Source organism: Acomys russatus, chromosome 10, assembly GCF_903995435.1.
Source record: "Acomys russatus chromosome 10, mAcoRus1.1, whole genome shotgun sequence".
NCBI classification, from domain to species: domain Eukaryota; kingdom Metazoa; phylum Chordata; class Mammalia; order Rodentia; family Muridae; genus Acomys; species Acomys russatus.
Window position 1 is genome coordinate 59,043,145 of NC_067146.1, and position 67,868 is coordinate 59,111,012.

A 67,868-nucleotide genomic window follows, 5' to 3' on the forward strand; every position below is an offset into this window, starting at 1 on the left:
TCTGAGGCATGACTGCAACCTTGTGTTTCTGACTCTTAAGTACAACAACAGTAAACCAGAATTATCCAGGAGGAATTTACAAAGGGCAAGTTTCTTATGGAGCTCAAACAATTAGATTGTTTTCCTTCCTTAGGGAGAGAACGGGGAGTTCTGTGATCTTAGCACTGGGGAGAAGAAATACTTGAAAGTATTACTTACTATTCAAGAGGAAATAGGGCATTAGCCCAATAGAGCTCTCAGTCTGCCTGTGATGGGGAATCATATATGGAGACCATAGAGTATACCAGCTAAGACTTTCCCAAGGAAATCAGCAGCAGGTTTCCAATCATCTGCTTGCACTTGACTTGGTACCACACTGCCTGCCTAGAAGGTTTGTAACTGAAACATAGAAATGTTTGTAACAATTAGGTGTATCTGGCCTGGATGGATCTGTTCATGGGATAGAGTGTTATGTGCCGAATACCCAGGGGGAAGAAGAACCTAAGGGGAAAATATTTGACCCAGGGTTTCAGAGGGTTGGCCTGTGTTCTGCTGGCTCCGGTGCTGGGGTGCCTGTGGTCTGCTGGCTCCGGTGCTGGGGTGCCTAAGATGTGGCAGGAACACTGTTGTTGGAGCCCGTGGTGGAGCTACCCTGGGAGGCTGGGAAACACAGAGGACAGGGCCAGGAACAGGAAATATGTTTAAAGGGTTTTCTTATTAGGCACAGGTGAAAATATTAAATTCTAGCCACTAAAAGCAGGTTTCTTACATTCTGACAACTATCTTCAGAAGCCTGTTAAATGTGAGGCATCCTAAAATCTTGGCTTAAATTTCACTTACATAAACTATCCATCAAATATTATTTGCTAGTGTTCCCTCCCAAATAGAGAGGACCTGCTATCACTCTATGAATCAGTTTTGCTTTTCCAAGGAGCTTCAACAATTCTCCAGCCAAAGTCTTCGTACAAGCAGAGCTCCCACAGAGGAGAGCAGCTCTCTCTCTCTCTCTCCAAGCAAGGATCTGAAGGAAGTCCTTGCTTGCGGTCTGAAACAAGGGGCATGTCTCAGCTGAGTTTTGATGAGTCTGTCCTTAAGCTTGCTCTTACTTCCAGGTGCAGTAACTGTCACGTCAATGGCTCCCTTTGAGCATCCAGGCTCTGGAATTCAAGAAGAGAGCAACAAAACATCTCAGGCTTGGCTTCTTTCAGCTCCTCTTCCAGCTCTGGTCACCTCTCTGCTTGCACTATACAGGAGACCCAGATCACACTCTACAAGTGCTGGGCTTCTTGAGAAGGTATTGACAGTACCTTGCAGTATGGTATTGGAGAAGTCCCTTAGCATCTCAGTAGGCATGTTTAGTGAAAGAAATTGGACTTTGATCAGGCATGGGATATGTTCAGCACCACTAAAGAACTGATTTATAGGCCAACCTTTCATGTTACCACTTTTTATTCACAAATACTATTTGTGTGGATGCCCATATGTATGGAGACCAGAGATCAATATTGTGGGTCTTTGTCAGTCACTTCACCTGATTTTTTAAAAAATTTTTTTATTAATTTATTCTTGTTACATCTCAATGGTTATCCCATCCCTTGTATCCTCCCATTCTTCCCTCCCTCCCATTTTCCCCTTATTCCCCTCCCCTATGACTGTTCCTGAGGGAGATTACCTCCCCCGTCTGATTTTTTTTAATTCAAATTTGTTTATTTTTCATTTACTCAATTTACATCCTGATTGTAGCCCCTTGCCTTATCTCCTCCTGGCCCCTCCCTCTTAGCCCCTCCTCCCCTACCTCCTCCCTTAGTCCTCAGGAAGGGGGAGCCCTCCTCCCCTACCTCCTCCCTTAGTCCTCAGGAAGGGGGAACCCTCCTCCCCTACCATCTGACTCCAGCCTATCAAGTCTCACATGGACTGCCTGCACTTCACCTGATTTTTCAAGACAGAGTTTGACCAGTGTGCTCCAGCAGTTCTCCTGTCTCTGTTTTCCCAGTAGTGAGATGACAGGTATACGATGGTGCACCTAGCTTTCTGTATGGGCGCTGGTGATCCAAACTCAAATTCTCATGCGTGAGCAGCAAGCATTTTGCCAACTGAGCCATTTTCCCAGTCCTGCCAACTGGTATTTCTAAAATAAAACTCCATGTATGCATTTATAATGACGAAGGCTACTGCAAGCTGCAACAATGGAAAGGAATGTAAGAACTCACTTCTATTGTTTTTAACAATTAAGTTTGGATTTACATGGAGTCTCGGTGACTAATGATACCTTTGAAAAACGAACTATGACCATTTGCTCACATCTTAATGACCAATTTTGTTGTCATGTCAGTAGAAGGAAGAGCCAAACAAAGGAAACACACCAGAATGAGGCTTTCTGGGAAGGAGGTGCGTAAGAACAATCTTGATAACAGCTTCAGTCCTTGGAATGAAGGTGTTAGAAGGGACCAGATGCAAGGGCCATTCTATGATTACTTATTTAGAAACTTGAGTACCTATGGTTTCATGACTTTCAAGCAATTACCAGGTGTGGAGGAGTGAGAGTGTTTCCATTCTCCTTCTGAACTAGGGCATCGTCTTGCTCATTTCATCATTTGAACCCATCTGTTTCATAACAAAACACATTTGTAACATTTTCAAAAACACTGGTGTTATCTGTACTGCAAGTGTGGATGGTTACGGAATATTTTTAATGTATTAAGACTGAAACAATGGAGCATTACATAAGCATCGCAGAACAGCACGTGTCAAAGACTAACCACAGAAGTGCGAGTTATTTTAAGCAGAACCAAAAGGGGTGGTATTTACACTTTATTGAAAAGAGGCATTCTCAGTGGTAGATGTAATGCTTGGATAACAATTTAAAGGGAAGGATTTGCTGGCTCCTGGTGCACAGGCAGTTTAGTTAGCACACACTTTCTCTTCTTTTATCAAAGTGATAACATCCTCCGTGATTATTTTGTGATGTGTCAAGGGATATCATTGAACTTTTACAATTTTAAGAGGCTTGTGCTTTCCCAGACCCACAGCTACAGCTGTACTTCCAAGACTCCAAAGTGGTTTATAAGTAAGCAAAACCACTGCAAGAGGAAGCATAAGGAATAGCATCAACACACAGGAACAACCTTGCAGGCTGCAAATGTCTTTTATCTGAAATCAGGTCTCATTTTCATGGAATGTCTTCTTTTGATCTTGCTGTCCGCAATGCTGTTTATTTATGGCCTACACCTAGGATGTAGATTGTGTTGAAGCCTGGTACATAGCATCCCTAGACACATTCCTGCCAAGGGGCAGCACCAGAGCAGTGTGGTATAGCACCCATCAGGTCTCCAGATCAGAGGAGCTGTTGGATGCGGATGTGCAAGTTTGTCTTTCCTGGCCATGCACATAGAAACCTAAGCTGGTATCTGAAGAGCTCTGTAAGGAGATGGCTGATCAAAAAGTGAAGGCATAGGATTGCAGGGTCCTTCTAGGCAGCAATTGTGGTTGTAGGGTTAGTCCTACTGTCAAGGCTGACACTTGGAAATAATGGGTGGAACTCATCAATATTACAAGGGTCTCTGCCTTCTTTGAGCTTCTCACATCTTAGAATCTAAACCCAGTGATTAAACTCAGTGGACTCCTCTAAAGTTTGATTTAAAACTCATGGAAATATCTTAAATGATAGTTCTCCTCAACTCCCAAACATGAAGACCACATATCGTATCTGAGCAGTTAAAACTGTGTTAGTAATCACAACTTTCTTTGATCCATGGAAAATGACAAAGAGGGTATTTACTTGGATTTCCAAATTCCTTTTGCTCTGTTGAAACAACACCGCAGCCAAAGGACTCTAATGGAAGTTTTGGTGTGACAAGTCTGAACAATGAACCAATGGGAATAAAAAACAATCTAACTAATGAGAAAATGATGGAAAGGCCAGATTTCTGCCTTCCCAGAAAGCTTTTAATTACAGAGAAATCAACAGATGTGCCAGGGGTAACACAAGAGTGCTGGCTATGCAAAATAACACCTTGGAGTGGAATAAATTTGGAGTAAATTGACTGGAAATATTGGCTTTCCAAGCAATCAACATGTAAGAGAAAACACAGGGTCCTTAATTTGAGTAAGTGTGCTAATCCTAAACTTCTTTATACCATTTGAACCCAGTGGGCACATGCTGTGTGTGTGTGTGAGGGGGAGATGCATGTGTGTGTGTGTGTGTGTGTGTGTGTGTGTGTGTGTGTGTGTGTGAGAGAGAGAGAGAGAGAGAGAGAGAGAGAGAGAGAGAGAGAGAGAGAGAGAGAGAGAGAGAGATGTGTGAAAGAGAGAGGAGGTCTTTGTGCTTAGACACTTCTGGTTTTCAATTATTAATCAGCTCAATAGTAGATTTGAACATATACTTAGTTATCTGAAATATTGTTTTATTGGTCTATAAAGTCATTCAAGAGCCAGTTTCTAATGGGCTCAGGACAGTAAAATAATGAAAAATCCAAAGCAAGAGAAAGTGTGGTAGCTAGAAAATAATATTAGGATTTGAATCAAGTTTTTCTTTTTCTTTTTATTTAAGGGGTGTGAGGCACTTGTGACATGAGAGTGGCTCTCATTGTAAAATGACCAAATCCCTTGTACTGAGGTAAAGAGAAAACATTTTATTTTACCTAGATGCAATCCTTTCCCAAGTCTCTTCATCCTGGTGACAAGGAAGAAACCCTGATCATGTGGAGTGACATAGCTCAGACCCTTGGTACTCTGCCTGGGAAGGAAGTTAGGGAAACTGATAGAGCCTGAGATTGAAGTCCTGGGTTCAAAGTTCAGCTTTGGTGAGTGAGTTCTGCAGTTTGTCTTAACCTTTCTGGGCCTTAATTTTTTTAAATAAAGCAACTTACCTGAGGTGACATTGCTAGGAGGCAGGTGTCCATTGTGAAGCTTTGGGCTATTCAACTTTAAGCCTGCACTAATTTAAATTTTGCTTTATTGGTGAAAATGCATGTATTACATATAAAGAACTTGGCTGGGATAGACACAGTTTCACCAGAAAGCTCTGCTTCCTTCTGAAATGCTTCCCAGAAGGGTGTCTGTTTCTCACATCTTACTAAAACGATAATACTTGTAGTCCATCCATGACTCTGACCTCTGGCTGTGGCTGTGTCCTGACTGTACTTCTGATCTACTCATGTTACTCAGACCATCCTGTATGCCTGCTGGTGCAAGAATGCAAGGAGGGTAAGGGTCTCCTGAAGCTAAGACATAAGTGCCTTGGAGATGGTGGACCTATGCAAAACAAAACTGGCTCTGAGTATTTCTGTTCTCTTCTAACTTAATTTTAAATTTTTATCAATGATTGAAACTGTTCATGAAGATGTAGGTGCTGCCTCCTTTCCTCACTGTGAGAGCATTCTCTGCTATGGATTGCTCTTGCTAGGTCACTCATCAGGCATTTGCCTCTGCTTGAGTTTCGTCAGAAGTACTTTTGTATTCACTCAAGTCAACCATTAGTAAAGGGAGTGGCTATGCCCATTCCCTGTTTGGTACCCAATAGCTGGCCTGAGGCTCAGTTCTTGGAGGGCACTCACCTAACATTTGCTGAGTAAATAAGTCTTCTAGTTTGCTTCTGGTTGCTGTTACAAACACCATGATCAAAAGCACTTTGAGAGCAAAGGGTTTAGTTCTTATTACTGGTTACAGTCCATCAATGAGGAAAAAACAAGACAGGTGCTCAAGGTAGGAAAGCCCCGGGAGCAAGAACTAAGGCAGGGACCACAGAGGAAGTCTGCTGCTGGTTTTCTTCTCTGGCTTGGTCAGCTACCCTCCTTATATAGCCCAGGCCCACCTGCCTTAGGATGGTACCACTCAGAGTGGGCTAGGCCTTCCTACATCAACTAGCAAGTAAGAAGATGCCTTACTGACTTTCCCATAGGAAAATCTGAGGGAGGCCATTGAGGTCCAGTTGAAGGTCCTTCTTCGCAGGTATGCCAAAGTGGCAACTAAATCTAGCTAGGTAATAGGTTATTCTAAAACTAAAGGCATCTACATCTGAAAAATCTTCACTATTCTTTTTAAACTCAGAAACTTCATGTAATACCTCAACATTTCCAGGTGGCAATTATATTTGTATGTAAAACAGTCTGGTGAAATCACTAGGTAATGTTTATTTTTAATCTTAGACATGTGAAGTGATGTTTTTGAGATTTTTCTAAGGACACAGGGTAACATGTATTTTCTAAAGTTTACTTTTCCTTTTATTTTTTAGAACACCTTAAAGATTAAAAAAAAAAAACAAACCACCTACCAGGCCATAAAGGGTATTAGATTGGGACTCATGAAAGTAATGTGAAGATGAAAAGAAGAGCAGACTGACCTTTACAGAAGCAGATTTTCCTTCAGTGACAGCAGTGAAAGGAACAGTCTCTGTGGGCCTGGAGACTGTGCGACCATGCACAGAGGGATTGGGAGTGTTACAGGGCAGAAAAGCAAATTTGGGGGTTGAAGATTCCACCTGCAGCGCTATATCCTTATCGTCTGAAAAATGTACATAACAGCAGGAGGTTGATGTGTTGGTCTTCTTCTCAAGACCTTCCTGGATCCAAATTTCCCACAGAAGATATTGTCAGGGTGTCCACACTCCTAAATAGATATAGTTTCTCAGCTCACCTGAAGTTTGAGGGTAGCATAGAGGGTTTCCACACACTTAGTTACCTATATGAGCAAGTATACTAGTGGCATGCATTTGTGGCAGTATACTAGTGGCATGCATTTGTGGCAGTATACTAGTGGCATGCATTTGTGGCAGTATACTAGTGGCATGCATTTGTGGCAGTATTGAGTCTTTATTCATACCTTATCATTGGCCGAAGCCCCCACCTTATCACAGTTTGCTTACGTATTGCCCAGGGTCTATTCTGTTGCATGATTCCTTTGGGAAAGCCCACGTGACAGTCAGTTGTTCTGTCCCTTCTGCTCCTATTGTCTATTATACTCTCTCTCTCTCTGCCTATCTTTATTTTTTAATATTGTAATGCTTATTTAGATTAGTGCCTTAGGAGACTGACCTCCTGTCTGTGAGAACATTTACAGACAGGTTCAACTGCTGTGGGAATACCTAACCTGAATGGCTGAGCCATCATTTATGGGCCTGGTCAAGGACTGAGCAAAGGGAGGAGTAAAGTAAGCTGAGTAGCATGCCCCCCCCCCCCTCTGCTTCTTGGCTTGGATGCAGTGTGGCTCCTGCTATCAAGACTTTGACACCATGATGTACCCTTCAACTATATAGCAAACTAAATCCTCTGTCCCTCCTGTCTTCCCTTTTTCTTTCCCTTTCTTCAGTTGCTTTTTCAGTTACTTTGTCCTGTACTGTATGACCTTGAAAACTATGGTCAGAGACTCCACAGTCCTTCAGTTGCAGTTTGACTTTTTTCATGATTAGATTGGCTGACGGGTGGCTCAGCAGGTAAAGGTGCTTGCTGCCAAGCTTGAGGACCTGAGCTGGATCCACTCAAACCCATCTTCTGAGAAGAGAGAAATAATTCCCATGGGTTACCCTCTGGCTTGTATGCATGTGCACATGCATAGCAACAAGCAAAACAAATAAATGGCAACAAGATTTTTAACTGATTGGTCCTAGGAAGAGCACAAAAGCAGATGCAGTTTCCTGGCTTTTCAATGAGTCAGGGAACTTTCCAAAGCTATTGTGAGCCTTGGATGTTGATGTCCCTCACTGCAGTGTGGTAGGCTTGTCAGTCTTTCTACTGTGAGATGACAGTTTCCCTCCTTTCCCATCCAACATTTTTAAAAAGGAAGTTACCATGCACAATGAACACTTGAGGAGTAGGAGAGTGTCTCCACCTTTTAAAGCAAAAACATCCACATAAGTTGTTTGAGATTCTGCCTGGAAGAATTGTCCTTCATGTCCAGCCTGGTAATTCATTCAGCCCTTTGCTCATATCAATATAGATCTGTGCTATTTGTGGGTACTCTGGTGTATAATCTAAAGTGTCTTATTAATTTTTCTGCTCATATCACTCTAGGTCTGTCATTGGAATCTATTGTCCGATTGCTATGATTCTTTGGTGTACCTTCATCATGGTGAGGGTTTTAATTTCCTCGCTATTTTTAAGACATGCTTACTTTATGGTGGCATAAGATGATTCCTCTTTGTTTTTTTTTCTCTCTCCTGTATCTGTCATTAGAATTATTGTCTCCAAGAAATATGAATCCTTTTTATTTTTTTTTCAGAATGATAGAAATCACTCTCTTGGTTTATTTCCTCCCTATTTACAATAGTCACAGTAGGAAACCGGTCAATCAACACACAAATGGATAAAGAAAATGTAGTACATACACACCATGGGATCTTGTAAAAATGTAAACAAAGTAAAATATTTTAAAAAGAAATGATGATATTCCCAGGAAAAATAGATGGAACTAGTAATCACTTATTAGATAAAATAAGATAGACCCAAAAAGGTAAACATAATGCTTTAGCTCATGTAGAGATAAGCATGGGGGAATCTTGAAGAGTGTGTGTGTGTGTGTGTGTGTGTGTGTGTGTGTGTGTGTGTGCGCGCGCATGTGTGTGTGTAACAAAAGGAAGGTCACATTGTATTCAAGTAAAGAAACAGAGAGAGAGACAAGAGAGGGAGAGAGAAGGAAATGAAGCTGCTCAGTTCACTTCCTCCTTTTACTCAGTCCTTGACTCAGCCAATGAATGATGCCTCCCACCTTCAGGATAGGTATTCCTACAGCAGCTAAACTTCTCTCATACATACGCCTAGAGGTGACTGGTCTCCTAAGAAACTCTACATCATCTGTCCTATCTTTTTTTCTTTAAATCTAACAAGGAACAAGGAGTACAGAAGGCTAATAGAATACCTATATGTGGCATGAAAGCAGAGGGAGAATTGTTTATGGGAGGAAGGGGACCAAAAAGAGAAGAAGCAAGAGGAGGTAACTATGGAGGCACTGATAAAAGCAAATATAATGATACATACATGGACATTTTCACGGCAAAATCTATTTTTGTATGCTAATGAATAAATTAAAAGATGGATTAAATTTAAACAATATAATCAATAGCAAAGAACCAAAATCTAAGTAGTAGGTGTACCATTGTACTACGACCCTCCAGATGCCAATGTATGCTAGTTTACATTCTCTCAATCAACAGCATAGAAATAGACGTACATATACTAATGTATATATACTAGTCACTATGTATATAACAATGATAAGCATTTTTATGAGTAACTGTCTACATTAATATTAAGTTTGGCACAGTACATATTGGTATCTGTGACTCCAACACATCACCATGTGGATGCTTCATTCCCCTTGCCTCGTCTTCTCTGTTAAGTCCCTCCCAGACCTGCCTTCTGCTGTCTACAATCTACCTGAATGCCAGTCTGAGCATTGTTAACCCTTGCCCTATTGTGTCATCTAGTCCTTAGTCCTATAAATGCTATTTGTTTACAGCATTACTTACTTCAGTAATTTCCCCCCTTCATACCCTTTAAGGAGGCCATTTCAGACATTTATATTACAGTTAGATTCTGTGGTCCAAGGCAGTAACCAATTCAGAGAGCCTCTGGCCTGACTTATTTTTAAAGAAAAGTTTGCAAACATTAAGATATATGCACTGTTTGTACTGTCAACTTTATCGCCTCTAGAGAGCTATGTAATTTGGTTTTCTAATCATGCACTAAGTGTGCATGAAGCAAACAAATTCTTACTTAAAATCCAGACTCTGTGGCTCGATCCTGTGCATACGTGAATTGCCCTCCATCTCACACAGTCTTACTTACATTCTCCAGTTTCAAGAAAAGATGTCTTCATCATTGTGCTTCTTCTATGTGTGACAGGAAGTGGCATCAAGTATGTCAAATCACCACCAGAAGAGTCAATATCAGGAGAGTATGCTCACTATTTTCAATAACAATACCAATTTAGCAACAAACTTCATGGTCAGAGGAAATGAAGATCATGTGTTGTGGAACATGTACTCCCTCATTAAAATGTTCTAGGCTTTATTTCTACAAGAGTAGGTTGTCACATATACAGTGGTACCATGTTATCTTGGCTCGTGGCAGATTACTTACATTGAGCCTGTACTTAAAGGCCACGCCTCTGGTGCGTTCTGGGTGTTGGGAGAAGCAGATGGGTTAAACTCCTTACTGCATTCATGTTCAGAAGAGTACAAAGATATTTTCCATAATTGGTTTCTCCACTCTACCCTTCCCCAGAAAAAGTGGAATTTTATATGATAAACTTGAGCATTTTTATGGAGGTCTTTCTAGAAATTCAAGAAGGAGGGAGAAATCACCCTTCTAAGAGAATATCCTTGTAGGAAAATTGTCCCCCTACACTACAGTATGGCTCAATTTGTACAATTAGAAAGGGAAGCACTGAATACATCTGATACCAGGTCACATGAATAAACTCCAGCAAATAAATCAGTAACAAAGTTACGGCCAGCCGCTCTCACATTCCATTCTGCTCAGAACTCAGGGCTAGGAAAAACTTTATTTTTTAAAGGAATTTATATGGAAGGTCCAAGGGAGGATGCTTGAATCCCACTCAGAAGGGAAAATAGAATAGACATTGGAAGCGGATGAAGAGAGAGAACTGGGCAGGAGAGGGTGTGGGGAAGGGAACAATCAGGGTGGGGATCACATGTAGGGAGACAAGGGGTGGGGTGGAATGGGGAAGTGAGAGAGCTGGAAGAGAAAAGATAAATCAAGGGGGCATCTCTGGGATAAGCTAGAGACCTGTGACAAGGTAGGTTCCTAGGAGGATATGTGGGAGCCTCCAGCTAAGACTCCTAGCATGGAGACTGAAGTGGAAACCTCATAGCCAGTCAGGCTTTCCAGTGGAGGGAAGTCCACAAAATTACTGACTTAAAACTTACCCTGCCTACAAGATGTGCAGGGATAAAGACGGAGCAGAGATTGAGGGAATGGCCAACCAATGACTGGCGCAATCTGAGACCCATTCCATGAAATAGAGCCAACCCCTGACACTATTAATGTAGACGAGAGCCTCGTATATAACTGTCCTCTGAGAGCTCCACCCAGCAGCAGATCAAAACTCAGCAGATGCTCAGACCACAGCCAAACATTAGGTGGGGCTTCTGGAGTCTGTAGAAGAGTGGAAAAGTGGTGGGAAGGCTAAAAGGACCAAGAGAGGACAAGAACTCCACAAGAAAACTAACAGAATCAACTAACCTAGGCCCATGTGGGCTTCAGAGACTGAAACACTAACCAAACAGCAAGCATGCACTGGACTTAGGCCTCTACACATATGCAACATTTGGGCAGCTTGGTCTTCACATAGTTCCCTTAGCAAGTGGAGCAGGGGATGTTTATGACATGGACACTATTGCTTGCTTTTGGGTCACCTTCCTCTAGCTGAGCTGCCTTTGGTACTAGGGGTTAGAACTACCCTTTTCTGAGGAGAAGGGGAGGGGGCAAAGGAAGAAGAAGGTGGGACCAGGAGGAGAGGAAGGAGGGGGCTGTTACAGGGAAGTAAAGTGAATAAATAATTTTTTAAAGAAGAAAATAAAGAGTGAAAAGTAATTTACTTGAGAAAAATTTTACATGTTTCAAAAAGGTGTTTTTCATTGCAACACAATTAATGTAACATCTGGGGTCCTTTTTAAAAACACTAACCATAAAAAAAGGTTTAGAATTTGAAATTTATTTTAGGTAAGTCCCTAGCCCTAACAATACTCATGTTATGGCCTTAATATTTTGTACTATATTATTATCATATAACTTACATATGTTTTATAGAGATAGAAAAGGATATACCAAACAAATAAAAACATAAGGAAAGTTGGAATAGAAATAATATTAGACCTCCAAGTAATTCATAAAATAACATCTACTGTAAAAAGCATTCTACAATGTCATAAATAAATTTTACCAGAAAGTTATAAAAATTGTAAGCATATAAAAACACAACTTGACTGGTATGATGGTACACATCTTTAATCTCAGCACTTGGGAGACGGAGGCAGCAAGATTTCTGTGAGTTTAAGACTACATAGCAAATTGTAGGCCACCCAAAGCTATAAAGTGAGACCTTGCCTCAAAATAAAATAAAACAACTTTAGGTTTGGCATCTGGTATGCATCTTTAATCCCATCACTTAGAAGATAGAAGCAGCTGGAGCTTTGTGAGTTCAAGGTCAGCCTCATCTATATAGTAAGTTCCAGGCCAGCAAAAGCCAACAAACATAAAGAATAACTTCTGAATAATGAATTTGAAATGACAAAATTTAAAGAAATATAAATTAAAATGTTAAATTAAATGGGAAAACTATATTAAAAGCAATCAAAATAGTGGAATAAAGTAGTCATAACATCTCAAATACTAAAATAATATTAATAATAAACAGCGATAACGTCTTAAAAGATGAAAGTGAGAGATTTCACAGCTGTGTTTTAGAAAAACTAAGACACTCTCTCTTTTTTTTATTAATTTGGATTTTTTTCAAATTTTAAATATTTTTTATTTTTTATTAATTTATTCATATTATATCTAAATTGTTATCCTCTTGCTTGTCTCCTCCTGTTCCTCCCTCCATCCTTCTTTCACCCTATTCACCTCCCCTAGGTCTTCCTTGGTGGGGAGGCCTGGTAGCACTCAGAGAAAGGATAGGAAGGCTACTAAGATGAGACTTGATAGGCTGTGACCATATGGTGAGGGAGGAGATCCCCTTCTGTCAAAACTAAGACTTTCTTAGGAGACTGTTTCCCACTACTTTTCTGAGTCAAGAGTCTTTTTTAAACAATCAGCAAAGGCAACCTCAGAAAGAAAACTCAAAGGGCATTGTTGTCCTGGACCACAAAACACAATTCCAAGTCAAAGGTGCTGTGACTATCATATTCTATATGAGATTTTATGATTAACTTTTTATCCTCTGCTTACACTTTTTTGTAAATATGAAAATGTGTTAACAAACTAGACGTTAAGTATGAACTCTACATTTTATCTTTTTGAAATGCATGTAATGTTTACAATTAAATGCTCCTTATACAGCTGTTCAGATTTTATTTTAATTCTCCAAGTTTTCCTCAAGAACACGTTTGTTGACTATGTCCCTTTACATAACCAAACTTTGGAAGGACCAGAAGAACTCGTAGAGATCTTGCTGCCTCCGTCTCCCAAGTGCTGAGATTAAAGATGTGTGCCATCACACCAGACAAGTTGTGTTTTTATATGCGTACAATTTTTATAACTTTCTGATAAAATGTATTTATGACATTGTAGAATGCTTTTCAAAGTAGATGTTATTTTATGAATTACTTGGAGGTCTAGTATTATTTCTATTCCAACTTTCCTTATGTTTTTATTTGTTTGGTATAGCCTTTTCTATCTCTATAAAATATATGTAAGTTATATGATAACAACATAGTATAAGAGGTTTAAGGGCATTTATGCTGATCAGTTCTTTGTCAACTTGACACAAAAGTACCTCCATCAGACAAGCTTGTGGGCAACTCTGCCCTGCATTTTCTTGCCTAATGAGTGATGTGGGAGAGCCCAGCACACAGAGGGCAGTAGTCCTGGCTAGCATAAGAAAAACAAATTGAACAAACGAGAGGAGTGAGACAGTAAACAGTGGTTCTCTGTGGGATCTGCTTTAGTGGCTGCCTTGAATTTTCTGCCCCAATTTCCTTTCATGGTGGACTGAAAACTCTAAGTTTTTGCCCATGGTGAACAGCACAGCAATGGAAAACAAAGTGGTCCAGAATTTTACATAAGCTCTTGATGGAGCTAAAAGTCATGACATTTTGCCCCCACAAAAGTATGAGTGAAGCTACATCTCCTCACACATCAGCCTCCCTACCTGAATATTCCAGAAAGTAGCAAGTAGAGGGTAGAGCTTCAAGAAGATAAAGACATTCCCTCCGATGATAGAATTGTTCGTTAACAAAGAGTGCAAAGCTAAATCTCTTTCCTTTCCTACAATCGGCAGGCTGAGTAGAAGATGCCAAACTATTCAGGTTGTCTGAATGTGGTTCACATGCTTGCAGAGTTGCCTTTGAAGCATCACAGTAGAACATTACAAGTGCAGGGATCCCAGTAGAACACAAACACTAAGATCACAGGAAAGGGAAGCAAAGCTTCTCTACAGCCCAAGATGCTATCAGAAGTCAGAGGCGACCTCTGGGCTTCCCCAGTAAAGACCCTGCACTGATGAGGATGCAGCTCCTAAACCATGCCCAGAACTCCACCAACCTACAAAAACTCACAGCAGGATGAGACTAATAATGGCCTAAGGGCTTGAATAGACTTTTCTCCCTAGAAGGCATGTACATAACCAAAGAATCTGAAGCATGCTTGCATCACTAATCTTCAGAGAGGGGCAAGTCAGCCCCAGCTCACATGGCTGCTGTGAAAAATTAAAAGTGAGAGTAAGTTTTTTTGTGAGGAGTTGAAGAAACTGGAACCCTGGCGTATTTGGTGAAAATGCAGAACACTTTAGCTAGTGTAGAAAGCCATGCATGTTATTAAAATACTTTATAAAGTACTGTGTAACCCAGCAGTCCTACTTTGACATTTATATCCAATTAACTGAAATTGAGGCTTTGAAAGACTGTTAGGCAGAGGGAGATTCCTGTCACATTTGGTGACTGGTGTTTGGTCCTCAGGACCCACAGGGAAGAAAGAAAGAGCTAACTCCTGCAAAATGTCCTCTGGCTTCCACCTGCATGGCATGGCATGCTTTTCTCCCCCCAGTGAAGAATGTACTTTTAAATGTACAAAAAATAAAGAAAATATGCTAACAGTCTCATGCTCATTTAAGATACTAAGACAGGTGAGCTAGCGAGACAGCCTGAGAGTAGATGAACAGATGGCTGGGTAAACAAAAGTAAATGTGGCGGCACATGATTCAGATTTAAAAAACAAAAAACAAAAAACAAAACAAAACAAAAACCCGAGTAAATTCCTCAATGTGCAACAACATGAATGGAAATTATGTTAAATTAGAAAAAATCAAAAAAGATAGTCATGTGAGGATTGACTGTACTTAGAAGGTATGTAAAACAGGAGTATTCACAACATGAAGAGTGGAATGGGGACATCAGGGGCTGTGGAGATGGGACATTTGGGATGCTCGTCAGTGGCCAAGTTTCGGTTAAGCAAGATGGATTCAGTTCTAGAGGCTCGCTGCATAAAACTGTGCACATAGTTACCAATAATACACTGGCAGCTTGAGAATTCATTAAGAGTCTAGATCTCATGTTTGCATGTTTTACCACATGAAATTAAATGCAAAATTTAAATGCTTGGCTTTGGCCTTACTGAAATGTTCTTGAGGGTAGTTAGAGGCTTTGTGGATGGTAATTGAGAAGCTATGGTACAGCTTGCTCTTAACTCCACTTCTTAGTCACATGCATACAGATACCAAGGGTGCGAGCTTTACACTCCAAATGCCGACTTGGTCAGTATACACCAGGGACACGGGCTCACCCCAGACAGTAATGGAATGTAAATGTTAAAGTGAAAATTGCTGAGCTCAGGCTTTCAAGTTCTTTGCTTGGAATTGACATCTGAGTGTAAGAGTCTTATTTTAAGAATCTTACTGTCAGCAAAGCATCCTCACCACCGCAGTGCTAACAGACCGGCCAAAAGAAAGTGCAGTTTTCTGGAAGTAGTTTTAATTCTCTGCAGAGGAAGTTTCCGTGCAAACTGAACGTAGGAGAGGTTGGTTAGAAGTGTGAGTGATGTAGGCTTCCACCAGATACTCACACAACACACACCTTCATGCTTGAGGACAGTGCTCAGGGAAAACAGACTGACTGAAAATGGGTTCAAACTGGAGTGTGGGCCAAAATATGTAAAAATGGAAAACCCAGTGGAAGAACTGTTGTACAGTTTAGTATAATTTTGTATATGCTAAGATTGAAATGTGTTTCACGCATGCAAGGACAAAGCAGTATTAGAATTCAAATAGAATTGTGAAAATACTTTTCTTTGTGGAGAAGAATCAGGGGAGTGGACAGTCAAGTTTTGTGGTACGAGTGGCAGTAATGTAGTTTGTACGCATCTACTACATACACTTCAGCAATTAGAAATGGCTTCGACGTGGGGAGGTCAACAGAGGCAGCAGCAGAGTACGTCTTTATCATTGTTCAAGAAGTAGCTCATTAAACCAGTGACTGACCCAAAAGCCACAAAGTCGGTGCCTAAGTCCTGTCTCTGGCTTTCTCCTTTTACATGCAAGCCAGAAAGTTCGGCCCGGATCAAAGACAGTGGCTGTGTGTGGGCTCCTTAAATCAAGCATGCAAGAATGTACGTGGGAACAAAGGTGCAATAAAGCAGGCAAGAATATCTCCAACCAGCACAGGACGTGTCACCCCAGAAAGTCCTACAGAGGAATGAGTGGCCTAACAAACTTACAACTAGTGAGTTCCGTGGGGAAGGAACTCCCCATGGAAGGAAACCAGGACCAGTCTGTCCAGTGGCTGCTCTGTAACCAATTAAAGGGTTTGACTGGGAGAATGTCTTATTAGCAGCAGGCAGTGGAAGTTAGTCAACTACTCTGATCTCAATTTCTCCAGTTGAGGATAAAGCCTCTAATGCAAAGCTTGGCAGCTATGTAGTGAAAAGCCCCCAAAACAGCTTCTATTTTAAACAGTGATAACAGAAAATAGCTACATACATATGGGCAAGACAGAAGAAACAAAGGCCACCACAGACAGCTGTTCGTGTACTGAACAAGAGCATTAAAGAAGCCTTTATTAACGCATGCTACAGACACTCGCACCAAATATAAGAATTCGAGCAAACTCTATAGAATAACAGGCAGAATCAAATACCAGCCAATTTTATTGTGATAGCATAAGACACAGTGTAAGATGGGAAAATTCTACACAATATGAAGAACTCAGCAATTATTTGTCCACAATGGCTTCTCTTCTGTTTCTTGTCGTCCACACTTATTCATCTTACAGGCAAACAGTCAATATCCAGGACAAGCTACAAGCATGCTAATTTCTCCCTCTTGTGTTCAACTGGCTTCAAAGTATGCTATCCTAGTGAAATTCTGCCTCACGAGTAAGTACTGCTGCTCATAACCGTATGGAGGACAAAGAGATGCACATGTTTCTAACCAGAAGAAGCTCATATATTCCTGGCTCTACTCTATCTTAAACCTTGTGGTCTTTGCCTCATTGTATGATTTTTGTTGTTGTTGTTGTTGTTTCTTTTCATTAAACAAGAACACAATCCTGGCTTCACCTGATTGTGGCTATGAGCATTGAACTACTTTGTTTCAACTGATCAGCACTCAGTGTGAATTTTGTTTTTCCTGCTTTTTCCGAAGAAAACATGGCGAACAACACTGTGCTCATTTTACAAATAAGGAAGTTTAAGTCTCAGAAGTTTAAAAAAAAACCCATGTTTCATTTCTTCCATCTTCTTTCTTTTATTAAGAAGCATAACTTCAGCAGAGAAAAGAAAGCTCAGTGGAATAAAGATAAATTTTTCCTCTTTTTAATTTGGGTGAGCCACGGAGACTTTGAAAGTAGGAGGGGGCTTTGTGTAGGACAAAACAAACAAACAAACAAACAAACAAACAAACAAAAAACCTAAGAACTCTTTCAAATCCTCTGAGACATGAAAAACAGTAGCTCTGCTCTTCCAAGATTTCCATAGCAGAATATGAACAGTCTGTATGTTTTGACAACCAAAATCTCCAAAACTCGGTAGACATCTGCCCACTTCAAGCTTGGCCTCCTGGAATGCCTGCCCACGGCAGTGGCTAAGGAGCTGGCATTTGATACTAAGAACTGCTAAGCTTGCTCTGCACACAGATAGGCTTGAAGCACCAGTTCCCACCACTAATCATTCAGACTTGTACAAAAATGAATCGTTCATGTTGGGACTCAGTAACCTTCTTTCACATTGCTCCCATTATTTCCATATCTGAGCGTTGAGTTTTATGATGATGAAAGGCTGAGGAATTCAACAACCTGTAACTTACAGCTGGGAGGCAGAAATTACAAGCCTTATGTCCCTATGGAGATAGTTAATGCTACTAATTTAAATGGCTTATAAAACACTTGTCATGATAAAACTGCCAGAATGCTATTTCTTTATGTAAGCAAATGTATGTGTGTTTGTTTGTCTCACCTAAATTTCTTAGTATATGAAGAAATTTCAGAAAGTATTAACTGTTCTCAGGTTTAGCCACTGCTGGGCCACATGGAAACCAAGCATTTTACCATAGCAGTGCTGTTAACTGCTTGTAGCCATCTGTGCCTGTTGTCATAACTATGGGAGTGGTTAAGTCATAATCTAGTTATTTCATATACAGAGAATTTTTAATTAATTAATTCATGCATGTATGGGTGTTTTGTCTGCATAATGTCTGTGCACCACAGTCATGCCTGGTGACTTCAGAGGCCTAAAATGGGGTGTCTGTCTAGCACTGTGTCCAGCCAGTGTGATAAAGGCACTCCTATGCTAAGTCCTCCTTGACAATTCAGGGAACGTGTTTTAAAATGCTTCAATCAAACCCTCTGTGCTCCGAGTACTAAGTGCTCGGTTCTGCTTAGTATAGACAGTTTTTCTTGGAAGGAAAATCATGTTAGACTAATGATTAAACACATATCCTTGAATCTTTGTAAGGTTCACCTGAAACAACAGCTTGTATTATCTTGTGCCAGCATGTTTGCTCAGTTGGAAAGGTTATACCAAGAGACAAATACATAAAGAACTGCATATTGCTTATTTCCAAATCATGACAATTTGAATGGATACTTATCATAGGTAGTATTTGTGAGAAGGTGGAGAGAGAAAGGGGAGAGGGATAAAAAATAAAGAAAGAGAAGGGAGGGAGGAGGGAGGGAGGGAGGGAGGGAGGGAGGGAAGGACTATGATTTGAGACTGCTGCTTAAATAGCCCAGATTTATGCCAAGGCCAACCTGAAAGGCCACTTACATTTTGGTCTTGTTTTCTAGACTACACCATCTGCACCCATCACCCTCCATCAGCTTTGATCTCTGCTAACCCCCACTGATTTACACTTTTGTGTTCACTCAAAAGTCATAACCATACCTGATCTCTTGGGGCAAGGATCTCTCTGTTTTGCCCTATATGTCTGCCGCTGGCTTAATCTCAGACTACATTTCTAACAATGTTCAGGAACACCACTTTCCTGAAAGTTCTCTCGGGCAGCTTAGGGAGTAGTGGCTACGTTCCAGTAGCATCCTTGTCCATAATTGCCTTTTGATGTATCCCTCTGACTGTGAAAACATGGTACCACAGGATAATATAAACCTCCTTGGATCTGAGCAGGACCCAGGGTCCTTTCTCACACCAAAGCTGGCCCCTTCCTGTCGTCTCTACTGAGACCTACAGAGGGATGATGAAGCAGTCGCAGCATGCCCAGGACTCAACTCTTCAACCTTACGACAATTCTTTCTCTAGACAGTGCATCGGCAACCTTCCTTTCCTTTTTGCAAGTGAGAAGAACATTATAAAACTATCTATGAGAGCAATATGGTCTGGCTCTGAAAGGTTGTTCTAAATTTTGTTTACTAAAATATTTCTCATGGTTGGAAAGGAAAGGAGTAAACAGAAGTTAACCCAGTCCTGTCTAGACATGTTTGGGCAAAGTGTCTGTCAGCAGGATAGAATTTTAATAGAGATTAGTGATTTGGGTCAGAATTTCCAGTGTGAGTTGCATGTAGGACAGCATAAAATATCTTAATAAAACCTGATTGTATTACAACTTTCACGTCTCATCTCTTGGGCCTCTCTGAGAAGGATACTAGACAAAGCTGCTCTACTTTTTGGTCTGTTCTTCTCTCTTGTACTTCCCATTTTCAAACCAACAACAAAAGCCCAGATATCACACGACAGTGTATTTTTCTGGCCAAAGCTCCCTTGGGGAAAATCAATGTTGAATGTGCCCCAATGCCTCTCAGGCTACCCAGAAAACTACAGCTAGATGACTCCTGACATGTGCATGTAGTCACTTCTGCTTGGTCTCGGGCAGAGAAGCGGAAGGCAGGTTCCCAGTTGATTTAATTCTCAGATCAAATTGGGAAAGGAAGGGACCATGGTGAAGCTCCAGATGAGCTTGTTCCAGTCAGCCAGTAAGCTTTGTTCTGGTTTGCTCTTCAGCCAGCTGGTCTGTAGAAATAAATTGCTCAAGCTGTTGTCCATTTCCTAAAGTGAACTCATGCTTAAAACCAAGTCCTGGGAATGAATGCAGGAATCTGGGAGACCTCAGTTTTCTCACTGGAAGATGGGGTGGCTATGCTAAATGATCCGTGAAAGTGGTGGTACAGTGTTGGAAGGGAGTTAAGAAACCTGGGCTGGTGTCTGGGGTAGATCTCAGTCTCCTCGCTGTAAGAGGAACGGCAGTGCCAGCTGATCTACAGGAGAAGCTGGTAATGTACTGGAAAGGGTTCTGGATTAACCTCCACCAAATCACTAAATTGTAAGCTGTGTGATTTCATTGAGTATACCCACCCTTAGCCCCCCTACCCCCCCGCAAAAGCCACCAACAAATATTAAGTTATGAGGTTGTTTTGATGGCTGCACTACCAGAGGACCCAGGTTCAATTCCCCAAATCCTCATGTCAGTTCATAGCCATCTGTCACTCCAGTTCCAAGGGATCCAATGTTTTCTTCTGTCTTCTGCAAACAAAAGGGACATACATGCATATAGAATGCCCATTCACATATGATAACCTGGTTTTAAACTTTTTTAAAGACGCGTTAAGTGTTGCTCAAATTCTAAAATTCATCCGTTTAAACTGAGCTCTCATAATCCCATTTGACATGGAAATTATAACTGCTCCAGATGTGATTTGGGAAACAAAAATCAAGAATGCATATGGCTGTAGTCTTTGAATGCATGTTTTAAAACTAATTCAGAGGCTGGAGAGATGGCTCAGCGGTTAATAGCACTGGCTGCTCTTCCAGAGGACTGAGGGTCAGTTCCCAACACCCACATGGTGGCTGTACCCACAGTTTTATGGGGTTCACAGCCAATTCAGGCCCTCATTGGCACCAGGCACAGACTTGATGCACAGATATACATGCAGGCAAACCACCCATAGTTACATATCCATATACTAATTACAAATTAATAAAATATTCTGCTATAGAATCTGTTTTTATAGATTCTTTATAATTTTAGACTCCAAAGTCTACGTCTTACCATTAATAAATAAACTAAGGACCTTTCAGTCTTAACTTTGTGTATGCAAACATACATTAGAAATACTTTGTCTCCAATTTTTTTCTTACAACTCTGAAGTGATAAGTTATAGATACATGTTCTTAAGCAACTTAGAAATAATTGACACTAACAGACTATTTTTTTTTAAAAAATAAACTAACCCACAAATGACTTCTTTTCAATCAAAAATTGGTGAATTGTATTTGGAAAGGAATTTGAAGTAAACATGGTAGCCTGCTTAACTATTTCAACTAATGCCATTTGTTTGTTTGTTTGTTTTTCTAGACAGAGTCTCACCTTGTAGCCCTTTGTTGACCTGGAACTTCTCAAACAGAGCAAGCTGACTGCAGACTCAGAGTTCTGCTTGCCTCTGTCTACTGGGGGTTGGGATTAAAGGCGTGTATGATCACACTTGGGCTAAACTTTACTATTTTTGTTTCTCTTTTAAATGTATTCTGTTCTTTCTCTGTCATTGTACTTGAAAAATAAAGATAGTGTGCTAATTATCTCAAAATCTTTGCTTCTCAGTTATCTGCCTACATGTGGCTTTGGGAAGCATGCCCCTCAATGCCTATTGTTTACTCAGGGGTTAGCATAGGCCCGGTTCGCTTTCACTTTAGCAAGCCTGAAGTTCTTTTCATAATGTGAAAATGTCCTTCTATCTTGTTCCTAATTTACCTGGATACTCTTGAAATTTTTGCACGTTGCTGAATAGTAGGGCAGAATTGTCATGGGTATCCCCTTTGTTATGAGCGGTAGAAGTTTCACTCTTTGTCTCATTTTCCTTAGTTATAAAAGGCAAATGTTTTCTAGGACTATGAGAGGATTCTTGTATTTGTTCAGAGTATGAAGAAATCACTACCTCTCCTAGTGGAAAACTCAAAGCTTGGTTAGATTACCTCAGCCTTGCCTCCAGCTCCCAGGTGTTAGGCAGTATCCAAGAGCCCAGACCTTCAAAGCAGCAGTAAAGGTGTCACTATATTCCCACTTACAAGTCAATCAGCAACAACAGGAAGCTTTTTCTCCCCTGCTTATAGCTGAATATAATTTACCTGGTGTTGTCAGTCTCGCCTTTTCTTGCATTTGTTTAAATAACATATTGGATATATAGCCTTTAGCTTTTAAATTATTATTTCAGGTGTCATTCCTGCTTTGCATGGATGGATCGGTTTTGCTGAAAAATTGATGCAGAGGAGCTAGAGGGTGTGTCATAATGGTTGTATTTTCTCTTAAGGTAAGTAGCGCACATGTCATAGGGCCAAGAGTGTTCCATCTCAGCCACAGGACTCCCATATTCCACAGCAATGCTGATGATGAACTTTCACCAACAAGGCTGTGCCGGCATGCACAGGACAAAGAAAAGAATTGTTCCTGTCGCCACGGTAGTCACAGAACATAAGGACTTGGGGTTGGAGTTTTGCAAATGGAAGTTTCCTGTGACAGAAGGTATCTAACCGTGTCATTGAGTCCACATCTACTACCACCTAGACTTTATAAATAGGAAAGGGGAATGGCAGCCAGTGACAGAGTCTCCTAAAGTCATGTTTATCTAGATGATTAAAAGCTGCAGGTACTTCTGAGTCTTGCTCTTGTGGTCGCATGAAGTCTTGGGATTTTCCTATAGAGGATAAAACTGGCCTCACACTGCCCTGGTAAAGGCGACAGATGTTATCTGCTAGGCTTGTATCTTACACTGAAGTTACCTTTAAAAGCAGATGAAAACTCAAAGTTAACGGTACTTTGTGAATGCTGTAAGCAGCAGATATGCAGGTTGTGGTGTGCCTGACAAAAGTCCTAATTAATATGTCCTCAGTTGCTTCAGGTGGTGGTCAAAAAGATTTGCCACATTTAGGCAAATAGAAAATACTTATACTGTTTCAATGTTTCCAATTAAAATAAATGTTTAAAATGATGGTTTACCTGGTTGACAGTATTTGGATTGTCTTTTTCTCAAACAAGCCAATTTTGGTTCTTAGGCTCCCACAAAGAATGGTTCCCACTTGGTAACCAAATCTGCATTTGAATACCTGGCTTGTACCAGTAAATGTCAAGAGAGGAAACATTCCCTCCTAGCTACTAAATAAGACTAAATTTTTGTGCCAAATTACAGGAAAGCACAGTCTTAAGGTCAGATAAGAAATTAAATATACCATGGTACTGCTTTGGAAAATGAACAGTATAATAATCTAATATTCTTAAATTTATGTACATGAATATAATGTATATCAACTTTTTACATGAGATACATACAGCATTTAAACATTTTACTGAACAAATAAGAATTTACAACGACAATATTACTGCTTGAAAGGGTGATGTGATCTTAGATTAGATCTATACTTTTAACAGAGAAGAAATTTTAATAGCTTACAATAATAGAAACATCAACATTTAAAACAGACTTTATAAAATAATTTATATTTATATACTTCCCCTAACATCTATAGAGAGGAATGATTTGCATTTGTGAATGTGTGCAACGAATGGCATATTTTAAAATTTCAGGTAATAAAATAATTTAAAAGCAGTTCATGCAATAGTCAAAACGAAGGGTGGTATCCATCAAGATACTCCCTTCCTTTGACATCAACCAGCATCAGACAGATGGACCCTAAGTACCATAGCTGTGTGTGAGTATACGTCTCCAGGCTACGTTAGACAGACATTAATGTACACGTGTTGGGATACTTTCTTTCAAGCACAGGTCACAACTTATGTTTGCCGTAAGAGTAGTCGGTTTACAGGCAAGGTGTCTCTCCTGGAGTTCTACACATCTTTGCTTAAGGTAACTAACAGATCTTTCTTGTTTTCACAACTTTACTCTGATACTTCACAGAGTGTCCCCCATGTCCTACGACATAAACATCCAGCAGGTAGGACTTGCCAGGCTGCAGATCTTTGATTGTTTCTGTGGTCACTGCTTTCTTCGGGTTTTGGCTGTGAAAGTATTTGCAAAGGATCTTCTCTGACTTCTCCCTGGTGTCTGGTCCTAGGCACTGGTTTCGCTCCCTTCTCTTCTGCTCTTCACTGTAGTTACCGTCCACTTCTTTTCTGTAGATACAAAACTTTCTCCTTTCTTGGGTGCCCAGCCAAGCCACGGTGACTGAAGAGCAGGTGCGTAGCTTGTCGAAGGCTTTGATTCTTGTGTCTTTGGGGAGGGAGGGGAACGCCTGCTTACTGGGCCTGGTGGTGGCCAGTATTTTCAACATTGATGCTCCCTTCTTGTTGCCTTTCAGTCGGATGAGGTATTTCGCTTTGGGTTTCCCTCTTACCTGGAACTGCCGAATGCCCTCCACACTCTGTGACAGAAGCAGCTTCCCGTCTCTTCTTACTTGCACTTGGACAGTGTCCAGACAAGAGTGAATGAAGAAGGTAACCTTTTGGTGAGAGGAGACTGGAGCAAACCGCAGAAACTTCCTCCCCTTCCTTTTAACAAACACGTCTGTGATCCTTCCGTCTTTGAGCTCCACTGTCTTCTGTTTCGCTTCCTTTTTGGTCCTGGCAAAGGCACCGACGTAAGCCGTGCTCATGTTGCTGTTGGTATTGACCATGAAGACATCAAAGTAGTACTGAGTGTCGGGCTTCAGGTCAGAGACGGTGAAGATGTTTTTGTTTCCTATGCAGATTTTCTGAATGTCAACCTTGGGCCTCCAGTAGTTATGGCGCCCCAGTTTGGGAGAAGGCTTTGCCAGGAAGCTGCGATCTTTACCCAAGTTCTCTGCCGGAAATCCAAAATGGGCAAAGTCAAAGGGGTTAAAGTCCAGGCCAGGTTTGGGTGCCGTCATGAAGGCATCATCTGGACTCAGCTTGGTTTCCACTGCACAGAGGCTTTTGAAATTGTGCTCCTTATTGATGACCACGCAGTACTCTATGGGTTGTTTCAACAGAGAGGCTGTGGGGCTCAGCTTCCAGGCTAACGTGACAGTGGTACGTCCGAGGGAGGTCACATCAACCCTGGGGTCATATGGTAAGTCAGGGTATGGCTGATCAGATTCTGGAGTGGTGGTGGCATATATTTTGAAATGTGTGTCTTTCTCTGTTGAAAGAAGCTCCAACTGATACAAACCCGATGGGGAGCTTGAAGATAGAAAATACTCGACATCATTGCCCTTGTAGGAGAACAGTTCTGTGCCCTGCACATCAGTCATCTGCTGCCTCTGCTGGTCAAGTGGTTCGGGGTCACCTGGAGCAAAAGGGGGGAAACATATACTACATGTTACTTTGGCGTGCCAGTCTTTCTTTGTGTTTTCAAACATCTTATCTTCATGTCAAAAAGACATGGCGTATTTCTAAGACAATGACTCCACAATTATGGGAAGACCAAAACCATCATGTCCGCTAATGTCAGAGATCCTGCACAGTAAGTCTTCCTACTTCCCCATGGGCTCTTCCAAGATTGGTCAAGTTCTACAACCCACAGGCATCCCTCTCAAAGGAGCAGCTGACAGGCCATTGTGTTAAAGCTAAGATGCCCTCAGAAGGGGCTACAGCTGTGTTTCACTCATTATCTGCATTTGCTTTCCACCCTCTCCATCTTCTTCAGGTGACTAACCCTTTTCTCCTACTGACTTGCTTTTCACCCTGGCCTTTAAACAGCGCTAAATGTCTCTCTATTTGCTTGCATGAAACCTTTATTCCCCAGATATGAGATGGTCTTAACCTTGGCTGAGCCTCAAAAATGACCTCTCTAGAGCTTTTAGTAGCCTGCAACGGTTCAGCCAGAATGTCTGAGGCTGAAATCAAGCGCCTGCGGTTGTAGACGCTGCAGATATGCAGACAGGCTTGCAGAGAGCAGACACAGGGGCCAGCAAACCACTCGCTCCTCACTCCCATTTGCCTGTTTTGCTTTAGCCACGCTTAGTGTCATCTCATGACATCTCTCCACTTCAGGCTCCAGCTTCCGGAGGAGCTGGGTTGTTTCCCTTACTTGCAGAAGGCTGTGTGTTTCAGTAGGCTTCAGAGCTCTGAGGCCAGACAGATCCTGCCGCTTACCTGATCCATCTGCACTGGCCTCCTCACGCAGCTCCTGGAGGCTCAGCTTCCACTCCAAAGGCGCGTCACAAGGTGTCACTGTGACCGACATTGGGGTGTTATCTTCCTCAACCATGAAGAAATACCTACGGGAAAGTTCAGACTCTGTGATGATTCTAATAATGATAATCATCAAGACTTACCAGAAAAGCCACTTGGTTTTCATTTTTACTCATTTAACATATCTCAGAGAAAACATAAAACTGTGAAATTCCAAGGGTTCAAAATCCAAATGCAAATCGGCAGCCAAACTTAATTTCAGCAAATACAATGAAGGTTTTAACAAAAAAAAAGGATATTCAATCAAGTGTTCTGGGTTCAAGATGAACTCTTGTCCATCCGTAGGGGCCCCACCACATAAGAAGTCACAACCACTAAGCATTCCCTGTGGGCCCTATAGCACTGTGCTTTATCTAATGTTTGTGTTACCTTGATGGTACTCTGGCATGTCATCCACTACATCAAAAGATCAGTTTCCAACATCATAAATCTAAAATGTGCCGCTGGTCTCAGGCACAATATCAGAGTACATGTGTTTATTATTTATTTATTACCAAACACTCTTTTGATTTAAGTATGTTAATAATTTTTAAGGAGAATTTGGAAAAAAATCAAAACAGTCTGCCCTGTGCTTTTACCTCAGACTTTTTTTTTTTTTTTTTATCTCAGGAGACATTTCATGGGTAATAAAAATAAAATGATGCATATTCCAACTCGAAATTGCCTTCATAATTTTACTTGATTATCTTTCAAAGTCTGTAACCTTGCAAATAAGGGAAACTGGTGTCACTGCTGGTTAGCCCACCCATAGCACTCAGAATGTCTATGGCAAAGGAGGTGCGTGGGCCTCACTTCCTGTAAGCTGTATCAACTTAGCATCCCTCACATCATTCTTTTCCATATGCCCACACATGCCACACACAGTATCCAATTCTCCTGACACTGATCACCATTTTTGCATCCAATCTCCCTAGTGAGCCTGGACCTTCACATGGACGCCCCTTTTCTATTGGTTCTTATTCCCATATCACCCCAGATACCTGTTTTTTTTTCCTCTTATATGTTAACCACTCTCAGCTTTAAATCTCCTGCCTGAACTCTTTCCATCTTCAACAAGACAGTGGCATTTCAAACTTGAGGCATCTAATCTGAATCCCTGCAGCAATAACTTTTCAGTAGATCAACTTCCTTCCGGTCTCTCTGGACAAACATTTTGAAGTCCCTCCTAGTGGTTTTTTTTCCTACCTCACACAGAGTATATAAGCAGACATTGTTAACTTTGCCTTTAAAATACATGCAGAACCTACTGCCTTCTCCTGGCTGGTCTACGGCTTCATTCCCTCTTGCCTGAGCCACTGTGTGGGTGTGGCCTCCTGACCAGGCTCCCTGTTTTCACACTGGAGCCCTTTGGTTTTGTAAACCTCACACACAACACTTGCCCTCACTCAAAACCCTCTGAGACCTGAGTGCTGCAGAGTAAGAGCCACAGAGCTGACAGCAAATCACAAGTCCCTTCATGCTCAACCTCAGGGGGATGTGCTTTGCCATTGTTTCCCTCTGAGCTCTGTTGCCTGTGGTACATCTAAGTCAGCTCCTGCTGAGGCCTCTGTAGGCCTGCTCCTCCATATAGGAGAACATTTCTCTTTGATACAGGCCAGGGCACACTCAGGCACTTCCTTCAGCACTCTACTCCAGTACCACTGTGGATCCATTTGGACTCCATAAGTAAAATATTTCCTTCTTTCTAATGAATGTCTCTTTCATTTTATTTTTCAAGTATTTATTGTCACCTAACATATTATGTTGCTTTTATTCCTTTTTCAATTTTTCCATCTTCCTCAACCAGACTGTCAGCCACAAGAGGGCAGCCGTTTATTTCATTGGTGTATATACTCAGACACTGAAATAATTCAAAATATTTGTTGAGTCAATTAACCAATTGTGGTTTTTCACCGTTAAATCGTTTTACTAAATTCAGCTACTCTTTCCATTGGAACAGGAGCAATCTCTATAAAAAGCCCTAATGAACATTTCTAGAGCCTGGTGATACACTGGAGAACCAGACTGAGAACTTTTCTTTTCCAACTTTTACAAGTTGAAAAAGAAGTATGTAGAATTTCTTATTCCCAAACTAAAACAACATCACAATCAGCACATCACTGTTGATGGCAACATTCTTTTCCTGTGTCTAAGCGTCGTCATTTCTCACAGGTCCCCGCACTTCTTCCCAAGGACCATTAACTCACAAGCATCCTTCACCCAAGACCAGTTGTCAGGGCCCTTATACTTAAGCTAAGGGGGTCCTAGAAGGAGCCACAGCGTTGCTGCAGCCCTGTACAGACCTTGTGTTTTACTTGTGTGGAAACACACACTTTTTCTTTTTCAGCTTTGAGCCCTCTTCACAGCTTGAGATTTTTAGCTTTGGGTAAGCCTTTCACTGATCTCAGGGTCAGGCTTCCTCAGTGAGGTCCTACCTTCCTCACCAGGCTATGGTCTTGTCTCCATCTCTTGGGCTTTCTGTGCTATAACCACATAGGACTTCTGTATTCTCCCAAACACTTCCCAGTCCTGGGTCTTTGAGATGGGTATTTTGACAGCTCCCTCTCTGCCCTACCCATTTCAATTCTTCTTCTTCAGAAATGTTTCTCACTCATTCCAGAAGAGATTTACATATTCTTTCTCAGGGCCTGTGTTCCCCAGTTGTCATATTTACTGCGAATGTGCCTGTTGCGTATTGCGTTTGTGTGGTTATTTGATCTCACATTCCCCCAAGGCCAGTTAGGGATCGTTTTTCATGTCAGTGTGTGCCCTGTGCTCAGCATGCTAGCACAGAGTTCTGCACAGAGCAAGCACTTGCTGGGCATTTTTTAATGAATGAATTACTAAGTCAATGAGATGAATCCAGGAATCTTCACAGCCATCTCATTAGCCTAGCCTGAGAATATTATATCTAGACTATGTTTGGATTTGAATACATAGAATCTGAATAAAAATTAAAATAGAAGTTTTTCTCCTCGCTATTCAGAGAAGAATTTGGAAATGGAAGGTGATATAGGGTAAGAGAAGACAGACTGAGGATCCTGTTAAGCAAATGCAACATCTTAAAAACAGTACCAGACAGTGATCTGAAAGGAGAGCTAGATGATTCCATTATTTACTGTGTGACGTCTGATGTACCACTGGACCAAGGCTGCCCATACACATGTCAGGATATTTGCTATTTAATTCTTCCTACTTTGTAGAGATTTTCTTTTATCATTTAGCAGAGATGATATTAGGCGGAGCCTTTCCATGTCACAAAGAATAGAGATACAATATCAAATAGCGTCTGGAATTCTACGGGTTCTTTTTCTTGGATTTTATTTGAGTAGCACAGGACAGCAATGCCAGAGACAAAACCAAACAAAACAGTGGCGAAGCTGATCTGCTTGTTGTTCTGTTCCTTTCAGAAAGCAGTTTCTTTCCCTAGCTAGGCAATGGTGTATTAGGAACTTGATGACAGAGTATGTACCAATTAGCAAACAGGAGGATGCTTGCATTGCTCAGGGTGATCACATACAGCTGCAGGATCACATACAGCTCAAGCGGTGCGACAGTCGTGAACCTGAGCCAACAATGTGGCATGCCATGCGTTTGTTACTAAGCATACAACAAGCACACGGAGAACAGGAGATAATAAGAAGTGGTGAGCCATGATCTGTGTGTTCAGATATGTACTGCCAAGTGACATTGGCAGAAATGAGATGAACCAGGAAGCATGAATGAGGGAGGCACACCACAGACCACCAAACTTAGCAATTTTTTTGTGTGTGTAAACATGAGAACAACCTGTACATTTGATGTCTTCTTCTACTCCTCCAGACAATCATCTGAGGTAGAACATCAAGAATGGTTGTGTGTATATGCCACTGGACAGCAACAACCAGAAAATTGTGTTTCTTTCTTAGAACTACAGCTCTACCTAACTAGTGTAAGCAAACACTTCACTCAATTATAGATACAAAAGGCTCTAAAAATGTGTTTTGTAAAAAGACAACTTTGTTTGGATTTGCAAGTTGCAACTGAGTTGGGTTCCTATGAAACCATCAAATGGACCTACAGGTACTTCTGGGTTTTCAGATGAGGGGAATGCTAAGCAGAAAACAAATAGTAAACACCGAACCCCTACTCTAATCTAGCCAATGGACAGGACATCCTTCAAAGCTATGTGGAGAGCAGGGACTAACTCTGACTTGAGCTCTGATGCCCCATATTTGACTACCTCCACGGTGGCACTCAAAGAAAGAATAGGCAGACTACCAAGATGAGGTTTGATAGCCTGCAACCATAAAGCGGGAGAGGAGATTCCCCCTTGGACATGGACCTAAGGGAGGGTAATAGGGTGGGATGGGAGGGTAGGAGGAACAGGAGGATGTGAGTGATGGGAGAACAATTGATTTGTAATCTGAATAAATTAATAAAAAAGAAAAAGACAAAAATAATAAATTATAAATGAAAAAAGAAAAGGGAAGATGTACTGAGAGTTGTGTAATGTTACATAATAAAAAATATTGTTTTAAAAATTTCATTTTAATACTATCCTTAGAACTTCAACTTATTTAATTGTTGAAGATCACAAGGTGAGTCATTTATTTGATTAAGTGATATGATTATATAATTGGAAAGCTGTATTTAAAGAATACTGCAAAGAGAACAGAACCCAAGTGTATTTTGGGAAATGAAAGACATGCCTAAAGAAAAATCTTGGTCTCTTTCACTCAACAATTTTAAGGATAAAAATATAAACTGCTCAGTGACAATTCAGTTAATATTAAGTATTCCTCTAAAGGCATGCATGGATTCATGTATGTTTTCTAATTCACACCAACTGAGCCTCTGTGAGGACCAGGGTAGCAAGCTTCTGCATGTACTAAGCATTCCATTTTTTATCTTCAGTCTTATGAATGCCATTTAAAGGTTCATAATTATTTGCACCTCCAGTAGTTCTTAGTGTGCTGCATTCACTCCTTCACACAAGTTATTTTACTTCAGGGTTGAGACAGTGCCCATTTCACCTCTGATCATCTTTGCTCCTTCCGACTGACCACAGCACAAAATAGTGGGACCAGGAAATAGGTTTGGAGTAACATTCTCCCTCCATGAAACTGAAAATATGCCTTCCATAGAGCCTCTTGTATGGACACTGATTAGCAAGCACTGCAAGGACAGTACCTTCTAGGTGTGTCTCTAAAGAGGTAACTGCTGATTTCAGCGCCATCTGGAATCACAGAAGAATCCTGGGAAAATGCCTTATCCTGGATCTGCATCTGAAAAAGCTCCTCATCTCGGGTGGGCAGCTTCTGGGTCCTTGAGGTGAGTGGTAACAGGAACCACAGCAGACACCAATGCAGTAGCTCCATCCTGGGCAACAAAAACAAGCACCTCAATTAGTTGAGCAGGCAGACACTAGATCAGTTAGGAAACTTCTTGAAGGGTCAACACTCTTGATTTAGAGAGAATCGATGATGTAACACATGTCATGTACACACACAATTTTGAAGCAGTTCTTCTGTGTTTCAATGAAACTATCTCATAATGTTGAGAATATATTTACTAGTATCTCAGACATTCAAAAATATTTTTAAATGAAAGAAGTTTTGATTCATTAACTTCCCTGTGTCCTAAGAAAGAAAGCACTTCATTGTGAAGAAGCCAATGTGTAGGGATTAAGAATAGGGAGATCTGGACAAGAGGGCCGGGTAAGAGAACTTAAATCAGAGATGGGTGGCATCTCTGGGATGTGCCAGAGACCTAGGATAGAGGAGACACCAGGAAGTCTATGGAGGGTCACCCTAGCTGAGACTTCTAGCAGTCAGATATATGGAGCATGAAGTGGTCACCTCCTATAGCCAGGCAGGAATTCCAGTGAAGGGATAAGGGCACCAACCTACCCACAAAACAAGAAGAAGAGGAAGGAAAGAAGGAAAGAAGGAAGAAGAAGGAGAAGAGGAAGAAGGAGAAGAAGAAGAGGAGGAAGAGGAAGAAGAAAAAGAAGAAGGAGAAGAGGAAGGAGAAGAGGAAGAAAGTGAAGGAGAAGAAGGAGATGGAGAAGGAGAAGGAGGAGGAGAAGAAGAAGAAGGAGAAGGAGAAGAAGAAGAAGAAGAAGAAGAAGAAGAAGAAGAAGAAGAAGAAGAAGAAGAAGAAGAAGAAGAAGAGGTCCTGTCAGTGTCTGAAAGGTTGAGGATCACCAAGGGTCAGTCCTTTCAGGTTTTAATTGTTGACACAGTTGAATAAATTCTTACAATCTAAGTCATAGGGACCCACTGGAAGACAGAAATACTTTACACATTTTTTTAAATTCGTGCTTGCTTAAAATTTGACCCAGATTTTTGTATATTTTACTTAACATTAGCATTTTATCCATTAGGTATTCTTTTTTTTAGATTGGAAATGCTCAACTCCACCATTTTTTAAACAGTTTGTTTAAAGCAATAATGTAAGTTATTTTATTGATATCTATTTGTTACAATTAACAGAAGCATAGACGCACATTTTCAAAATTTTTCATGGCAAAAACCAGGCCTCAGATCCCAGCTGTAGAACAAGCCACTCAGCACGTTAACTTGGCCTTAACTTCTTAAAAGATCATTTCAACTGAGTTATATTGTGGTGATTGTCACCGACTTCTTTCAAGGCTTCCTATCAGTAACAGAGGCTCATTTCCTATGCCCACACACTCAAGGGCACTGTTAAGGCCACTGTCTTCTTTGTGACTCAGTTTTCTGTAGGATGGCCTAGACAGGAACAAGGATTGACATATTAAGTGAGATTTTGTTCCTTGGATTAGCCATTTTTTCTCATAAAATTTTGTAAAAAATTATTTCCCAAAAATTTAAGTATTAGGAAAATATAATGGTTTTACACTTAAGTACTCCCCACCGTGAGAAAGTAAAATACAGATGTTGGCAGTAATTTGAGATGAAGTAGATACTAGTGAAAGTTAAAATTAGCTATCACTGTAAGTTTGGCATCACTTGACTTTAGTTTTTGTCTTTTTTGGAGTACCATGGAGAGGGGAGAAAAAGGGGGTGCACTCAGTGGTTAACAATCCTTATTGGTCTTCTAAGGGAGCCAAGTTTTGTTCCCAGAACTCACATAGGGCAGACTCACAACAGCCTGTAATTCCAGTTCCAGGGCATCTAATGGCTCTGGTCTTCTGGGACGCTCACATACATGTGGCATTCCCTTTCTCATTCGTGTACTCCCATACACACATAAACACAAAAAGTATAAATTTTTAGGTATCAAAAATGACTTTTGAAAGCAATAAGCTTTATAATGAGGGTATGAGTAGTTTTTCACAGTCGTCTTGCTCAAAAAGTTCTTTCAACTTCTACATATTTTTGTCTACAAGCAGCTGAGTGAACCATAGTCAAACTCAAGTAACCCGATCCTAGCTAACAGGGACATGGTAGGCTGAGCAGGGTAGGTGCTTTTTCCCTTCTTTTTTCCCATTACTGTCAGAAGTTAAAGGAGTGGAAAATCTGAATGGCGTTTGATATTTGGTAAGCATGCAATAAAATGTGCTTAGGAAGGTTTTCTATTTTAACCAAATAGAACATACTTGGTCATTCCTCTTGGAGTAGTACAAACATTGCCTCCTGAGAGGAGAGTCCAGCAGTGCTTTAAGTCTCTTCAGAATGGTGAGTGAGACTTTGGCTACTCCAGGGCAGCACTCCTCAGTTTGCTCCCTGTCTGCCCATAAAGCGGTCAATGGCACAGTTCCACTAGGTGACTCAGGCCCATGAGATTGACTCATGCTTTTTGGGTACTTAGGAAAGCCTCAAATTGAAAGACCTAGCATGCCATGACCATCAGAAATGTCCCAATGGTTAACTTATGGATGAATTAATAATTTTGTACATTAAATAACTAAACATTGGCAAAACTATTACAAACTATTGATTTGAGTATTGGAATAGATTCCAACCATGAGAGAATCGAGTTAACTTTTTAAAATTAGAAATAAATTGGCATATAACAATTGTATATATTTTGACATACAGTCTGACAATTTGATACATTTGTACAACATACACTGATCAAGTCAGAATAATTAGCATTCCTATTCTCTTAAGCCGTTATTACTCCTTTCTGACCTTTTCCTCCAGCTCTAAGACTACATCCACTGAATTATGTCACCACACAGCCACGCTGCTGTACGGTGGACACTTCAGTATCATTTCTTCTATCTGCAATTTGGTGTCTATTGTCCAACCTTTATCTAGCCTCCTCTTTTATTTATCAAAATATCACATTTTCTCAAATATCATTCCACCAGGTATTCTTTTGGCTTCTGTCAGCCATCATAATTGTCATGCCAATTATGATGAGCAGGGCAGATTGTTTTTTCAGAGAAGTTCTTAAAGGTGACATAACCGCAAAACACAGGAATTTATGCTATATCACCCTATGGTTCAGCATTCCATACTTTAAGCATATACTTATTTGTTTACTTTGTGTGGGAGAGGATGCAGGTATTCTTGTGAGTGTTCGAACGGCAGAGGTCATAGGACAACTCTGGGGAGTTGGTTCTCTTTTTCTGCCATATGTGTTCTAGAGATTGAACTCAGGTTGCTGGGGTCACTGAGTTTTTACCAATTTGACATTAAATAATGAGGATGGCAAAGTTACTCTGTTGAACATTAGTTGAACACTGGTCACTTGTCCAATCTTATCATATTATGGTCAGGATTTATTTCTAAAAAACATGTTTTGAGAAAGCAACAAAGAAAATGAAACATTACTTTGCAAGCATAGTGTGTAGATTTTAATTCATAATTTATACTCACTGATTAAAAACAGATTCATTTATAGATTGTTTTAAATGGAGGTCTTAAAGCTTTACAGTTTCTTTAACTCATGTGTTCCCTCTAAAGCTTTCATTCTAAGAATTACTCCATTTTTTTTTAATTAGCCTACAAAGTAGTAAGTTTTGTTGCCACACTTTTACTCATTTATATCACTACACTTTTTGCTTATTCAAGGGCTCCCCACTCCCTTCTCCCATCTTCCCCTTCCTTCCTCCAAATGCTCCTCCTGCTTTCATGTCCCCACTTTAAATAAACAACTGGAAACGCATTCCTCTTCAGAGTAAGCCTCTAAGAACAGATTTCTAAAATTACAAAAGTGCCCTCTAATGGTGCAACTTCTCTTGTTTCTCGTGTTTCCTGTCCAGAACTACAGCGTATCTAGATTTAAAGTTTGAATTCAGTAACACTGATTAGGCCAGGAATGGTGCCCTACACCTGTATCTACAGTACTTGGGAAACAGAAGGAGAAGGGTCAGGAGTGCAAGGGTCATCCTCAGCTACATAACCAGTTTGTGGCTAGCCTAAGCTACAATGAGATCTTTTGTCCCACAGAAACAAAAATAACATCCCTCCCCTCCACCCCCCCCAAAAAAACCATACAAGCCCTAAAGCAAAAATAACTAAAACCCCACTAGTCAGAATTTCATGGTGGATAATGTGAAGAATGTTCCAGTGTGTCACAAGGAATCTTGTTATCCTTCTACCACAGAGAGTGTGGCTCCATCAGTTGTAAAACATTGCCAGGATGGTTTCATATCTACATCATACATGCATGCAAAGACAAATTCATATGCAAATGTGCATGCATACGCATATATTGCACTAAGAAAGAGAAAGTCAGCGTAGTTGTATAACTGACTATTCATAATCCAGAAAAACCTGCATACTGCCATCCTAAACACCAAGTAGGATCACTGCCATGGTTTGGACTGGAAGTTTCTGGTGCCTGGAACACAGAGATGCTAACAAATCACTGCCAGTGCTCATTTGTCAGAGGCCTTCCTCTCTCGCTAATAGCACTCACCTTTCAATCTTTTGGAGACTGAAGAGAGAAGAGTCTTGGTGTCTAGATGTCCCAAAGCCTTTGGAGTTACAGGCTACTGACCCATTAGATACTTTTATTCTTTGGCAGGACAATATGTGTCAGGTTAAAAGTTATAAAAAAAAAAAATACTTCTTTTTCTCTTTTCCTCTCCTCTCTTCTTCCCATCCCTTCTCCATCTTTTTCTGTTCACCTCCATCTCATTCTTTCTCCTTATCTATCCTGTATCCACCTGTATTTCTGTCTCCCTCTCTACCATCTCCATCTTTATCTCCACCATCTCCATCATCCCTATCTCCATCTTTATCTCTTACTTAGGAACTGAGGAGTGGAGATAAATTGTTTCTAAAATATCATCTCAAGATTACCATGCATTCTATCCTGACAAAGATGAGGCAGATGCAGGGATTGCATAGTAATAGTTTTTACATTTAGTTGTGCGCTGTATGTACGTGCATATATTCTTCAGGTCAAAGTACAAAGAAATGTATGAGTGTAGATAGTTGACATAGAAGTGAAAACCAATAAGGAGTAGTCCTAAAGGAAGAATTTGTTAAATATAAAATGTGGTACCTGCTGCTGCAGTGTTGTGAGAAGGCAAACGCTACAGTTAAGCAGGTGTGACAACATTTCGTTTCTCAGTGTTTTAGAATGTCAGTGCTGACTCACATCTGTCTCATTTTTTTTCACTTTTGATGGACTCTGAAGAGTCCAAATTATAAGGGATGACTTGAAGACCCGTTTTAAAGAATAAGCCAATAAATAAATAGATATTTTATTTTCAATTTTCTACGTACGTGTGTCTGTGCATGGGTATGTGCGTGTAAGCATAGGCAACCTCAGAAGCCAGAGGCTTCAGATCTACTCGTAATAAAGTTATAGGCAGATGTGAGTCACATGATGTCAGTTCTACAAACCAAAACCAGGCCTTCTACAAAAATAATATACACTCTTAACTGCTAAAACATCTCTCTAGGCCCAACCAATGAAAAAATAGGAGCCATTTTTATTGTTCTATAAAAACTAAGGAGTAGGACAAATAGTGGGGAACTGAAAATGCACAAATGTAAGACATTCAGTATTAACTTGAAATTCTTATTATTTTATAATTTCACTTATTATTTATTCAATCATTTATTTGTGTATGTGGAGGGCTGTCTGTGTGTTGAGTAGGTCTGGCTTGGTGCATGTGTGCTGTGGCATGAGTGTGGAGAGGCCAGGGCAACTTTCAGAAGCTGGTTTTCTCTTTCTAGTTGGTGGGCCCTAGGGGTTTTTGCTGTACAAACACATTCAATGTATTTTAACCACAAATTCCAATGGAAATCTTGAGTAGAAAATATTTCAAATGACTAGAAATCTTGCCTTTAGTATTTATAGGCTGCTGTCCTAATTTGCTTTCTAGTGTTGCAGTTAGCACCATGATCAAAAACATCTTGTGGAAGGCAGGGTTTATTTGGCTGAGAACTCTAAGTCACACTCCATTAAAACTCTTCATGATGGAATTCTGGTCAGGAATTCAAGGCAGGAACCAGGAATTAGGAACAAGCAGAGGCCATAGAGGATGCTCCTTACTGGCTAGCCTCTCATGACTCACCCAGCCTGCTTTCTTATATAACTCAGGAACTCCTACCCTGAGCTGGCACTCTCCATAGTGGGCTGGGCCATATCACATCAATCAGTAGTTAAGAAAATGCCCCATGTCCCCTGGAGGGGGAGACCTGGTGGCACTCAGAGGAGGGACAGCAAGTAGCCAAGAAGAGACTTGATACCCTATGAGAATATATAGGGGGAGGTAATCCCCCTCAGGAACAGTCATAGGGGAGGGGAATAATGGGAAAATGGGGGGTGGGAGGAATGGGAGGATACAAGGGATGGGATAAACATTGAGATGTAACAAGAATAAATTAATTAAAAAAATAAAAATAAAAATAATAATTAAAAAAAAAAAATGCCCCAAAGACTTCCCTACAGCTTCATCAGATGGAGGCATTTTCTCAGTTGAGCTCTCCTCTTCCAAGATGATTCCATTTTGTATCAAATTGACTACAAACTAACCAGAAGACCTACTGTTCCTTATCTTATCATTGGAGATAATTTGAAAGTCTGGTAAATAAAAACTCTGTGACTTGTGACATAGCTGACCAACAGTTTCTGGCTGAAGGGCTACATGATGGAAATAAAGAAGACACTGACCTTCTTCAGCCATGCAGGCTCCTCAGAACTGCCACCAACAGCCTCTTCAGATGTGTTACTAGAATCAAAGGGAATTCGTTCAACCTCCCTTCACCAGCAATGAAGGTCTGCAATGACTTTGTAGAAACAGAGGAGTATATTTGTACAGAATAGCATTGTGTGATTATAGCTATTCCATGCTATAAAATGCAAGATCAAATTCATGGGTATAACTATGCTTCAGAAAGGATACAATTTTAAAATACTCTCATCAAGATTCACTTTATATTGAAATAAACTTAGAGCAACCCCCCAGGCCCCACAAAAGGATGAATGTTCTGAATGACTCGAAGCAGATGCATCTGGAATAAATGAAATTTAATGTTTAATTACAAAGAGTAGAAAGTGCATGATTATAATTGAATGAGGATAATTTCAAGGAATGGTATGCTACAAAGATTTCTGGTTTTTTTTTCCATGAAAATATTTAGTCTATTTAATTTCTATTATTAAACATAAGGACATTTGTTTTTATTTGCATCATTCAAGCACATGTGATAATATGTTTATGTGATTGATCTAGCTGTAAAGAAAAATATTCTATTGGTCTAAGGAAGGGTTCTGGTGTCTGCATCAACCTGGTGGCAGGCAGCACAGCGGATGTGCTTGTATCCTGGTGTGCACAGCTTGCCTCTTGGATAAAAAAAGTCCTTTCAAGGCAAGGATGCAAAAATAAGAGTTAAATTCCTAAAAGCAGTTAGAGTTTGTTGTCTTTTGAAAGAAGAAAAATGTTGACTGAAGTTAATTGGTTGTTTGTAAAAATCTAAAAATATCCCCTGCTTTGGTTAAATCTTAAGGAGGAAAAAAAGAACACTTAAGTTTGGTATAACCATGTGTAAAAAGGAAGGACTGAAATAGAAGGCTCCCAGTGTGTCTTGTGGTGTGGTCTCAGCAGGTGAGACTAGTGCCCCCTTGCAAAGATGTGTCCCTTGTGGAGACAGCCCTGCTCACAGAACCTGCTGTCACTCCATAGTGCCATAATTATGAAGGGCTTTAGAGTTCATTACACCAGTGACTCCAACCTCCTCGAGCCCTTCCCTCAAAGACTGCCAACGTTCATTCTGAAGGGAAATTGAATTAATATAAAAAAGCAATGTAAAATTAAAACCTGCCAAAGATTCAAATAAAGTTTCCATTCTGTCATCCATCTGCTCTAATCCTCCTGGTGCACCATTATTCAGGACAGGGCCAGAGTCAAGGGCATTCTAATTTTAAATGGCCAAGTGTACACAGACAGAACTGCTTTAAAGAAGAGCACATGTTAAAGTAAGTAACCCTGTCTTCTCACTATTATTAGGGCCAGAAAAAAACACAATAACAACAGAGATGATCAAAATAAATGTACCATAGACAGTAATAGTCTTTGATCTGGGAAAACAATCTTAGCTTAGCAAATGAAAGAAAATTTAAAATGCTGTGGATGGGTGACTTCAAGATATGACAAAATCCAAGAGCGATGGATAGGATAATGAAAAGTAAAGCTGAAACAAAACAGTGGATGCTTTTTCCCTATCAAAATGTCCTCTGGATATGAGATAACTGAGAGAATTCCTGCTGTCTTGGGAGCAATGATTTCTAGAATAAAGAGAGCCTGTGGGGAGGGAGAAAATGCTCAGTTGATTTTCTTGCTTGTGTTTGACAGCTAAGCTGTCTTTTTCCCTGTTGATGTGCGGCAGCATGAAAGTGAATTCCTGTGAAATGTTCCCAAAGCAGCCCATTCCCTGTACCCCTTGTTCTCTGCAGAGATGACGTGGGGAGGAAGCAGAGGCAGTTAGCCCCAGCACATGCCACCAGAGGAAAGACAGCAACGCACACCCTATAACTGAACTTATAGTTATTTTCACTGAGAAGTGCTCTTAACAAAAGCAGAATATGGCCAAAAAGTTAATACAAAAGAAGAAGAAGAAGAAGAAGAAGAAGAAGAAGAAGAAGAAGAAGAAGAAGAAGAAGAAGAAGGAGAAGAAGAAGAAGGAGAAGAAGAAGAAGAAGGAGAAGAAGAAGAAGGAGAAGAAGAAGAAGAAGGAGAAGAAGAAGAAGAAGAAGGAGAAGAAGAAGAAGAGGAAGAAGAGAAGTTGCTAATAAGTAACTTGCCACTTGCTAGCAAAGTACTCCAAACTGAGCTAGGAGTCGTAGGGACTCAATGACAATAACAAAATATGCAACAAATGCAAAAAGTACTTACCAAGACAAATAGTATTGATGTTTTCACCCATTGTTTTAGATTCAACATCTTTGTAATAAGTGCTTGCTAGACATTAGGTACTCATGTGGGGATATTATAAAGTGTCTATCATAGAGTGATAGATAGCACACAAATATAAACAGGAAAACAATACTGGCTGCTATTCATTGATGTGCAGAAAATTAGAATAGGCTTGTGTAAAAAAAAAAAACACACACATGGTGACAGTAACTGTGGGCTGTCTGTTTAGGGAGTGTTTTGTGGAGAAAATGACATTTACATTGAGATTTAAACAGAAAGAGAAAGCCAGAGAAGCAAAGGTCAAAGGAAAGAGAATCCTGGGCAGAGAAATGTCTCCTGCCAAGGTCCTGAGGTGAGACTAAGTGTGGGTATTGACAAAAGAAAAGGCTATAAATGAAACACGGAAGGAGAAGGAGAGAGCAGGTGGTAAAGTGTGGGTCATCCAAACTTTACAGCCATATAAAAGACTTTCGATTCTATTCTGAATGTGATGGGAAGTACTATAAGCAGGGAAAGGTCCCATCTATCTATCATCAATCTATCTGTTATCTATCTATCTATCTATCACCTATCTACCTACCTACCTATTATCTATCTATCTATCTGTCTGTCTCTATCATCTATCTACCTGCCTATCTATCTATTTACCCATCTAAGTAACAACTCTGTACTGAATATGGAATCAATTTCAGAAAAAAGAGTCATCATAGAAACAATAAATCAATCTAGTCTCTTAAAAACACAGAGGAAGGTTCTGGCATATGCCAATGGCAAAGTGAAGGTGACTTGGACAGAAAAATAAAGAATAGTGGGGCAGTTTTGGGTATGTTTTACAGACTAGACTAAAGAGTATAGAGAGGAGATGAAGACAGAATTAGGGTGAAGAATCAAGGAAAATATACTAGTAAGAAATCAGAGAGAATTTAAATTATGCAGAATTGACATAATGTATGAGCTAATACCTATTGTAAACTCAACTTTTAGAACTAATTTTTTTCTTAATTTTCAACATCTATTTCTTTATTTTTATTTTGTGCTTTCCACTGTGTGCATGTGGGGGGGGGGGAGGGTCAGAGGAAAGTTTTCAGGGGTTAGTTCTTTTCTTCTACTGCCCTTCCAGAGATCAACTCAGGAGGTCAGCTTTGGCAGTGATCTCCTTTAACCACTAAGCCATCTCTCCAGCCTAAGTACTTCTTCTGTCAAATAAATCATTTGGGCATACAACAAAAAAGAAAACATTCTCTTTATGTGATCAAAATTCTATGCAATAGAAGAAAAACTCAAGTGTGCAATGGTGAAATATGCAACCTAAAAAAATGAAAGCCTTGACTTCAATTGTCATAATGCAGAATAGGATCTTCGAGAAATAGGAAAGGTTGGTAACACATACTAGGAAAACACACACCCACACCCACACACACACACACACACACACACACACACACAGGCATACACACATACACACACACACACACTTGCACCTAATGAAATTTTATTTCAAGTAGAGGGATCAAAACATTTCTGGTGAACTAATTTACCAAAAGTACCCAGAGAACTAAGCACCCCAAAGCTGGGCTTTAGTTCATTGTATTACTAGTGAGCAGGAGACAAAATAAGAAAAACAGACAAAAAGGTTATGGAGAACACTGACTTGAAACACGTACCAGACAAGATCTCTTTCTAAGCTGTGTCTTAACAGATAGCTAGATAAAATTTAAGAGCCCTCCTACAATCAACATTCGCCCAATGTCACGTAAGCAGCCCTAGCATGAGGAATCGTACAACACAAGCTGTGTGATGAAACTGAGATCCACAGCACTTTCTAGGCCCAGATTTTTCTCAGAGGAAGCAGATGGCTGCCCAGAAAAGAGAGAAAAAGATCAAGCGCCCTTGGGGCCAGGGACAGTCAAGGAGCAACTGGCTGGATCAAGGGATGGCAACACAGTAAGAGGATGGACAGGCTAAGGTGGGGAATCAGGGCTTCCTTTGTGTGCTTGGTAGTAGCTCCAGGGGCTTTAACCACGTGACCTCAGGGGTCAGCTGCACTGCGATTCACTAGTCTTGTTTCTGAGTAAGAACAACAATAAAAGCTAGAACAATAGAGGAAACTAGAGCCGGAAAGAAGAATCTAGAAAAACTCCTCGACTCTTCTCTCTTCTCAGCCATAGGTAACAACCTTAAGTCTTCACCTGCTTTGCATCAAACTCAGATAATCTGTGGTGCCTTCTCAGAAAACCGTAAACCATCTATTCTCCATAATGAACTGACCAGGCAAGGTATTTAGATTATTCAAGTTCAAAGATATTCCTGTTTGTATGACAAACCTGGTTTTGAAAATTGCTTTGGTGAGTCTCCAGCTGTGTCTGCTAAACACATGGGCCGCATCTTCCATAATGCTTTGATCAAAAGAAAGCTTTTATAATCCAGCTCCCAGTGGTGTAATTAAAACCAAGCCCCAGCAACAAGAAGGAGCTGCTTTAGAACAGCAAGCATGGTGGAACCGTAACCCTCCGTGGGCAACTGGCCAAGCACTGCTTGGGTACAACGCTGTGCTAAGATCTGGCTGAGGGACCCTGAAACAGCAGTGGATAATATTTGTGAAGTGCTTGCACCTGTCAGGCTCACACTGTGCCAAGAGAGGTGAAGAACAAGTCAACAAAGACATTGCCCTCATATGGCCCATTCCAGAGAGCAACGGGCCCCATACAGAAAATGGAACCACCAAAGGGACTGAAGGAAGGTCTTCCAGGCTCTGAAGTCAGAGACAGTAGCTGTGGGAAGACCATCTCAACAGGGATCTTCATAACGGTTAGAATAAAGAGGAAGCTGAGGGTGTTGGAATTGGAAGGGACCTTTCAACAGAGCTGACCCTGAGGAAAATAGAAGGGCAGCACAGTCAGTGGGCACCCGGGCCTCATGCCTGGGGATCTGTCTATGTATTAACTGCAACTACTAAGCAAAAGGGATTTTCCATAGCTGTTGTTGTGACAAAACTTTTCCTGGAAAGACACAGCACACACACACACACACACACACACACACACACACACACACACACACACCTACTCATCCCAGGGAGGGAGCCATGATAGACCTGGGTACAGATACGACCAAAATCCAACTTGATGAACTAATGAGTTTTATTGGGGTTACTTACAAGAGTATGGGTGAGGGGTTATTTATAGGAGCTGAAATGACTCAAAGACAGGTTCACCATGAAAGGCCATCCCAGCATGAATGACAGCCAGGAAAACCGGGAACCTGGAGCACACTGCATAGCCTGCAGGCACCTCAACAAGTTAGGGTATCTTTTCTAGGTGTCTGGGTTCTCTCAACCTATTCCAGGCAGCTTGGATGGTTTCTGCTTCTTCCGGGCAACTGGTCTGGTCTCAGAGTCTCCTTTGTAGTTTAGCTTGTCTGAGAACCTCCTTTGCAGCTCAGCTTCCTTCCATCTGAGAGGCACTCTAAGCTTTTTTTTTAAATTTTTTTATTAATTTATTCATATTACATCTCGATTGTTAGCCCTTCCCCTATTTCCTCCCATTCTTCCCTCCCTCCCATTTCTCCCCTTCTCCCCTCCCCTATGTCTGTGACTGAGGGAGACCTCCTCCCCCTATATATGCTCTCAGAATATCAAGTCTCTTCTTGGTAACTAGCTATCCTTCCTCTGAGTGCCACCAGGTCTCCCTATCCGCGGACATGGTCAGAAAAGGGGCACCAGAGTTCATGTGAGAGTCAGATCTCACTCTCCACTCAACGGTGGAGAGTATCATGTTCGTCGGCTAGGTCTTGGTAGGGGTTCGAAGCTTACTGCCTATATTCTCCTTGGCTGGTGCCTTAGTTTAAGGAGGACCCCAGGATCCAGATCTGCCTGTCATAAAGTTCTTCTTATAGGTTTCCAGGACCCTGTGAGTCCTACTATTTCCTCTTTCTTCCATGCTACTCTTGCCTAAAGTCTCAATCGGATATCCTCTCCTCTGACCCACTTTCTTGGTAAGTAAAGATTTTCATGGTACGTATCCCTTGGACTAGTGTTTTGATATAAGTGAGGTATATACCGTTTGTCTCTTTTTGCTTCTGGGTGAACTCACTCATTATGATAATTTCTAGATCAATCCATTTGTCCACAAATTTCGGGAATTCCTCGTTTTTAATAGCTGAGTAGTATTCCATCGTGTAAATATACCAGTTTCTTAGTCCATTCTTCTACTGAGGGACACTTTGGCTGTTTCCATGTTCTGGCTATTATGTATAGAGCAGCTATGAACATGGTTGAGCATATGTCCCTGTTATGTGGTAGGGCATTTTCTGGGTATATTCCAAGGAACTTTTACTGCTTCCTGTGGCAGGGAGGAGCCTAATGAGTCTGGCAAGTTTCAGGGACTTCCTGGATCTATTTTTGAGTTATTGACCTTCAAGCTTAAGGAACTTTCCTGGGGGCTAGAATGTTTCAGTCTTGGAAGAAATGACTTCACAGCTGTTACAGTAGGTCACAGGGCCAGGAAAACAGGTCCCGGCTCATGTCAGGTGAGGAATAATGAGCTGAAGCTAACGAGAGAGTAGACATAGATCTGCTTTACGGTCCATTACCAAATGCGCTAGAGGCTGAGGGACCTCCGAGCTTATCCCAAGGACTAAAAGGAAGCAGAGATGAAACTACAGCACAAAAACATAAAATGGACTGGCAAGGCCACGTTACTTAAAGGAGCCTTTTAAAATCTCAGAGCTATCACAACAATACTAGGACGCCTTACAACCTTCAGGAGCCAGGCACTGAAACAGATGGAAACAGATCTACAGACTCTGGGGAGCCTCTTAAGAGGGCAGCAAGGTGCTGGTTACTTAATTAGCTTCTTATCTGAGCCATCTCTGTACAATGTTAGTAACCAGCTTTTGTTCCTTAGGTGACTATTGTGAGTCTGGTAGGAATCCTGGCGGGCCCAGGGCAGGGGGGCGGGGCGGAGCAGGGGGGAGGGGGCATGCTACAGAAACAGATAAGGCAGAATCACAGTCATTTGCAGAAACCAGAGTTTGTTTCTTATGGTCCTGTCCCATCTCGTTTGACTTGTAAGGATTCCTATATGTGTTTTTTGCCCTTCTAAAAATGCTTTTCACGGGACTTACAAGGACACAAGTTTATGAGCATACATTCCTTTTTATTTATCTTTGCATCCTTGGGCATGGGATAGATATTTGCTGAATTATACCACCTGTTTCTGAAATGCTACTATCAAAGACCAAAACAATCCAGACTATATTCTATCAGAAGAATCCTGGAAGCTTGCAGCATGCGGGAAGATCTTAGGCACAGCAGTTCATGGAGGTGGAGGTTCTGATGAGGACTGAGACGCCTTGTGGAGGGCAGAGTGTGCCTCACTCACAAAAGTACGTCAGTCCTTGAAACTATCAACGAGGAACATGGTTAACATCCTTCACCTGCCCAGCCACCTGCCGCGTGCGTATGTCATCTCTCCTATCCAAGCTGCCAATGCCAAAAGTGATCAACATGTTGCATCACTCTGGCCTGCTTTATACAATAGTCACATGATGACAATTAAAAATGTGTTTCAGTATACCTCTGGGGGGAAAATTGGGGATGTAGGATAGTTTTCCAGAGCCAGAATCTAAAATCTTGGGTGTACAAGAGTCGAATTCTCCTGCTCCTACTTACTCTGAAAAACTCATTTCTCCAACTTTCTTCCACTCTGCTTTGTACTCCCAGCACAGGCCATCCCCATGGTGAAACACCTCTAACCGTTTCTCTGAAGGCCAGAGTCTGTCACTTCTGTAACGCTCGCACATTGATAACAACAGGGATCCAGTCACATGTTTTCACTGACAACCATCTCAAATCCTGTTTGTCCACATGAGATCCACACCCGCCCGCCCCCCCCACTCCCGAGGGCTCCACACTTAATGCTAATCCCAGAGCTGAGCATCAGGGCAATGCTCGTAGCATTTTGTAGGAAGAAATTAACGAAAATAAAATGTTGAACTTAGCTCGTTACTAAAGAATTGGAATTATTTCACCAAGTAATAACGTAAGCGGAAGAGAAAAAAAAAAAGGGAAACATGTGCTTTTGACAATTTTATAATTGCCAAACATATGAGGTTATTATATGAAACCAAAGTAGCTGACAAGAATGTCCTTAGTACTTTGAGGTACAAGTTAAAAGGGCAGCCACTGGCAAGGCTGCTGTGTCTGGGGAGGGTGTAGGGGTACAAGGCAATGACCTAGACGAGTACTAAAGACATAGAAATATTCCGTCTCGCAGGATAGACCACTACTTACTTGGGGAGGAACTATTATTTTACTTTGAAAATGTATTGGAATGCATTCTGTTCTGAGGAAAGGAGTTTTTAGATTCTCAAACTAACAGATATCAATCACTCCCCTTGGCCTTCCCGTGCAGTCTGGTTCACAGGTCTGGGGTGAGTCCTCAGACAGGCCCTGTACCATCAGGATGCTGGCAGCTCCCGGGCTGCACCCAAATACTCAGATCGCAGATGGCGTTCGCCTCCTGCGTCTTTATATTTTCATGAAATTATATACTTTGAAACTCTCAAACCATTCATATCTACCATCTTATTCTTAAAGTAAGTAAAATAAAGATAATGAAAACTATAGATGAGTGAGTAACTGAACGAGGGGCCTTAAATAGGTAAAAATGGTGAAATTCTAAATTATTCTTGTTTCTGCGGGAAAAAAAAAGAAAGAAAAAGGAGGGGATACAGAAATGTGTTTCGTTGCTGTAAGAAAAGAGAATTTAAAAGTAATAGTTGTTAAATATATTTTTCTTTTCACAAAAGCCCAGCCCCTTTCCCTGAACAAAGACACATTTCAGAAAGATGAGATAATATACTCCAAGGACGAAAGTTCCTGGCCTCCATGTCATTTTGAGTCTCTAGTGCGCACATGCCTTTCTTTTCCTTTCTCTGCTTAGCTCTCTCGTCTGGATCACATCTCCACGTCTCACATAAACTCTTTCCACATCTTCTTTTCTTGTCAGTTCAAGACCACGTTTCCCTACAGGTACCCGCTTCATATCCAGGCTTGTTCTGTGCTCTTTTCCATCCTTCCCTACCATGCAATTTCTACATTTATTTGTTTATTCAATTTTGGAGAGCCCAAAGCAAAGTGAAAAAAGAAAGGGAAAAAAGAAAAGTGGCTGAGCATATGTTAGAAGAGCTGGCTAACTCTCTGTCAGCTCTTGAACCTGAGTATGTCCCTGAACCTTAGTCTCTGTCTCCTCCTCTACTGTGCAGACCAAGACTCCTCACATTAACTATGAATGCTTTTTAAGTTAAAGATGATTTCTATTTGTGTATGAGTTATGTAAAATATCTGCTCAGACTAGTGGCACAATTGGAATATTTTCTTTTTTTACACACTGGGGTCTGGGGAAGGAACCCAGGGTCTTATTGACACTAGGTAAGCATTCTATTACTGAGCTACAGTCTCAGTGTCAAGTTGTATTAAGTAATTAAATAATAAAAGACATGTTTTAACATCATTTTTAAAAAACACAGGTACAGGAAGGAATTTCAGCAGGTAGTCAATCTGTCTTTACTGGCTTACCAGTCAGGTAAGTAGTTAGGTTCCTATTCAGTTGGACCCTATATAGAAATAGAAGAGAACAGCCAAAGTGTGTGTGTGTGTGTGTGTGTGTGTGTGTGTGTGTGTGTGTGTGTGTGTGTGTCCATGGGCCCAGGGCCATGCTTATTCATCCGCATAAAACATAGTATAATTGTACATAATAGACCAAAAAAGGCTCAGTTTTTATGAGAGCTCTTCACTGTAGCTTCACTTACATCTGTGAGGTAAGTCTTGTGTGTGTGTGTGTGTGTGTGTGTGTGTGTGTGTGTGAAGTCTTACTGCCTATGATCTGACTCATCCCACAGAATGAAAGTGATACATTTCCTCATTTTTCCAAAAGAAAAAGTAAAGTTCCCTATTCACTTTTGTGTAAAAAGGCTGTTATGCAGTTGAATGATATTTAAATTTTTAATTTGAAAATTTTATTGTTTGAGAATTTCTTATATGAAGTTATTGGTTTTTTAAATCAAATCCTCCCCTCTGGATCTCTCAATTTCAGGTCTTCCTGTTCTCCTCCCTAATTCTTGCCTCCCAATTTCATGTTCTCTTTAAGTCCACTAAGTCCACGCGTGCTATCAGTATGTACATTGATTGGTATAGGGCCATCTGCTCAAACACTGGCTGCCTGTAGTCCAGGGCCCACATCTGAAATGAACTGATTTCCCCCCAAACAACTATCAGTTGCTAATAGCTCAGCAGTCGGGGAGGGATGCTGGAATTTTGGTTGATATTGTGGAGGTAATGGGCATTTAGTCACAGCTAATGTGCGTTCCTGTCATGCAGCATTTCTGTCATGACCAGAAGACACAATACAAGCAAAAAAAAAAAAAAGAAGAAGAAGAAGAAAAAAAGGATGACTATAGAGATGGCAAACCATGAATGCTGTGCTATTTGGGACCAGAGTAGCTATTTTTTGCTTTCAAACTAAACAGTAACTTAAAGACAAAAGGATAAAATCTTTTCCCTTAAAAATACTTAATAAATCATTCCCTAAACCAATCAAAAAATATTTAGTAGGCAGCACACAGTTGTGATTTTGTGGAGTAAATCAAGAATTAAAAAAAACCATTTCACTTTTATGTATGTATTTGTGGGTGGTAGCTGTACACATGTCACTAACACATGTGAAAGTTAGGGGGACATCTAGCTGGGGTTGATCCTTTTCCCAGGTGGCCCAAGGACAAGCACCCGGGTTCTTAGGCTTTCTAAGTAATATTCCCAAGTCAGTAAAAATAGGGGGGAAAGCAAATTTTAATTTTATCTCTGCAAGATAGGTTGGTCATTAATTTCAACTCAAATCTTGTAGATTCTTTTTAATCAATTTTGTTTTTGAACCAAAGAACTAGTGCTATGCTTTAAAAGTTCCTGTGAGTTTACCTGCCTTTGTTGAACTGACACCTCAGATTTCTTATAAACAGGGGGACATTATGGAAATCAAGGGATATGAAAATACTTTGTATACAGTCAAAGCTTATCTAGAACAATAATAGCTAATGGATAAAAACGTTGTCAGCTATGTTTAAAATTCACAACACAGGAATAACTTTAATATCAGTTAATAATTGACAGCTTTGTGGGAAACCAACATTTCAAGGGAAGGTTTAAAGTGCTTCACAGTTTGCCCAAAAAAGTGGAAAGTGATTTTCAACTTTGAGAATACTAAACTTTTCAAAAGACACAGCACAATCTCTATTTATTGATAAATTAAATTATGAAATGCCTATGAAAATGGGCACAAATATTCTTCCCAATAGTGACAAGTTTATTTAGGGGCATTTTCATCTTCATTTATTTCGATACCCTTGTTTTGTAGTTTTCTTTCTATACGTTGGAATGCAAATGTAGAATGCTGTATTACATACGTGCTGTATTATATATGATGTTTTTATAATATAGCACTCTATGGTGAAGTGAGAGTCATCACTAACTACAGTAGATAAAAATGTGCATCTCAAACTTCCCCTGGTCTGTCTCAAGGGTGATTTGTGTATAAGGTTGACTACAATTCATTATTTTGTCTTGTACTTTTACTTAGAAAAGTCAACATCTTTGTGAGGCTCTGCTGTTCAGAGGCTACGTGAGATGCTGAGTGTTTTCATTCACTTGTTTATTAACAAATACTCACAAGATGTCTTTCTTTTTATATAAGACTAAGTTTAAGTAAATCCTTGTTTCATTTTCACATCATGACAAGGCACTCATACCTTTTTAGTGACCTCTCCTTTATAAAGTTGACATCACACACTATAAAGTCAGTAGGTCTTATAGATTCTGGAAACCTCTGCATCAGTGGTGTAAAAGAACATTTCTATCTTTCACTGTACTTAAAAATCAAGTTTTTAAATGAGAATATTCACTAGATCTAGTCTTGCAGATAGTTTGACCTAACTAATTCTGGACATCAGAAATTTTTGTCTCATAGTTACACCAAGGCAACCCACAAAGGCAAATTTGTAAGACCAGTATAAAATGGAAATGGACGGGGATGGGGATGGCCCCTAATGCAAAATTCCTGACTTCAGAGCTCAGGGAACTCTGTAGAAAAGGAGAAAGAAAAATTATAAAAGCCAGTTATAATGGAAGATACCAAGGAAACGGTCCCTTGTGGGCACAACAGAACTAACACACATATGAATTCACAGAGGCTGTGCCAGCATGCACAGAGCCTGCACAGGTCCAAGACAGGTGACATCCCAGAAAGTGTACACAGACTCCCATTCCTAACCAGAGCTCTCCAGAGTCAACTGCTACTTACAAAGGAAAATACAGTGTAGACCAATGGAGTCTCACTGGGTATACAAACCACACTAAAGGGCTGGCCCAGTGCCCAGCATTAAATGGGCAACACAAAATGAAATAAGTGGTATTTTTGGAGATGTTTTGTCTTACACTACGTTGGACACTTTTTTTTTCCTTTACTTACTATTTTTCATGTTTCTTTTTTCTGTTTTTCTTAATTTGCCCATTTGTTTTCTAAAGATAGAAAATTGCATAGGTGGGGAGGTGAGAAAGATCTGGGAGGAGATGACGGAAGAGAAACTGTGGTCAGAGCATATTACAATGAAAGGCATCATTAATATGACGAGGACACCAGCCAAGCACAAGGCCACTGTATTCGTATGTGTGACCCGCAAAATTTGCCTTACCTATAACTTTTGTTAAAATACAAAGGGCAGAATTATTAGAAGAGCAAAGTGAAGGAAAGATAGGTTGCTCAGAAACTGAAAAGGTCTTAGGACATGCAGGCATCCATATGTGTATGACGTATATGGGTGTATAATATTTATATATGCATATATGTTCATCTCTCTCTAAATTTCTGTATTCAGATGGTCTCTTTTCTGTTTGGCTTTACCTATCTGCTTAAGAGCTTAACTGATATAATATTACTGTTACTGCTGGGGCATTTTTGTATTTATAGAGTACCCTGAAAAGTAAAATTACTTATAAATTTGTATAAAAGTCTTTTTCCTGTCAGCCCCACCTTGGTAAGGATACTTTCCTCATGTCATTACCTATTAGCTCATTTGTTAGGGTAGAATCCTGCTGTTTTTAATCTTCCATTCAAAAGGCAGCTTCATTTCTCCGTAAAGAACACTGAATTTTCATAGCAGATTTCCACAAACTTTAAACAATCACCACTAAATGTTATAGAAGGAAGCAATGGGATGAAAATGAAACCAGGTGTCCAGCTGAGGAGCCAACACTCCTGTCTCCGGTCCTTGTCACTGCCCACTGCCGTGGCAATAAACGTCTCTTCAGTTACTCGGTTGACAAATGTTAGAATCTATCCAAACCTGAAGCTCTGATAATGAATTCTGAATGACACTGACAAGCACACAGCATTTAGAGCTACAGCCATATGCTGCTGCATCTCTAGCACTGGAATTGTGTGTGTGTGTGTGTGTGTGTGTGTGTGTGTGTGTGTGTGTGTGTGATGTGTGTTGTAATGGATTTTGAAGCCAAGATGGATCCTATATGTTTATATTGTGGGAAATGACTTGTATGATAATGTGAAATACATTTTGTTTTGGATTTAAGTGGCAGTGTTCTACTTGGCCACACCTTCATGATCTGTGTGCAGTTGCGCTCAGCTCGGGAGTGATCATCAGCATTCCAGGATGTACGTATAAGCTGGTTGTGGGCTCTGTTTTGCCACAATGTTCTAGAAATTGTAACTATTCATGATCCAACAGTCTCTGTCATTTTCAGCAGCTAAGCTGGAGACACCACCAACCCTAAGCAAATGGGCCTTTTCAAGTGAGCACTCTTTCTCAGACATTTCCACTGCCACTAAATAGCTAACCACTTACTGTCTTTGCCAATGATCTGTATATCACTCTTTATGTTTAATAACTTTGTTCATAGTTACTATGTTATAATTTAAAAATGGGCACAGTCCTTCCTAAAATAAGCTACAGCACTCTACAGGTTGTTCTAATTATGAGCTCAGAGTCTACTGCTTATTTTATAAAAAGAAACCCTTAGCCAGGCATGGTGGCACATGCCCTTAATCCTAGCACTCCCAAGGCAGGTGGATCTCTCTGAGTTTGTAGAGCAGCCTGGTGTACACAGCAAGTTTTAGGCCAGTCAGGCCAACATAGTGAGACTCTGTCTCAAAAACAAAAAGAAAAAAGAAAGTAAGAAAGAAAGAAGGAAAGAAAGAAATTAATTAAATGAAAAGAATAAAAAAGAAAAAAAGATTAATTTCATTGTTTCATTTGATTTCCATCTTTGTAGATAAGACCACTAACCTGGGTGGGAGGGTGAAGGATACAGAAATGGTGACTTCTAGCTGTGGATAAAATGTATGTTAAATACAGTATATATTTTTCACTGTGCCTTTAAACTGTAGCCTGTGTCTCAGATGCAGCAGCTGGAAGAAACCATTCACCTTGCATTCTCTTAAAGTAAGTAGCGCAGTCTTCACTGCACATGAGCCATCACCCCGTCTATGACACCGGCTGACATCGTCTCAGTTAGACAGTGGGTATGTGTCTGCAGCACTCAACTCTATGTTTATCATTTGATCATGTTTAAAAGTCTCCATGCTGCACAGTCGATGCGTAAGAGTTTTGCTTAAGCGAGCTGATTGCTAATTATGCACAATCATATCCTGAAGGCCTTCCAAACTTTTCTAACCTGTTATTCCTAAAACAAACAAACAAACAAAAAACACAAAAACTTTTACCCTTCTCAACCTCAAGAAAAGGGTAGCATATTATTTCAAAAGAACTAAAGCAGACATGTGATAAGTTAACTATATACATTTTACTACTTTGGGGCATGTATCATCTTTCGTTAAAATAGAATACTCGTTTTAGAGTTTTTACAGGTGAGCCTAATACAACTCAGAAAAACGTATAAAATAGTTAATAAGTGTCATTAAATTTGCACTAGGAATAGAAAATGACAAGTGAAAAACTAAAGCTGTTCACCAACAACTTGAATCTATTTCCAAAAGATTGAAAAAAACAGCAAGGTTTAACCCTGAACTCTCCATGCTTTTGTTGTAGCACTGAGGACCATAGACTTTCAAGTGAAGCCTAGCGGGGCTCTCGCTCAGTGAACTTCTTGGCATCAGTGACACTGCAGCAGGGCCCAGTGTTCAGCTACTCTGTGATCAGACCTGCCTCTTCATCCTAAAGGGATGAGTACCCAGAGCTATGCTTCCCCTTCCTCTGCACCCATCAAATGTTCTACTCTAAATTTTTTAAAGGCAAAACAAAATTGTGTGACATTTATATTGTCCTATACAGTTTGTGCTTTAAAATATTTCAGAAGAGTGAAATGTAGGGAGTTGGTCTTTGGAGTTTTTCATTAGATTGCAAAGAAAGAGGGGAAGGTATGGCTCTGGCCTCTGGATTTGGTGTTCAAGAGTTAAGCAGCTTGCAGTAGACCTCTTTGCAAGTGCCATGTGATATGTCAAGAGATACATAACTCTGAACAAATGCCCTGAAATATGGTCCATACTCTAAGATTATGGTCTATGTACTACTATGTAATACAAAAACGACTATATTTCCTGAATTTACTTTTCTTCCTAGATGGGAATCAACAGAAATGTTTGACTTTACACATCTTGCCATTTTATTTACTTTTTTACCACTTTTAATATATAGGGAAGAAGTAGAAACTATCTGGACTACATAAAACAGAGTATTTTTAAAAGATGTATATTTTATTTTATGTGCGTGACTGTTCTGCCCATATATACATTTATACATATACATATGTATATGTACACGTATGTATATGTACACACACACACATATACACACCACACGTGTGCCTCCTGCTTTCATAGGTCAAAAGAAGACACTGGCGTCTCTGTCCTGGAATCTCAGTTCTAAGCCACTAGTGTGTTCCAGAAAGCGAACCCAGGTCTTCTGCAAGAGCAACAAGGGCTTTCAGTCACTGAGCCATAGCTTTAGCCTTAATATAGAGTATTTTTAAAGGAGGTATTAAAATACTAGTAGAGTTGTGTTTTAAAATCAATTTTAAAGCAAATGTTTTGTGCTGTTAAATTTTAGACAACTCAGCTGTCCTTTTACTAGCAGTAGAATGAGCCAACAGGGGATGAGCAAATTATATTTTTCAGACTAATCTTACCGAAATAAATGCTTAGAGATCATAGAAACTATTTGAAAAGTAAGGAATCGGTGATTGTCAGGGACTATTCCTTAGCAGGGTGCTTTTTTGGGCTCACAGTTCCTCAATTAAGACATGACGAGGAAACAAGAAAAAAGAATCCTTATAAGAAAGTATCAGCCACCTCATCACAGGGAAACTGAGGATGAGACACAAAATAATAAAATCGGTGCAGTTATGCGGGATTCACATACTATTCATGCTTTCTGGTGATCACTCAAAGTCTGCCCCAATGTTAACCCTAAAAGCTTGTGTTCTCATCACAGTGACTGGTGGAAGAAGCAATACAGCTTTAGAATAGATGGGGCGTTTTGACCTCTGGTTATGCAAACTAGAACTGCTAAGAAATCAACACAGAAGACCTTTCCGTCATTTCAAATAATGTTTTAGAGCTTTAAAATACATATTATTTTCCCCACTATAGGCAGAGTCTGGTTGATAAATTCTCGTGAGAAAATTTAACGTCAGAAAGGCCAAATTCATGATGTCAGTGGAAAGTCCCTAAATTACATGGAGACGGGCCTGTTTTGGCTGCTTGGGATGTTGTATTCCTCTGTACCATATGACAAAGTTATAATGTGATTTTTTTTTTTCTAAGACTCGTACCTTACCACATGGGCGCTAAGATCTAGGACAAATAAACTAAGAGCAGAGCTTCCCTTGCTCGTACAGGAGGGTTTGCAATTAATACATTTTGTTACATCTTCAGAGATGAAAGCTGTATGTGCAAGTGATTAAAAGATGTTTTGCTTTCTGCTGAAATAAATACATAATTTAAGTCACATATAATTCATAGCAATTAGGCTCATTATAGAGCGCTAGCTTCTTTTTTACGGTAGTGACTAATTAAAAGAGTGTCGATGCCTGAATCATTGGCATAGAAGTTTCATGACTAAAAAGCCTTGACATTTAAAAAAAAAAATGAAAATAGAGATACAGACAACCTTTGCAAGCTGCTAGGTTTTAAGAGTTTGACGAAGACTAATGACAGCCACTAAAGAGCTGTGCAGAGGAGAAATGGCTAATGGCTGTCTTTAAAGGAAAGGAGAGAGTTTTAAATTTTTATTTACTTTAACTTGTGTGTACATGAGTGTGCACACCCACTAAAGTGCAGGTGCCAACCACAGCTGGACTTGTAGTGAGTTTCGAGTTGATCTCTGTGGGTGTTGGAACAGAACTGACATCTTTTATAAGAGCATTAGAAGCTCTTAACCTCTAAGACATCTCTATGGCCCCTCCCCCCAAGAAGGGTTTTTGATGGAAATTTGAAACAGTACTAATCTCTCTAACTTTGCAGGGGGGCCCCCACACTCCCAGCTGTTCCACAGTCCTGCAAATTGGAATGTAATTTCACAAGAGTCACTGCTAGAGACCGAGTGATGGGCTATTTTAATATAATCCTGAATATAGGTTTAGATTGAAAATGGGAATTGGGACCATAATTAATTATGTTGCCAAGCTTTTTAAAACTCTGAACGGGCAAAGTGATGAAAATGACATTTCTTAGGGCGGCAGCCCTCTACAAGTTCACCAGTTAAAACTGGTAAAATGACAGTACCTTTCATGACAGTTGATTAATCCCAGATGCAGAATGAGTGTAGGGAATGAATCCAGTTGTGGTGTTGGCCCTTTCGGAAACCACTGTAATAAGAGACTGACATAAAACCATGTGGGTGTAAACACAGGCTTCAGCTAGGGTGATGGCCTTATTAGCACTCTTTATATTTAATAATGAATAATAATAAATACCGACCGACCCCAACACATTGCTCCATAGCACATCGCCTCTTGCATCCATCCATCACTCTTTTAGGATAATAAAACAATTCAAATGCATCCAATCCTCAGCAACCGCTCCCGGGGGGGGGGGGTATATCTGTTTTATCTCTACTTCTGTGAGCCCAGGGAAGATTTTACTTGCTTGAAAGCGGCAGGGAATGGCGCGGGGTCCTGTTTACTACCAGTGATGATTTCCCTAGTTCTCACAAGCACTCAGGAACACGGTGGGAGGAGGCGAGGAGGAGTGGAGATCCTCTTATCCAAAAATCGAAAAAGGGGCCACAAAGCAAGTAGGGGGAGGGGTAAGAGAGAAAAAAAGTTACTGTGTTGGAGACCTGCAGCTCAAGGCAAATAAACAAATAAAGCATTCTTTGTCATTTAGCGAGACTGAAAGACAAGAAGCAAGCAAATCGCTACCTGAAGTTATTTAAAAGAACTCTGAGCGGGGGGAAAAAAATCAAAACCAGAGATTTTTTCTAAGGTTCGTTCTCCCACTCCAGATCTTGGTTTCAGGGCGCTAATGGTCCCTAAAGCAGTTAATGGACAGCTCTGAAGGGTCAAGGAAGCTCTCGAAGGTGCGTCGATCAGAGGGGCCCTTTCCACCCTAGTACAAATGGAGCAACTCGACTTGGGGAACTCTCACACCTCGCCCCAAGTCCGGAAGAGGGAAAGAACGAGAGAGAAAGAAGCTAGAGCGCAAATCCAGCAGTTTGCAAAGCTCCCAGAAGAGCTGGTCTGAAAGCTGGCGTTCCAACTCAGGAGGCTCCCTACCGCCCCGGCAAGGAGAAAGGTAGCTCAGCCCAGAGCGCGCCCTGGCTGGCACACAAACTGGAGAGGTCACCACACAGGGTGGCCGCTGCGACGGGAGGGCGTCCTGACCTCCATAGCTGCTCGACTCTGCTGCGGAAAATATGAGCGGGACCTAGACCACCCAGCTTAGGGAAGTTTCTCTAAGGATGCTGGCTTGCGTGGCAGAGGACAAATGAGGAGAGAGCGCGGGGCGAGTCCCAGAAGATCCCGGCCACCACCGCATGGTCACCATCTTCAGGGAGCCCGCCTCCGCGCTTCCCGCAGCAAGTCCTGTAAACTTCGCAGTCCCACGAGAGTGCCATCGTCCCAACACTCAGTCCCGCAGAACTAGGGTAGGGAGGAGGGCTTCAAACCGGGGAAGCGAAGCAAGAGCCCACCAACAGCAGGCCAAAGTCAGGGTCCAGACAGGGTTAGGATAAAGCCGGCGGTTCCGGGGACCCACTCCAGCCGGATGCGGCATGCCCACCTCCCCAAACTTGGCGCCGTGTCTGTCCATCTAATGTCGCTCACGGTCGCCCAGCCGTAGACCGACCAGACAAGCCCAAGGAGAGCTGGCCAAGTCCGTGTCCTAAGTGCCTCTGATCGCACCCTACCCAGAGTGAGGATGCACCTCAACCCGCACTGTAAACAGGCGGGTGGGTGCAAACGCACCGGCGCACAAATGCGTCAGGGAGGTGAGGGTTGTTTCGCTCTTGCTCCTTACCTTAAAGAATTTATTTTTTTCTAGCGGGAAGAGGAAAGTTTGTTAGTTCGCCTTTTTTTTCCTCCCCGAGGGTGAGGTGTTCGGGAAAAGTCCAATCTCAGGGTCCCACCAAGATGTCAAATACCAGGATCCACAAACCGAGGGTACCTGCACGCTAGGGCAGAAGCAGGCGAAAAAACAAATTTCGATTGCCCAAGTGTCCCAACTTTGTGGCGGGCGCTGCAAACTTCCCAGGCAGGCAGCAGGCCAGCGACACGCGGCTGCAGAAGTTGCAGCGAACTGGCGCAGGCAGCGTCGCCAGGCCGGTGGTCCCGGGGCAGCACGGGCGCACACGGGAGCCTGGTGGCGGAAAGATGCTGAACACTCCCGTGGAGCTAGCACTGCCGGACGAGCGGGCTCGCTGAGCACCGGAGCGAGCGGACTGCAGAGGCAGAGCCCGGTGGACCAGCGACAGAGGCGGCGACTCCGAGGCAGCACGCTAAGCTCTGCTCTCTCGAGGCTCTGGGCAAGGAGTGCGCTGCTGGCTCCGAGTGTCACTGCAGAAGCTTGAGCCTCTGCCCCTCCCAGCCCGCCCGCTGCTGCCCGCTGCCCCGCCTTCCTCTGCCCGCCGCTCCCCTTCAGTGCCTCGCGCCCTCTCTCCCGCTGCGCGCCAGCACGCAACACACACACACACACACACACACACACACACACACACACACACACACACACACACACACACACACACACACACACACGTTTTCTCGGTGCTGCTTCTCTGTTCCATACAATCTCGTCCAGTGACCCGGAGCTACTCACACAAGACCCTCTTGGGTTGGGGTGAGAGGGGGTGGGCTTCACGGGATATATTGCTCTCTTTGGGTCCCTGCTACTGGGAGTAGGGACGGGAGGGCGCCTCTGAAACCCCAACAAGGCTGCATGACCTAACCAGACGCGCAAGCGGGACCACCTTACTGTCCAGAAGGCAAGGAAGCACGAGGAGAGGAACTCTGGGCTTGGTTAGGGATAGGAAAAGCATCAGTGCTGGAGGTTGGAGGAAGCTAGCACAGAACGCAAATCTTCTCTTACTGCTTGCTTTAGCCTTTCGTCTGGAGCTTTTGCCTCCAGGAACCTATCTGCTTAGGGTTGAAGCTCAGTTGTTGTTTTAACAATTGAAAAAAACAAAACAAAAAAAAAAACAAAAAACGACCCTACAGGACCAGTGAGACCAGACAGAACTTGTAAAGCTATTAAGGCTGACTAGGTAATTATGCTAAGAAGTTATTTCATTAGCAACCTGGCCTGAGCCTGGGTGTGTGGGGAGGGGAGGGGGGTTGGAGTGATATTTCGTGGCTGAAAACCTAGTCTAGCAAGCCTCTTTCCTTCCTTCCTTCCTTCCTTTCTTCCTTCCTTCCTTCCTTCCTTCCATCCTTTCTTGCTTCAGACTCTAAATTTTAGGGTTTCAAGTTCTAAGAATAAACTATCCAGTCAGTATTGAAAGCTTGAAAAACATTCATCTATTTCCGTTGCCTCTAAAGCAAAGATAAGGTAAAAGTCAACCTTATTGAAGTCATATTTAGAACAATGCACGTTCCGTAAGATGTCTCTGAAAAGCAATCATCTTCCAGAAGTCAGTCCAGCCCACCTTCCAAAGTTCTGTGGCTAAAAAGACTACTGCCATAGGTAGATTTGTAAAATGCTTCCATGCCCTGAACTAGTTTAGTAAAAAGCCACAAAAGCCTGAGAAGGTGCTCAGATATCAGTACAGAATTCTGGAGGATTAACGACACCAGGCAAATAAGGATGGCGGAGGGGAAGGAGAAGAGCATTCCACAAACAGGAGTAAGTGAAAAGGTCAGGAAAGTGTCAGCATACACGGCTGCCCTGGGACCAGGGAGATATTAGATGTGGCTGCATTGCAGGTGCAGTAAGCAAAGCCTCCCACCCCAGGCTCCAGACCCAGGGAGACAACCTGTGAAGGGGACTGTTGTTTGGAAAATGATTAAAGGTGATAAGTTAGGGCAGATAATAAGGTTTGTAAGTGTCATCCAGTACAGGTTAGAAAGGTCACTCGGATACTTCTTTGGAAGGAGTGACTTACCAATGAGCAGAGTTTTACAAGGTGGAAACAAAAGTAGATCTCCACCCAAGAAGCCAAGCCTGGGGTCCTTTTAGACGCATTTAGAATTTGCAGACAGGAGATAGTAAACAGTTAAAGAAAGGTGGAAGAGAGGAGATTCTAAGTTTTCTGGGTGGTGCAAGACAGGCCATGGTAACAATACAAGGAAAAATATGGATAGATAGATATACGCATACATATTTGTGTGGAGTTAGAGTGCTGGTAATGTCTGGATTCAGCATTGTGTAGGCAGCATGAAAGAGAGGGGGGCTTCTGAGAGAGGTCAGGCTGGAATCAGGGGTTGTCAGCATCCAGATGTTTTGTAAGTCTGAGAGAAAGGAGATGGAACGCATCAAGGGTGAGAAGAGAGGGGACTGGCCATGCCAGGACGTTAATGTTACAGAAATAAGGAGTGGAAAGAGAGCCTGGCAAAGATGGAGACCAGAAAGAAAACCAAGCAATGAATGATCAGAACTGGTAAAGCCAAAGGACTTAGGGGCTGGTGACTGTTGTAGGATGTGACAGATTAGTATAAACTGGCTGAAATGTAGATTTCGTTTTTTGAAAAGTAGCTTAACATGCAGAGTAATTTTTTTAATTTTTAAATTTTTAGTAATGTGTATGTGTGTGAGTATGCATGTAAGATTAGTCCCTATGAAGGCCAGAAAAAGGTATGCAATCTTCTGGAGCTAGAGTTACTGGAGGTTAGGACATGCCCAGTGTGGATGCTGGGGACTGAAGGCCAAGTTCTCCGGAAACCGCCAAGCCCTCCTAAGAACTGAACCGCCTCTTCAGCCCCCAAGGTTTTGAGTTGACAGTCCACATGCCATTTCACCTTGCCGTCACGTGTCTTTTCACTCCTTTTCCTTCTTCTATTTCCCCAGTTACTCCCCTATTCCTTCCTTCTTATTACAGCTTACCAATCACCCACCAAAAATTCTTCCTGCTATCTCATGATTTCCTTTCTGGTTTTGTGACCTATAAACTATACATATAGAAACACATACATATCTGAAAACATGTAAATAATGTCAAATCCTGGTTCTACATATGGGAGAAAACAGAGTGCTTATCTCTCCTAGTCTGCTTATTTTGCTTAGCATAACGATTTCCAGTTGTATTCATTTTCCTGTAAATGTCATGATTTCATTTTTCTTTATGGCTGCATAAAATTCCATTGTGAGTATATATACCACATTTTATTGTCACGTCTGTTGATGGACACCTAAGCAGTTCCTGCTTCTTGGGTCCTGTGGCTAGTGTATCAATAAACACGGGAATGCAACTATCCCTGTGGTGTGTTGACTCAGGGTCCTTTGGGTAAATACTCAAGACTGGTATAAGTGGGTTGTCAATCAGTTCTGTTTTTCATTTTAATTTATTTTTACTTATTTTTTTATGTGTGTGGGTGTCTTGCATGCAAGCATGTCTAGGTTCCACTTGTTTACTTAATGCATGCAGAGTTCAGAAGACAGCTTCAGACCTTCTGGAACTGGAGTTACATGGGACTGTTAGCCACCATGCGTGTAGGGAGAACTGACATAGGTCCTATAGAAGAGCATCCAGAGCTCTTTTACTATCCAGCCCCAACTATTTTCTAGATCTATTTCAGCTCCATACAGACTTCCACAGTGGCTCTACAAGTTTATATTCCGACCAGGATGAATCCAGCTCATTCCTAAACTTACCATCACTCACTGTTGTTTGTTTTTCTTGATCATAGACACTCTGAGTAGGGTGAGGTGGAAACTCCTCAAAGCGGTCTTAATTTGCATTTTCCTCGTGTTTGAAGATGTTGAATGTCTTCCAAAGCATTTATTCGGAGTTGAAATTAAGTTTATTTGGGAGGACCCTAATTTCAAGCCTGTGTCTTAGGCACAGTCCTCCAAGTGTGTCCCTGGCTCTTTTCAGGGGAGATGATTTTCAGATCAGCTTTAAAGTACTGATTTGTCTCCCTGACCCCCCATAGCTATGTTAGTACTATCAGTGTCAAAACACTGGTGGGGAGATCTGTTAGCACCTGATGCAAAGACGCAATGTCGCGAAACCTTTTTCATGATTACTTCATTTTCATTGTCAAAATGTCAGTTACCCTTCAGAGTGCCTTTGATGAAACAACAAAAATTATTCATTTTATTCAAGTTTCAGCTCTATGTCCTTTTAATATTTCCTATGATAAAACAGGCAATGCATATAGACTCTTCTATTGCTTACTTAAGTATACACAGTGTCTGTCCTGAAATGAGATATTTCAATAATTGAGTTGGGAACTTAAATAGCTGCTTTTTGCCTGAAATGTAGGCTTAAAGAATAACTGGTAAATGTTCTGTGCTATTTGTATTTGTGTACTGATGGAATTTTTTTTCAAATGAATGAAAGTACTTGTCTCTTCAAAAAATCAGCAGCAATATTTATTTTCAATGAAAGCAAAATCTGAACATTTAGAGAATTTGAGTTGGTCACAGTGAACTGAAGTTAAAGTTCTATTGTATAACAAAATGTGTCAATATTTGCAAGATGTGCTTAAAAGAGTAAGGTAGTATTTTCCAAATGATGAATCATAGAATTAGCGCCATCTTAAAGAGCCTTTCAAAGAACAAATTAAGTCACTGTAACACAGTGTTAGAAACGAAGTGACTTTGTATTTTTTTTTACATTACAATTATCAGGTTTAAGAAACTAGTCCTTGCTGGGTTTTAGTGTCACACTGAAGAAGAATACCCAGAATTATTGAAGAGGTTATTAAAATATTTTATTTTCCACCTGTATTTTTGTACAAAATTAGAATTTCCTCATTTACTTCAAACAAAAATAAACATTATAAAGATTGTCTACACAAGTGATCTGAGATGTCATCTGTCTTCTATTAATCTGATATTAAAGAGATTTTTAAAGATAGAAAACACTGCCCTTTTGGGGTTTAATTGCTTTCATTGGAAAAGACAATTATTTTTCAGGGGGAAACTTTTATTTAGTATGTGTTAAATTTAGTGTAGTTATTTTGAAATAAATATTTTTATTTTTTGTCCTGATTCACAAAATGTAGAATATTGCTAAAATTAACTCACAAAACCAAAGCTATTTGAGCTCCTCTGTCAAGTTAAATGATCTGAGGAGCACTCTAAAGTGAAAAAAAAAAAAAAAAAAAAAAAAAAGGCACATCCTGAGAAAACGTCACAGTCACAACTGTGGATTGAGAGATCTTTAAGATATGAGCATATACAGGGGGAGGAAATCCCCCTCAGGAACAGTCATAGAGGAGGGGAATAATGGGAAAATGGAAGGGAGGGAATAATGGGAGGATACAAGGGATGGAATAACCATTGAGATGTAACAAGAATAAATTAATAAAAAATTAAAACAAAAAAGAAAAAAAAGACTTGGACATAATCATCTCAACTGTATTTATATCATACATTCGTAACACACCCACCAAATGTAAGTATGTCCTTTATTATGCAAACTTAATTCTTTGCAATGTAACAGTTGACAAGCTCCCCTGGGGGGCAGTTGGACAAGAAAATAGATTAAAACCATCTTCCAAGACCAGAAGCTTGGATAAAATAGAATCTTACTCCTGGTTCTGCTAGCAGACCTATTTGTGCATTTTGTTTCTATCTCTCCCTGACCACACACTGTCTCTCCATGGCTGGGGCTGTGACTGCACTTTCTGTAGTTCTGTCTGACTTAATGATGATTTGGTTAGTCTGACACATGTAGTCAACGCAAAGGTAAAATAAGTTCTAGCCAACATTCAGGCTTTGTGAGGGTGCTCAGTCAACCCAACAGACCCAGCATTTACTATCTGCACGCACTGATCTGGGAGTGAAAGAACAAATGACTCCCTATATGTGAGGAACCTGGAGGCTAGTGGGAAATATGTAATTTTCATCTGGTATAAGGGAATAATGAGATGCTGTGCAAATGAAGGGAAAACTTGGGAGGATGGAATCTTGAAGGGACTGTTAGAGAAAGTGACGTCTGGAGGTAGGAAGTGCAAGAGTGGCTAAGTCACAGAGCACTTGCTTAGCATGTTGGACCCAGGGCCTTGATCTCCAGCACCCCTCGATGAATGTCTCACCCAAAAATTTTAAATAGAAAAAAATAGATGGCTGTGGCTATGGGTGCCAGGATTAGAATAAAAAACAGCATAGACTTTGACATATTCAGAGACTCTTACAACTCTGGAAAAATAACCGCTACTACGGAAAAAAAAAACCTAATATTAAATATGTGGATAATAATAATTTCCATTGACTCTTAGTTTGATTAATTTTTCTAACACTATGGTATGTTCAGGAATATTTAATTTAAATCAGAATGCTATTATCTTATAGACAGATTCATTTGATTAAAAAAGAAAGATTAAATGTTTTATTTAAAACCTTAAGTACACTCCTCAATGACTCCAGGGGTATCCCATATTGCGTTTGTTCTTATGTTTTAGGGTACTCAGCTCAGTTTTTTGTACAAAGCACTTGATGGAAATAAATCTAAAGGCAATATTTTGCCCATAATTTTGTAAATTGGTATTCAACATATACTATTTCATTCCTTTAAATATTTATTAGGTATCTCTTACCTATCAAGTCTGGGGCATAGGATTCAATATATTGCCCTGGAACTCAGAGACCACACAGCATAGCAGACAGTCTAGCTGGCTTTTAGTCACTCTTCAGAGCCCCCATCAGCAAAGGATAAGTCCAAAGGACAAGTAAGAACACAGGATATGACTTGTTCCCACTGGGAACTTTTTGAGTTAGTAGGGGAGCGAGTGAGAGCATAGATATCATGGAAGTTACATACAGGAAAGGTCCAGAGAAAGGAAGTAGTAAGCAACATTTGAGAGGCAGTTGAAAGACTCGTTTTATTGCCATGGATCTTGTCAATGGAACTCCCTGAAGAAGAAATTGTTATGAAGGCTGGGCACACTGGAAACGCCATGTTAGAAGCTTGGGCTTCATCCTCTTGGCAAGGCACAAAACCTAAATATAAAGAGGAAGAAAACAAATGCCATTTTCTACACTTAAGAGAACACTGCTGGCTTATAAAAGAGGTATTCTTCTGATTTTCAAGTAATGGCTCTCACTCACACATAACATTCCTATTTGTTTCACTTCAAAGAATATACTCTCCCGTTCATCTCATTTCCTGTGGACATTTTTATTAATTGGTGTATTATGCTCTATCAATTACACGGCAGAGACATCCAAGTGTTTGTTAATGTGAATCATATTTTCCAAGAGCCTTCTCTGTTCTAGTTCGTGATAGCAGAAGCCTGTGATGCCCTAGAACTGTGCTCTGGTATTGCTCTGAGTTACTCTCACAAAGCAGGCCAAGAGAGCCTAAGCTAGCAGACCTCCTATGAGGCCACTGAGGATATACACACACAAATAAGAGGGGAGAAAATGTGGTACCAATCCAGAGCATAAAGAGGTCGGAGAGAAGTGGATCGAGGTATTCCCCTACATACAAGTAGAGGGATCCTGTGACAAACAATGTTTCTGTAATTGACTTAAGGTGAGGGTGGCCTTATTTTATCCATTTTACTTGGATGAAGCTAATGAAGAAATGTCTTCCACACAAGTTTGAGCCAAGTCCCTCAGAGTTACTTGCCAGTGATGTCATCCTGCCTTACGGCCACACAGACACAAGCCTGCTTATTTTAAAATGTTGCATATCTGAATGTATTCAAATGGAGTGGGAAAGTGGAAAAAAACATAGGCTTCAGAGCCAGAAGTCTTGGGTACAATTTCCTACACCACCATTGAAATAGCTATGTGGACTTAGAAACACTGAACCTTTCAGAGGCTGTCCTCACTCATCTGTAAAATGGGACAACAGAATTTCCCTCAGAGTATTAGTAACAAACCATTTTGACAATGTGACACACCAGGTAAATAATTAGTACTTAAAAATTGTCAGTTCTTATTCCATGGCTTTAATTTTTTCTTACATTGCACAAAACATTTGTCTTTTATCATTATTATTATTATTAGAAACCATTTCTTAAGGAATAATAAAACAAAGGGAATCATTTGGGTCTGGCACACGGGGCCCTCAGATGATAACTTTGGGTTTAACAAACTGTACTAAGAGTTCTTCCTTTTTGAAATTTGAGCTCACACGCCCACTACATTGTGAGAAAAGCATATTTATTTGTACTTCTCAAATGATGGGGGTGAGGCTGTAAGCCATCCATGGCTGAGTCGGGATCTCAGTCCTATTCAGCATGTCTCCAAATACAGTATTATCAACCAATCCAGTCAGTCCTAGAAAGGTGCCTGAGCAACTCTATCAACTACTTCCAGATTCATTTTTCTTTCCTTGCTCTTTTCATGTTAATGGGCATAAAAAGAAAAACTTGACCACAAAATACATTTGAGAACTCTCCGTTGCCATGTGATAAAAATGAATCAACCACAGGTACTGTTTCTTCCAGTATGTACTATTTATCAACACTAGCCACAACCTCTCAAACCACAAGTCTAGAAGATTAAGTCACTGTGAGTCAAGATATCCAATACTGATTTATTAACCTACTTGATTCTGCTCTCTAACTTGAAATCATTGAAATTCCTTCGTTGCCCCAGTGTTAATTCTAAACATCTTTAGCTTGTCTGTTAAACACAGTTTAGATAGGAGGGCTAAGACAAGTTAAAATGTATGCATGCGATGACATATTTATATTTTTTGTTAACCAATTTCAAATATAATAACTTGGTAACCTTGGAGGGTAGTGGATGTAAATATGTTTTTGTTTTTATCTCAAGTGTGGGATATGAAAAAGACTTGTGTGAGGGCATGTGATATGTGACCTCATGAGAGGTCACATAATGTTTGTCTGTTAGAAAGGGAACTATCTCTTGCAGGGGCATGGTCTTTCCCAGTTGATAAACATCCTGGTACAGACTCTGAGAGGAGATAATCAGAGACTTCTCAAAACAGAGGCTTGGCTTTCGCATTGCTTTACATCACTTGGCTGTTCATCGTTCTGCTTCAAGACACCTCTATAGAGAAACACTCCAGAGAATATTTCTAGGTTCTGGCTGCTGTGGATGAGGTCACTTCTGCTAAATTTCTGGTTTGCTGTTTAATGGGTCTTCTGGAATCCTGATGATGAAGAATAGAATCAGCCCAAGGAACTAAGTCTAAAAAGTTCTACTTCTCCTGTCTGTGTTAACCTTCTTTCTCTTCTGTCTAGGATAAGTGGGTTGGAAGGGAAATAGAAGCATTAAATAACCCCAAATAAAATTGGTTTTTAAAAGATCAAAGCCTACATTGGAGCCTGATTACTTAAAAAGAAAATGTCATCTCTATATTAATGTTTTGGCTGTTTAGTCACTGTTATGTTTCAATGACTTGTACATGTCCTCTGCCATCAATCGTCACTAGACAAGACAGACATTTTTCAATAGGTTTATTCTATGTCCCATTTTTTGACAAGACTGCTGAGTTTATTCAAAAGAAATTCAACTTATGTAGTGCTTTTAGTTTTTCCTCATTTATCCAGCTCCTCTTACCCCTCTTTTCCCTTTCTCACCTCTTTCTCTTCTCTCCCCTATTTTCTCCCCTTCTCTTTTCTTTTCCTGTTCTTTGATTAGCAAGGTATTCCTGGAATGTCCTGCATATTTCTGGAGAGTCCTCTATCTCCCAAATGCTGGAACTAATCATATGCCGTTCTCTTGGCTTTCTCCTGCTTTTTTGG

General features: G+C 40.8%; 1 protein-coding gene across 2 annotated transcripts; it reads right to left on the reverse strand.

Moving 5' to 3' along the window:
• Positions 1-23,887: 23,887 nt before the first annotated feature.
• On the reverse strand, positions 23,888-58,515 carry Ndnf (neuron derived neurotrophic factor). 2 transcript variants are annotated; one of them, XM_051152245.1, is made up of 4 exons: positions 58,063-58,515; positions 31,405-31,593; positions 26,155-26,279; positions 23,888-25,345 (listed from the first exon to the last, which is right to left on the reverse strand). In XM_051152245.1, the coding sequence occupies exons 2-4, from the start codon at positions 31,590-31,592 to the stop codon at positions 23,952-23,954; spliced, it is 1,707 nt and encodes a 568-aa protein (XP_051008202.1). In that variant the 5' UTR covers position 31,593; positions 58,063-58,515; the 3' UTR covers positions 23,888-23,951. The 2 variants fall into 2 exon arrangements, with proteins under 2 accessions (XP_051008202.1, XP_051008203.1); XM_051152246.1 differs by lacking the exon at positions 58,063-58,515 and adding an exon at positions 38,281-38,301.
• Between the last annotated feature and the right edge of the window lie 9,353 nt (positions 58,516-67,868).

What these genes read in the sequence shown, in the direction of transcription:
- Ndnf (XM_051152245.1), bottom strand. Translation starts at nt 31,592, where the DNA reads ATGGAGCTACTGCATTGGTGTCTGCTGTGGTTCCTGTTACCACTCACC. An exon ending in TTTAGAGACACACCTAGAAG is followed by an intron (nt 26,280 to 31,404) that starts GTACTGTCCTTG and finishes ACTTTCCCGTAG; the next exon opens with GTATTTCTTCATGGTTGAGG. An exon ending in GGCCAGTGCAGATGGATCAG is followed by an intron (nt 25,346 to 26,154) that starts GTAAGCGGCAGG and finishes CTTTTGCTCCAG; the next exon opens with GTGACCCCGAACCACTTGAC.